We start from the raw sequence: 72,089 nt of genomic DNA on the forward strand, positions 1-72,089 counted from the left end.
TACACATAGGATTGTTTGTATAAAACCCATCAGTGGTATCATAGCCTTTGGTTAACTTGTTTTCAATTAGTTTATTCAATTGTATGAACTTGACATATTAGGGTTTATGGCCAATAAACCCTAGGTGGCTAGGATTTTCGAGATTAGGGTTTGCAAACCCTAATTTGCAAGAGTTTGAATAAGATCTTCAAATCCTTTCCTTAAACCCTTAAATTTCGAAATCTAGGGTTTGCTTTAATCCCTTGATTTTCGAAATTTGGCCTCCTCCCTAAGATAAGATCCTAAATTCTAGGGATTTGGATTATCCCATATCTTGTAATTATCCTCTAATTGTTATATATGGTAATTATAGATTTTGCATTATCCTATCCTTAATTTCGAGATCTAGGGAGATATTTAAAGGATTAGGATATCTTAAATGTATAAATTGTAATTATCCTCATGATTTAGATAATCTCTTATGATTTAATAATTAAATTAATAGTCTAATTAAAGATAATTATTAAATCAAGAGTTTTAATATTTAAAATTTTAATTTACATGTCATAAATTCGAAAAATTTTAAGAGAAATTAAAAGTAAATTGTTTCGAAAAGTTTCAAAACTTGCCCTCAAGTTTTGGAATTTAAATTTTGATTAAAAGTTTAATTTTGATGCATCTTTAAATTCTAAACCCTAATGTGTTGAAATGTTTCAAAACTTGCCCTCATGTTTTGGAATTTAAAAGTTGATTAAAAGTTTAATTAGGAATGTTAAATTCTAAAAACCCTAGTATTGTTTGAAAAGTTCAAATTACACCCTTATGGTTTTATTAATTAATTAAGGAGTATAATTAAAAGAGGTTTAATAAATCCATAAAAGTTTAGGTTTAAAATTTAATTGAATTAAAAGTATAATTGTTAAATTTGACCACCTAATATTTTAAAAGTGTAAAATACACCCTATACTATATATATAACATTAAAAGTCTAACATTATATATATGTATGAGTAAAAGTCAGTCTTACGTTAGTAGGCCTCATTCACGAAGCTGGTCTATAAGGGGTGTTTAAGGAAATTGCCTATAAAATGGCGATTGAATGGATATCCACTCTTACCCACCACACTCTTGACTAGTGGAGGGTCGTTTGCCGAACGGGTAGGATAGGACGAAACCTTCCATTATAAGTATAATGAATCATTAAAGTAACTAAATGTTTTCATAAAATTCCCAATCTTAGTTACTTAGGCAAAAGTGAATTGATGCAATTCCATGAAATTAGACTTTGTACCCTTGCAAAGACGTTAGTGGAGCGTGTGTGGTTTACCGACACACTAAATGGTTCTAAGCAAAGGTAGCAAAGGGTGACTCAATGTTTTTCATAGTTCGGTGGAGCGTGTGTGGTTTACCGGCACATCGAATAGGTGACTGTAACATGTGAGGGCACCATGTAAGTTTGCATGGTTATTCACACCCGCTTTGTGATCCTTGCCATCCCAGTCACAAACAAGAGGGGCATATCGAGATTTAAACATGCCATTGAAAGTTCAATGAATCTCAAAGGATCTAGGAGTTTTCATAGATTTAAAACTTAAATTTCTTTTTCGTTTTTCATGGTGGAAATTAGTGAATCGTCATTCACTTACCTTCAAATATTCTGCAATTAGGGTTACGACATCCCTCTCCCGAGTTGTAGAATATTGTGTTGGGTCCTAGTCTTAGTATCTCATTTGGGTGATTTGCTAAGGACTCATTCAATCAACTGACTTGAATTCGTTTTCTCCCGTATTGTAGATGTCAAAGTTCGACAACTATGGTTTTCCCAAATCCCGTGGAACAAGCATTCCACATGAAGATGATATTCCACGATTCGATCGAGGAATAAGAGATCATACTTCACTTCCTCCTCCTCCTCAAATTATTCTCCCTAACCCACAAATTCAAAGGCTTGAAAAGTTCAAGATCACTCAAGCCCTTTTGGCAAGTAAACATAAAGAAGGAAAGTCGGTGTGTGCACACGTCCTAGGGATGAAGTCACACATTGATATGTTAAGAATGTTGGGATCCGTTGTCTGTGAGGAAATGGCTGTTGATTGGGTTCTTCAGTCACTTCCTAACTCATATAGTGAGTTCGTAAGAGAGTACTATATGATGAACCGCGACGAGACCCTTATAGATCTCGCTTATATGCTTATTGCTGCTGAATCAGCAATGGTTTGGCGCAATAGAAAAGCAAAGTTGATTGGTGAATCTGCCTTCAAGACCTCAATAGATATAGACGATGGCAACAAAAGACATGCTATGATCGAAAGGTTTGATCATAAGAGAAAGGCAATGTCTAAAGTAGTTCCATGTCATGTTCCAAAAGAGTCAATTTGCTTTTATTGCCAAGAGAAAGGGCATTGGAGACAAAGCTGCCCCATTTACCTAAGAGATATAAGAGATGGGAGAGTCGAAAAGTATGGCTCTAATATAGGTAAAATCCATTAACTAACTCTTTTAAGCTTCTATTCTAGATTCTTAATACAAAATGTGATAAGATTACAATTGATGTTTTGTAGGATCGAAGAAAAGAAAGGAAGCTTAAGGGAAGAAGTGAGCAGAATCTAACCGTGAAGGAATGGATTTCGATCGCATTTCTCGAAGATTAGATTCTTGAGCTACTACTTAGAGTTAGAATTAGATTGCTAAGAAAGATGTATTAGCATAGTTTTCAATGAACTGCATTGTAAGGACAAATTTTTCCGCAATAAAATAAATTTTGATTTTATAATATTTATTTATCCTTGCAATGGCGTATATGAAAAATTGATGTTTGAATATTAGCAATAATGGATTTGGTTCTTATTATGTTATTTATGGAAAGTCGAGAATTTACCAAATAGGGAGAGTTTCTCATCGCCCAAAGTTTCAATTGGACCGGAATTTGGAATCACATAACTTGGTTGCACAATGAATGGGAAATCTCATATTTGATAATTAGACTAATTCATTGACAAAGTGTCAAGTGAAGGACTAGGAGATCGAGCACACAAAGTTGCGTGTTGATCAAGTCCACCATAAGAGTAACAATAATATTCGTCATGATTCACTAAAAGTTTGGTAAATATGATTATACTTACAAGATTAAGTGTAATTATGAATTAATTGAAAAAGTTTAAATCAATAGCAAAACGAATAAGAAGAATCAAGTAGGCAGAAAGATAAAAGTTTCTCCATTCTAAGAAGAAGGGAGAGTAGCTTTTATGCTTTATGATAGGTCTTAATGATTAAGAACCATATCTCAATTGATCCTCTAAGTGAGTCATAGTACAATCATATGTTTAAGAAGAGGAATCAAGGATTGAAAAAAATGGTTAAATCAAGAAGTCAATCATACTTCGTTCCAATAACAAGTCCTAAAGTTAAGATTGTGACATTAAGTGAAAAGTATTAAGAAAGGTTTATAACATTCATCAAATGTGGAAAGTTGTGATGTCTTGGATAAGACAAAGACCAACTAGGACCAATTTATGAAGTGTTTTGATAAAAGCTACACTAACTCTTGAATATTTGTTTGTCAAGAAATGGTTGTTGACAAGAGAATCTTATATGTTAAGGAGTCAGTGGGAGTCTTATTGGTCTTGAAAGGTTTCAAGAACAAATCAAACAGACCTTATCGATCATCACTAGCACACGAGTTGAGGTTTACAACCTATCGTGATGACATTATTTTGTTTCCGTGCCAATCCAATCGAGTTAATTATGCATGTGAGTTCTATGAGTTCTCATAAAAGGCAAAGCACCTTAATCAATGAAAGGTACATTTATAGGAAAAGGTGGGTTGCTTAACTACTTGGAAGACATGGTGGGCAGCTGTGTTACCATAAGGCAAGAAATCAAGATTAAGAAAGTTCGATCCATATGAGTTTGAATTTGTCGTAAACTTTGGTTTTGACAAATTCACATGGATAGAAACAAATACACCATTTAAATCTAAGTGTCATAAGATTTCCTCCTTCATGAAAATGATTGTGAGGAAATGCTTTCACTAAGAAAGATTTTAAGAAGATAGTGATTGTAAAATTGCATTCTCGAATTCGATTATGGTAACGGTATCCCTTTCCATAATTTGAATTGTGAGGTTTGGCAATTGTTTAGACACACATATGAACTATATAAGGCAAAGGTGTATAAGTTTAAGAGGCCTTGATAAAAGATTATCAAAGCATTAAGTATTAGAAACATGGACTTAAGAAATTCAATAGGTAGTGTTCTTCTGGAAGTTAGCTGTTTCTGAATACATATCGAAGCTAGTGGGAGCATAAGTGTTATGTTTATAATAATCATCATGATAGTGGGAGCATAAAAGTTATGATTGTATGATTATTAAGGCACGTATTGCAAGTTGGCAATATTAATTATAGAAAACAAGAGTCATTCTTTGCAAAGTTGTAAGGAAGGAATAGTTGTTTTGCTATAATTAAGGGAGAGAATATTATGCTTCATTTCAAATCTAAAGGTTTAGGTTGAGAAATGTTAATAAATTTAGTCAAGGGTACATAGTGTGTTCTTAAAATTTCGATTATGATTATGACATTCTTCTTCACAATTTGAATTTTGAGACCATAGCAAATAAAACATTATGCGTCGTGTCTCATACGATTCGGGTATAGGATCGATTGCAAATGCTTTAATGTTTGACCATTCTAAAATTTTCAAAATGTCTAGCACATTTAAAGGGAAAAAGGACTAGAATCGGTTTTGACTAAAATAATTAAACAACTATCAAAGGACAATCCAAAGTTCGACGAAGATTGGTCGCTTCTGAGTAGTTGGAAGTATAGTATTGGAAAATATGGAAATGTTTCCATATTGGATGGACCATATCGACATTATTATGAATAGACAAGATTCTATTAAGAATAAGTTGTCATATGGAAAATATGGAAATGTATCTATATTGGGAATTGAATATTGAAAATCTATGTCTAGATTAGAAACTTTTATGCAAAAGGATGTTCAAAGAATGTACTTTGAGTGAGAGACATCATGTCTATGGAATTGTCTTGTAACAATCTCCGATAGAGGACTTTGTAATATCATTGGCAATAGTCTTTGTGACTTTTGTGCAGTGACATTACGAAAGGATCGTTGCATAGAATGTTAGAATCTAGCATAATCTATAAGTAGCAAGAATTTGATATTCTTACACTTATGAAAAAGGATTTGGAGTTGTGAAATGAGAATGATTGGAAGTGTGTTCAATTTGATCTATTTCACAAAGTAAGAACCATAGGTAAACATTGTGTGCATGCTGAGAGCATGGGATAAGTGTAATAATTCTAAGTAAGAAGTTGATTACCCGAAACGACAAATAATGAGTAATCGATATGGTGATAAATAAAAGGTGTTTTATTTATACTCAAAGGTTTGAGGCCATATGGGATTAGTATTATTCTTGTGTTTCACATTTGCATGTTTTGACTTCCAGAATAATTGAGTTTATTAAGAATAATCGAATTATTCGAACGGGCCACAGTCGTTCATATGTTGGAAGTAGATATGAATGAAGACTGTCGTGAATTGGTGTGTGGATTGTCTAAAAGAGTATTAGACATAAGCAAATGTTTGCTGCAACGTTCATGAGTGCTTATGAATATGAATTTGAGCATTGGATTAAACTCATGCTCACTTGGATCACTCCATGGATTGTATCATGAGTGATTGGTGAGACGATAACATCTTATATTCTTGAAACCGAGATGTGTGAGTTGTATCTTGCAAATCAGTTACACATTGATAATATGAAAACGCACTAGTAACTTGGTGTTATAAAACATATTATTGTGTGTGATTTGGTGAGTGAGTGCAAGCGAGCATTGTATCAAAGTTTATTCGTTCCTTTTATCCAAAGAAGGATAAAAGCGATATCTTTGGGCCCCTCGATGATTTAGTGATGACAAACGTAAATGCTCGACCGGGCTAGGGCTAATTTGATTTGTTCATGTGACATCCCCAAAATCTCGGCCAGAAAAGACCGATTTCATTTATGCTTTTTAAAACATTTTCAGAGTAAATCCGTTTGATTTTAAAAGAGATGCGGAATTTGTTCCCAAAAACAAAACATGATAAAATAGATATTTATCAAAACATTTCATATAGAAATATGATTTTATTTCATAATTAAAAGTCGGGATGTCATGTTCCGATATAGATCATAAAGCATAAACGATGATATTACAAGTCGTTCAACAAATATATACATATGCAGACTTGTAAACAAAAATGACTTGATGATTCGCCCATCTTAAGCTCTTGCGCCACTTCCTGTAATACAAATCAACTGAGTGGGTCAGGCTTGGGAGCCTGGTGAGCATATAGGGTTTTCAAACCCACAATAATTATATTTAATTTCATCAATCAACAATAAACCCGATTACCCATTCCCGTTATCCTCACCTTACGTTCCTAAAAATAACGTCTATTATAAGGAACTTATTTCAGGATTTTCATCGGGACGGACATTACTGCAGAGGGGCTTCCTCGACAATAAGTGTCCTATAGGCAACCATGTGGGGGATAGAGTACACCGGTGAACACGTCGTTCACAACACCTACAGGTAATGAGCCTGCTAGTGTTCCACAGGACAGTCTAGAATAGTCCGTGGTCGTCATCCATACTCTGCTGAATGACTAGAATAACACCAATAACACCGAGGCCTCTCATCTGTTTATTTCACACCAATTATCTACCCATGTTCTACCCAACATATTAGTAGATAAAAATATACATTTTTATACGTTGTTTAAAAACCTGTATAACATGTTTTAATCAATACATATTCCACATAACAGATGAGGCATACACACAAATCACATATTTCGTAGAGAATATACATTCACACATATAACCACAAAATATATACACGTAGCATGTATTTTATATTAAATACTTCATAATATTGCGTTGGAGAGAAAATAACTACACACTCACATCCCGTATTCTTAAATACGTTTAACGATTACTTGTATAATATTGCGTATTGAAAAGGGACTATACACTCACTTGATCGGAAGACGATCGGGCAGCACTACGGCTTACAGAAGTAATGTCTCTCCGTAGATCTGGAAGATCTTCACAAAAACCGGGCTCCTCGCGGGCAGGGCTTCGACTCGGGAATAACGCTCTTCGGGATCCTCGGGGCTTCGGATCTTGCTTCGGGGCTCGGGAATGATACCGGGGCTTCGGGATATGATTGGCACGCAAATCGAGGCAAAACTTAGAGAGAGGGAAGAGTTTGAACAAGAGAAAATGGCTGATTTCAAGTTCTATTTATAGGCTGAGGGTCTGGGATTACGCGGGGCGTAATCTCAAATTACGCAGGGCGTACTCAGTACGCGGGGCGTACTCGGTTACGCGGGGCGTACTTTGACGTCACTGCGTGCGTCGACTGGTGGCACTCGAGTATTGGTCAGACAAGTTGCATCCGACTGAGTACGCGGGGCGTACTCAATTACGCGGGGCGTAATTGACTCGTCGAACTTCTAAATTGCGTAACTTTCGCATACGAGCTCCGTTTTCGACGTTTTTTATATCCACGCGAAGGTCAGACCATACTCTACAACTTTCATTTAGACTCCGTCGGCTAATTTTGAATTTTATTTTTATTATTTATTTTTAGAAGGCTCGGACAGGAAAACTTCGTTATTAAATCATAACTTCTTCGTCCGACGTCCGTTCTCGCCTATCTTTCCGTCGCTTCGCTACTAACAACGAGATCTTCGATTCTCATTTAGATTGTTTTGGCTAAAAGCTGCTCGATCTCAAATCGAGTATTCGGGCTGCATACTGCTAAGTCAAAACTTAGAAAAATCATAACTTCCTCATACGAAGTCAGATTTGGGCGTTCCTTTTATGCACGCTCTCGGTTTAACGAAATCTACGACTTTCGTTTAGATCGCTAAGGCTAAACATCGCTCTATCTTAAATTCATATTTTTACGTCACTCGACGTCGTGCCGGTTCTGTCGCGAAACTTCGACAGGTCATAACTTCTTCATTATAACTCGGATTTTGGCATTCCTTATATCTCCGGAATCCTTGTTTCAACCACTACAACTTTATGCAAAGATATCGGGCTTATCTCACACTTTAATTTTGACGCTTATTTTATTCTTAATTCATTAAATTATAATAATTAAGAAAATAAACACATAAATCACATAATCCACATAATTCACAAATAATACATTTTTATTATTTCAAATTGGGGTTACAATGGTTAACCTAGACTATTACATTGCTAAAATGGCAAGCCTAGAAACACGGGCGTTACAATTCTCTCCACCTTAGAATGATTCCGTCCCCGGAATCACACACCAGCATACAAATGCGGATAGCGACTCATCATGTCACTCTCCGTCTACCAGGTGAGATTCGGCCCATTCGCGTGTTTCCATCGGACAAGCACTAACTCAACCATCTTACGTCGCAATTTCTTAGTCTTTCGATCAACGATTGCCTCCGGTTCCTCAATCAACCTCTTGTTGTCATCTATCCTCAACTCCGAAAGTGGAATTATGTCGGGAACTCCTCCCGTGAACTTCCTCAAGTAACACACATGTAAAGTGTTATGAATTCCATTCAGTTCTTCTGGTAGTTCGAGCTTGTAAGCTTGGTTCCCAATCCTCTGAAGAACTTTAAACGGTCCAATAAACCTTGGACTTAACTTTCCCCTTTTACCAAATCTTATAAGTCCCTTCCACGGCGAGACTTTAAGTAAAACCGAATCTCCAACTTCAAAAGTCATCGGTCTTCGCTTTTTGTCAGCATAGCTCTTTGACGGTCCTGAGCTGCTAACATTCTTTCCCTAATTATCCTCAACTTTTCAGCCGTTTGATGGACTATCTCCGGTCCCATAAACTGCTTTTCCCCAGCCTCAAGCCAACAAGACGGCGTACGACACTTCTGTCCATACAATGCTTGATAAGGTGCCATCTTTATGCTCGAGTGAAAACTATTATTATAGGAAAATTCTACCAAAGGTAAATGTTCATCCCAATTACCTAGGAATTCCAAGGTACACGCTCTCAGCATATCTTCAAGTGTTTGTATCGTTCTTTCACTCTGACCATCAGTCTGCGGATGGTAAGCTGTACTTAAACACAACTTGGTACCCAATTCCTCTTGTAGACTTTTCCAAAATCGTGAGGTGAAACGACTATCACGATCCGACACAATTGTTAACGGAACACCGTGAAGCCTCACAATTTCCTTCACGTAAGAATTCACAAGCTTTTCCATAGTCCATTTCTCCTTTGCTGCTATGAAATGCGCACTCTTAGTGAATCGATCGACGACCACCCGAATCATGTCGTGACCACATTTTGTTCTGGGCAGTTTAGTGACAAAATCCATAGCAATGTCTTCCCACTTACCCATAGGCACAGGTAATGGTTCTAAACTCCCGTATGGTTTCTGATGTTGTGCCTTGACTCTTGCACAGGTCACACACTCGGCCACATACTTCGCGATGTCGAGCTTCATCGTCGGCCGCCAATAATAGGGTTTTAGGTCCCTATACATTTTTGTGCTACCGGGATGAATCGAGTACATGGTTTTGTGAGCTTTTTCCATCAGAAGATCTCTGACTCCTCCTGTCTTAGGTATCCAAATCCGATCTTGGAACACCTTTAGTCCGTGACTGTTTACACCGAACACCAACGTTTTGCCCAAACGTTCCTCCTTTCGGTTATTCTTCCCAGAAGCTTCGCTTTGAGCTTTCTTTATACTTTCCAAAATAGTCGAGACAACTTCAATTCTCAACGCTCTTGGCCTTTTCTTTTCAAGGTTGACCTTCCGACTGAGAGCATCAGCAACAATATTGGCCTTACCGGGGTGGTAAAGTATCTCACAGTCGTAGTCTTTAAGTAATTCCAGCCAGCGTCGTTGCCTCATATTCAATTCTTTCTGACTAAAGAGATATTGGAGACTCTTATGATCAGTGAAAAGTTTGCACTTTGTGCCATAGAGGTAATGCCTCCATATTTTCAGTGCGAAAACTACCGCTGCCAACTCCAAATCATGAGTCGGGTAGTTCTTTTCGTGCTCTTTCAGCTGTCGAGACGCATATGCGATCACCTTATCCCTTTGGGTCAAAACGCAACCCAATCCAACCCCAGACGCATCGCTATAAACAGCGAAGTCTTCAACCCCATCGGGTAGAGAAAGTATCGGTGCCTCGCATAGTTTCTTCTTTAGCTTCTCGAATGCTTCTTTATGCTTATCATTCCAAGCATAAGTAGCTCCTTTGTGGGTCAAAGCTGTTAATGGACTAGCGATCGAAGAAAAGCCTTGGATAAACCTTCGGTAATATCCGGCTAATCCTAAAAAGCTTCGGATCTCCGTGGGACTTTTCGGTTGTTCCCACTTCATCACAGCTTCGATCTTCGCTGGATCAACCATTATCCCTTCTTGGTTGACCACGTGACCCAAGAATTGGACTTCACGAATCCAGAAATCACATTTGGAGAACTTCGCATACAACTTCTCCTTCTTCAAGACTTCCAAAACTTCTCGCAAGTGTCTGCCATGCTCCTCTTGGCTTTTCGAATAAATCAGAATGTCATCAATGAACACTATCACAGATTTATCAAGGAACGGATTACAAACTCTGTTCATTAAATCCATGAATGCTACTGGAGCATTGGTTAGTCCAAACGACATAACCAAGAACTTATAGTGTCCATATCGCGTTCTGAATGCAGTTTTCTCTATATCCTGCTCTCTTACTTTTAACTGATGATATCCTGACCTCAGGTCGATCTTTGAAAAATAACTGGAACCTTGTAGCTGATCGAATAGGTCATCAATCCTTGGCAACGGATATCTATTCTTTATTGTTGCCTTATTCAGCTCTCGGTAATCAATGCACATCCTCATGCTTCCATCTTTTTTCTTTACGAATAACACCGGAGCTCCCCAGGGTGATGAACTAGGTCTAATGAAACCTTTATCCAATAACTCCTGAAGTTGCATCATCAGCTCCTTCATCTCCGTTGGTGCTAATCGATAAGGTGCTTTTGCAATTGGCGTTGTTTCGGGCAACAAGTCGATACGAAATTCTACTTGTCGATCGGGCGGTAATCCAGGAAGATCTTCGGGAAATACTTCTGGATAATCACACACAACAGGAACATTTTGCATCACCTTCTTTTCCTTCTTAGCGTCGATCACGAACGCTAAGTATGATGTACACCCCTTTGTCAAACATTTTTTGGCTTTCATTAGAGAAATGATTCCAGAGTTTACTCTGCGTTTATCTCCGTACACCATAAACGATTCCTTCCCAGGCGGGTTCACTTTCACTATTTTCTTCTTGCATAAAATTTCGGCATCATTGGCGCTAAGCTAATCCATTCCCAAAACGATGTCGAAACCGTTAAGTTCGATAGACAATAATTCCTCGTGGAACTTATTTCCATTCAGATCAATTAAGATGTTTTTCATACGATGGCTAATAGGTACAAACTTGCCACTAGCAACTTCGACTAATAAAGCATTATCTAGTCTATCAACAGGCAAAGCTAGTTTTCTACCAAATTCATGCGATATAAAGGAGTAGTTGGCTCCAGAATCAAATAAAATTTGGGCAGGCAATTTGTTAACGAGAAAGGTACCTGAAGCGACATCATCTTCATCTTTAGCAGCTTCCAGTGTCATCTGGAATGCTCTCGCCTTTGGCTTTGGCGGAATGTTGGGTCTTGCTGCTTCCTTCTTTTTCGGACAATCCCTTGAGATGTGCCCCTCTTCACCACAACCATAACAAACATTTTTGGTGAAGGTGCAGTCGTTGGCATAATGCCCTAGCTTTCCACATTTGAAGCATGTGGTTTCCCCGCCACACTTCCCATAATGCTTCTTCTTGCACTTGTCACACCATTTCGCTTCTACCTTTCCTCCACTTCCCCTCGAACTAGACTTCGAGAATTTACTTTTCTTGCTGGACCCTGAAAATCCATCGATTTTCCTTTTCTCGCCAACCTCTGACCTTTCCAGACCTTTTTCCCTGATCTGGGTCTCAACATTTCTAGCAGCCCAGATGGCGGCTTTCAATGTGGTTGCTTGCTTAACCATTGGACCATAGTCCGCTGGTAGTCCAAGGGCAAACTTGTTGACCTTAGAGAGTTCTGTAGGCACCAAATATGGGATAAACTTCATCTTTTCCGTGAAACTTGTAGCGTATTCAGTAACGCTCAATTTCCCTTTCTTCAAATTCTGAAACTCATTACTGATTTCCAAAAGGTCCTGCTCGGAGCAGTATTGCATTTTTAGTTGTTCCACAAAGTCTTCCCAAGACATTTTGCTTGCTTCTCCCTTGGGTATAGAGTCAGCTAACAGCTTCCACCAACTCAACACGCCAGATTTTAGCAGAGGGATCGCAAGAGCGGTCTTCTGCCTGTTGCTGCATTCGCAACTTTCAAACATAGTCTCCATTTCGGAGACCCAGTCCATAACTTGAACCGGCGTCGGGCTTCCGGATAGACATGGTGGTTTGGATGCCATGAAATCCTTATACTTGCACCCACGACCATCATTTCCTCCATACTGGTTATTGCGTCTAACCACTGGTTGTTCGTCTTGACCAATGATCCCACTAAAGTTTTCTCCTTCAGACTGCCCTCCATTCTCCTCGGGCTCTTCCGCTTGAATTGACGGTTCTTCACGATTCTGCCTAAGTAGGCGTCTTGTTTCTTCCATCTGACGATCCAACATCATTTGAATCATCATTTGTACACCAGACATTGTTATCGGCTCAGGTGCATCAGCTACGACAGGTACTTGTTGAATTACAGGCGGTTGATTCCTGTTTTCATCAGCATTTCCAACTCCGCTTCTTGTTCTCACCATTTTTGATCTACACACCGAATAATTTCACCTTATTACTCCAAACGATTACATGCTAGTTCTAATATCGTATATATACGCTTAGAATCCTAAACACATAAACCTTCAGATCCGGTTGGCAACAAACCGTAGATCCGAACAAACAATATCATATATGGCAATATATAACATTTAGCACATAAAAGCATTTTAGGCAACCTTCCTAAAAAAACTAGTGCTCGTGTCTAAAATTTATCAGACACACATCTCACAATCTCCACTTAGCATACTAAGTTTAAGTCTAGAAATCCTACAAATTCCTAGTTCGCTTAAACTAATGCTCTGATACCAACTGTGACATCCCCAAAATCTCGGCCAGAAAAGACCGATTTCATTTATGCTTTTTAAAACATTTTCAGAGTAAATCCGTTTGATTTTAAAAGAGATGCGGAATTTGTTCCCAAAAACAAAACATGATAAAATAGATATTTATCAAAACATTTCATATAGAAATATGATTTTATTTCATAATTAAAAGTCGGGATGTCATGTTCCGATATAGATCATAAAGCATAAACGATGATATTACAAGTCGTTCAACAAATATATACATATGCAGACTTGTAAACAAAAATGACTTGATGATTCGCCCATCTTAAGCTCTTGCGCCACTTCCTGTAATACAAATCAACTGAGTGGGTCAGGCTTGGGAGCCTGGTGAGCATATAGGGTTTTCAAACCCACAATAATTATATTTAATTTCATCAATCAACAATAAACCCGATTACCCATTCCCGTTATCCTCACCTTACGTTCCTAAAAATAACGTCTATTATAAGGAACTTATTTCAGGATTTTCATCGGGACGGACATTACTGCAGAGGGGCTTCCTCGACAATAAGTGTCCTATAGGCAACCATGTGGGGGATAGAGTACACCGGTGAACACGTCGTTCACAACACCTACAGGTAATGAGCCTGCTAGTGTTCCACAGGACAGTCTAGAATAGTCTGTGGTCGTCATCCATACTCTGCTGAATGACTAGAATAACACCAATAACACCGAGGCCTCTCATCTGTTTATTTCACACCAATTATCTACCCATGTTCTACCCAACATATTAGTAGATAAAAATATACATTTTTATACGTTGTTTAAAAACCTGTATAACATGTTTTAATCAATACATATTCCACATAACAGATGAGGCATACACACAAATCACATATTTCGTAGAGAATATACATTCACACATATAACCACAAAATATATACACGTAGCATGTATTTTATATTAAATACTTCATAATATTGCGTTGGAGAGAAAATAACTACACACTCACATCCCGTATTCTTAAATACGTTTAACGATTACTTGTATAATATTGCGTATTGAAAAGGGACTATACACTCACTTGATCGGAAGACGATCGGGCAGCACTACGGCTTACAGAAGTAATGTCTCTCCGTAGATCTGGAAGATCTTCACAAAAACCGGGCTCCTCGCGGGCAGGGCTTCGGCTCGGGAATAACGCTCTTCGGGATCCTCGGGGCTTCGGATCTTGCTTCGGGGCTCGGGAATGATACCGGGGCTTCGGGATATGATTGGCACGCAAATCGAGGCAAAACTTAGAGAGAGGGAAGAGTTTGAACAAGAGAAAATGGCTGATTTCAAGTTCTATTTATAGGCTGAGGGTCTGGGATTACGCGGGGCGTAATCTCAAATTACGCAGGGCGTACTCAGTACGCGGGGCGTACTCGGTTACGCGGGGCGTACTTTGACGTCACTGCGTGCGTCGACTGGTGGCACTCGAGTATTGGTCAGACAAGTTGCATCCGACTGAGTACGCGGGGCGTACTCAATTACGCGGGGCGTAATTGACTCGTCGAACTTCTAAATTGCGTAACTTTCGCATACGAGCTCCGTTTTCGACGTTTTTTATATCCACGCGAAGGTCAGACCATACTCTACAACTTTCATTTAGACTCCGTCGGCTAATTTTGAATTTTATTTTTATTATTTATTTTTAGAAGGCTCGGACAGGAAAACTTCGTTATTAAATCATAACTTCTTCGTCCGACGTCCGTTCTCGCCTATCTTTCCGTCGCTTCGCTACTAACAACGAGATCTTCGATTCTCATTTAGATTGTTTTGGCTAAAAGCTGCTCGATCTCAAATCGAGTATTCGGGCTGCATACTGCTAAGTCAAAACTTAGAAAAATCATAACTTCCTCATACGAAGTCAGATTTGGGCGTTCCTTTTATGCACGCTCTCGGTTTAACGAAATCTACGACTTTCGTTTAGATCGCTAAGGCTAAACATCGCTCTATCTTAAATTCATATTTTTACGTCACTCGCCGTCGTGCCGGTTCTGTCGCGAAACTTCGACAGGTCATAACTTCTTCATTATAACTCGGATTTTGGCATTCCTTATATCTCCGGAATCCTTGTTTCAACCACTACAACTTTATGCAAAGATATCGGGCTTATCTCACACTTTAATTTTGACGCTTATTTTATTCTTAATTCATTAAATTATAATAATTAAGAAAATAAACACATAAATCACATAATCCACATAATTCACAAATAATACATTTTTATTATTTCAAATTGGGGTTACAATGGTTAACCTAGACTATTACATTGCTAAAATGGCAAGCCTAGAAACACGGGCGTTACAGTTCAATTAGTCAGTCGTCATGAATCGGAAATCGAGATATAATACAAAGAGAATGATTTGAAATCATATCTCATACGATATCTAGAATGGAGGAATATATGATCCCTTATCTAAAGGACATAGTTACTGATAAGATCAGAGTGTGACAGCGTCTTTGAGAGCTACGATTGCAGATCAGGATCTGAAGTCATACGCAGAATAGTTATTAGACTTATCCAAGTGGGAGACTGTTGGATTAGTGTCTAAGTCCGTAACTATTTTGGTATGTACTTGACCCGATGGTGCATGGTCCTTTTGGGTTGCCTTCACCAAAACAACTTGATTGGAGAAATAAATAGAGAGAGAGGTTATTATGATTTATTAATATGTTATAAGAATAATATATTAAAGGAGAAATCGTATTTGTTTAATTAATACTGGTCAATAATTAATTAAGAATTAATTTTGTGATCAAATGTAATTAATTAAACTAGAGGGGCTGAATTGTAATTATGTGATAGTTACAAAATAGGGCAATGGTTATCCTTGTTAAAGGATGGACGAATTCAAGGATAAGGATATCCTTAAAATCGTCCATGGTCCAAGAGATAGGGATTTTCAAGGCTTATCTTATGGTTGCTTGATGGGCAAGTAACTAGATAAGGATAAGGACTGAAACTCTAATCCCAACCCTATATAAAGATCCATAAGGCCTTAGGATTTCGTGCACTTGATCCCTAGAGCATCTAAGGACAAATTTCTACCTCTCTCCTCTCTCTTTATACCTTCTCCACTTGCTTATGGTGTTTGTAAGCCATTAGAGGCACTACACTTGTGGTGCTCGCTTTCAAGACTTTGGGTTTGAAGATTTAAGTTGTTATTACAATATAACAACAAGAGGTATGTAATCTAACCTTCTTGGTTAATTTCAAAAATAGCAATCATGATTAGGGTTTTAATTTTGTGTTCATAATGTTGTGTATCTAATAGTGAAAACATAGATCCAATGCTAGGGTTGCATGTACACATAGGATTGTTTGTATAAAACCCATCAATTTGTAGTATCACAACACATGCATCATAGTAATCAAAGTACAAACAACCACTATATTTAAAAAGTATAAGTATTTACATGTGTTCAATCATTGTATATTGAAACCAAAATAGTTATACAAAAGAAGAACACATGACTCAAAATAGCTCCATCTTCTCAAAAGCTCGAAGAGTATCTGTCTACTGATTCCCTGAGAGTACAAGTAATTTGAAAATAGAGTATCAACATATAGTTGAGTGAGTGCGTAAGTATTTATGTTTGGAAGTATGTTTTCTGTTTCTTGAATATGTAAAATGTTCTAGAAAATCCTATATTTTTTGCTGTATATGAAAAGTAGTTTTAATCTCATATAACCATTCTGTTGGTATGTAACATCCAGATTCCCAGGTACATTATTTATTCTTTATTTTGGAGGGACTCGGCGAGTTGATGCTTAGACTCACCGAGTAGAGTCGCGAATTCTATCCGGGTTAATGATCGAACTCGGCGAGTCGAGTAGTGGACTCGGTGAGTCCGCGCTGTTTAATGAAGCCCTAATTCCAGGGGTTTGAGACCTATTTAAAGGGGATTATAGCCACCAATTGTGGCTACCAGACCCCTGAGTGAAACCCTAAGAGATCTAGAGCGTTTGTGAGGAAGAAGAGGCCATCTTTGATCCTTGTGTGGGTGTTTTTGCAAGAAGAAGGTGACCAAGGCAAGAGGGAGCTGAAGAGGGTGCTATTTTGTGGATTTTAGAGCCTAAGGACTTCATATTGAGGTATATATTCGATCCTTCTTTAGTTTTGGGTGTTAATCTTTGACATTTAGGGTTTCTAGCCCATTTAGAGTGTGAATCATGGTGCAATTGGTCCCTTCTTGTGTTGAGGCTTCGGATCTGGATCCAAAGAGGTCCAGAGACCTTAACTCCTTGATCTTTATGGGGTGAAATTGGGTAATATGGGCTTAGGGTGACATATTGATGCCATTTCTTCAAATTGAGCCATTGGGTTTTTGCATGGGCATCAAGATCCAGACTTTGCGTGTTTGTATTGCTTAAGGAGGCCATATCTATGGGTTAGAGGAACGGATCTGACCTCGGGAGGTCATTTGAGCTTGATCATGGCATGAACTCGCTGAGTCCCAAGAACAGACTCGCCGAGTAGGGCTAGGGTTTTCCCATAGTTCACTTAGTGAGTAACTTGTCGAGTTAGGGGAATGACTCGGTGAGTCAGATGGAAATAGAGGAATGGAGTTCAAGGCGGAACTCGCCGAGTTCATAATGGGATTCGGCGAGTTGAGTCGGGGTGGCCTCGCGATTCATGCCAGGTGTAACCCGTTGAACAGGGGAAAGACTCGACGTGTCATGCGAGACTAAAGGGATAGTGGACACGCGTAGACTCACCGAGTCGCCTAAGTACATTCGGCGAGTCGGGTCAAAGTTTGACCGTTGACTTTGAGGGTTTGGTCAACAATAGGGTCTTCGTGTCAATAGAGGGGTAAACTGGTCTTTTACCCTTATGAGGGTGCTAGGAGAGGGTTAAGTCTAGTCTCGAGAGTTATATTTATGAAAGTATTTACTTTATGTGATTAGGTGGAGGCTATACCATATTTCTACCGAGTTAGAGATTTACCGAGACATCTGAGGTGAGTATTCTCACTATACTTTACCTAGAGTGGTAACAAAGTTAAGTGACAGAGTTATTGTATGCTATCTATGCGATGTGTGGCACTACATTATTTCTATGTGATTTACGTTGTGTGTATATCAGAGTTAGGACCGGAAGGTCCACAGAGCTAGGACCAGAGGGTCCACATAGTTAGGTTTAGAGTTATGTGCCATTGTATTTGTATGCTATTTATTTTATGAGATTTATTGTGATATGTGATATGCATGATTCAAAGTTATCAGAGTTAGGACCTTTGGGTCCATAGAGTTAGGGCGAGAGGGTCCATAGAGAGTTGGGACTGGAGGGTCCCACTGAGACACACTGACCGGAGGGTTAACAGAGTTATAGCCTTGAGTGGCTAATATGTGTTGGAGTGGTATTTTGGGGAACTCACTAAGTTTCGTGCTTACAGTGTTTTGTGTTATATGTTTCAGGTTTTCTGAGGATCACGGGACGACACCGGCTCGATTATACACACCAGAGGAAGCGTATGTTTTGAGGATCCTGGTTTATCAATTGAATTGAACAAAAGAGTCATGTATTGTAATTTAAATAAAAATGAGATTTTTTTTATGAAAAGTGTTAAAGAGATAAACAAATTTAAATGAAAATTTTGTTTTGGAAATTTCGGTGTTACATGGTATAACAATGTTCTGTATTTGTATTCCTTTTTGTAAAACTTGAAACTGTGAGTGTGCCTGGTTCCACCAACTGTTATTGTAAACTGTAATGTAATAATGTAAATTGTATCTTGTAAGCTAGTACTTTGAAAATATACTTATGTTTAGGTAGTTATATACTAACGTGTTGTTAATATCTTTTTAATGAGTTATTATAACCATACTGACTAGATGGTCTGACCCAACGCTATGAGTACGTTAAAACTGTTGATAACAACTGTCACTCATAGGCGTGTATGACTGACTGTTGCTAGCAGTCTGAGTGCGGGGTTGTCAATCCCAATATAGATTTATACACATATTGTTTCGATCCCCGACTGGAGATTCTGGTTATAATGTCAGGACTTTAACTATGTTGTTTAAATGAATTATACAACCCGAATCAAATGACTCATAAAAAGCATATAGACGTTACATGTACAATAGTTATGAAAACCCAATCATTCTGAAACGAATGATTGATAGTATGCCCCATAATTAGTATATGAAAGATGTATACTCTTGTTTTTGTTTTGAATCAAACCCTTGTTCTTGTAAAACAATGTACTTTAGTATACTTGAATCGTGAATTAATGTTTTGTGAATCATAAATTATACCTATTATAATTTATATGATTTTTTTGAATTGGTAATGAGTGTTCATGAATGCAACCCCTTGCTAAACATCTTACAAAGGGTATCTAAACTGAATGAAATAGCTTTTATATTTATATACATATACAATTATATATAAGTAAAATCTAAATGACATTCGGACAAATAACCGATACTATAGGCCCACATCCAAACAAGGAAAAGGAACCAAAGTGAGTTATCAGTCCTAAGTCTTTTAAACCTTATATATATATATATATATATATATATATATATATATATATATATATATATATATATATATATATATATAAACATGATTTATGGGAAAAAAAATATAAGTTTATAAAATCATTTAAAAGAAGTTTAATATATTGAAATACATTTGGTGACTTGATGTCTTTTTAACACAATCTTTGAAATCATTTGATTTGATGATATCTAAAATCCATTTTGATAAGATATTTTGAAACCATTTGTTTATAACACAAAATCTTTGTGTTAGACTAGTATTCCCCACACCCCTTAAAATAGTAAAAACTATGAAAATACGGGGGTATGAACTCACCTTTTGGAGGGTGATTCAAATGTAAGATCGATATAGGATGCTAAGAATGCCAAGTGACGTCTTGAACACAATTGGATCCTATTAACCATATAATGACACATATATGTGTATAATTAGTGTATATAACAACTGATCATGTAAGGTAAACAACCTTAGGTGTTAGGAAATACTTGGAATGAAGTGTTACAATCACTTGTGATTGAAAGAAAGGAGTTCACGGCCACACTATATGTGTTTACGGACGTAGGGGTGTTTACGGCCAAGAATTGTTCTTATGAATAGTTTACGGCCACCTCAAGATCATATGAAGGGTTTACGGCCACCTCAAGATCATATGAAGGGTTCACGGCCATGGATGAAGGGTTCACGGCCGTGAACTCTTGAAGATCATGCATTTGGGTGTTTGTTTCTTGGTTGGAATCAAGTGTTTCTAATGTATAACATGATGTTAGAAGAGTTACTCACGTTTTGGAAGTCCTTAGGGAGTTTACGGCCCAAGAATAAGTGTGTGTTCTTGGTGTTCTTGGCGTAAAGGATGATGATTTGAAGATCTAAACCAAAAGTGTTGAATTCATGGATGAAATCAAAGAGTTTCTTGTGAATTAAGAAGGATATCAAGTAACAAAGGATGAATCACTTACTATTTTGAAGGGAAAGAGGAGTGTTCTTGATGATACTTGAGAGAGTTTTTGAGAGTTTTTGACTGGAAGATGTGAGAAATGAAGGAAAAATGAACTAAATCTATATACATGGCGAGGGGTTCACGGTCTGAAGGGTTTACAACCGTGAACCTCGTTTGCGGTCTGAAGGATATATGGCCCGAAGCCGTTTGCGACCTCGTTCACGGCCGAAGTGTTACCGGTCCGAAGGAAAAGAAGAAAAGGCATGCGAGTCTTCCACTTGAATTCTAAGATTAAACCCATAAAATACATTACTCTAACTTATAGAAGATAGAATAAAATTTTATTTGACTTTAGTTTGACAATGTTTGACTTTCTACAAGAAAATAACGGGATGTTACAGTATGATGCCATTTGGGTAATTGTCGATCGATTGACTAAATCCGCCCACTTCCTGCCAATAAAAGAGACATTCAAGATGGAGAGACTTACACGAATCTACATCCAAGAGATAGTTCGTCTGCATGGTGTACCCGTGTCCATTATCTCCGATCGGGATAGCAGATTCACCTCGAGATTTTGGTAGTCACTGTAGAAGGCTCTTGGAACTAAGTTGGATATGTGCACAACTTACCATCCTCAGACAGACAAGCAAAGTGAGAGGACCATTCAGACCTTGGAAGACATGTTGAGAGCATGTGTTATAGTCTTTGGCAAGTAATGGGACACACATTTGCCCTTGGTCGAGCTCTCCTACAACAACAGCTATCACACTAGCATCAAAGTTGCGTCGTTTGAAGCCCTCTATGGACGTAAGTGCAGATCTCCTTTGTGCTGGGCTGAGGTGGGTGACACGTAGTTAGCTAGAGGTCAAGTTCCTGATAGGTCTCTCATTGGCCCAGAAAAGATCGTACAAATTCGGGAACGACTAAAGGCTTCAAGAGATAGACAAAAGAGCTACGCTGATAAGAGACGAAAACCCTTGGAGTTCCAGGTTGGTGACCGTGTTATATTGAAGGTCTCACTCTAGAAAGGCATGATACGCTTCGGAAAGCGTGGAAAGCTGAATCCGAGATACACAGGACCATTCGAGATCCTCACTAGGATCGGTCATGTAGCATAAAAACTTCGTTTACCCCAAGAGCTTAGCAATATCCATCCCGTCTTCCACGTCTTGAATCTTAAAAAGTGTTTATCCGAAGAAACCCTTGTGATCCCTGTTGATGAGATCGAGATCAAGGAGAACCTTAATTTTGTGGAAGAACCAGTCAAAATCATGGATCGAGAAGTCAAAAGAACGAAATAAAGTCACATACTGATAGTGAAGGTCCGCTGGAATACCAAGCGGGGACATGAATTCATTTGGGAGCACGAAGATCATATGAAATAGAAGTATCCTCAACTTTTTCCGAGTCCATGATTTGTATTCTATGCTTGAATTTCGGGACAAAATTCCCTCTATCGGGGGGATGATGTGGCAACCCGAACATTTTTCCGTTAAAGTTAACCGTTTTCCGTTAAATAAATTCATATTTTATTTATTCCGTTAAATTCCTATGGTTTGGAAAATCATTTAAGTTGTATAATTGAAATTTATATAAGATTCGGAACCAAAAATCGCGCGAGAAACCCGAGTTTCCTTCGAAAATCATCGATAATCGGCCTGAGTGGTGTTCACGACCATGAACCCGATCACGACCGTAAACCAATTCATGACTGGTGGATCCCACCACCGACCTTGAAGCCCCCTATATATACGTGACCCATACCCTCATTTACACTTTTCTAACCATAAACACACTTCCTCTCTCTAAAAACCCCCACCCGAAAACCTTAGATTTCTCAAGTTTTCTCTTCATCTAACACTCCACTCACCTTAAAACACGTTTGGGAGCATATAACACCAACCTTTTCGTCGATTCAAACATAGTTGTCCTTGAGTTCATGGTCGTACACCCTTCAAATCTTCAAACCTTCAAGAACATCGTTCACGACCGTAAACCCTTCAAGGGGCTGTTTGTGACATCCCCATTTTCACGGCCAGAAAAGACCGATTTTGTTTATGCTTTGTAAAAACCAGAGTACTTATTTTCATAAAAATGTTGCGGAATTTGTTCCCAGAAAAACATGTTAAATACATTATCAAAACATTTTCGAGGAAACGTATTTTATTCATTTTAAAACGTTTGGGATGTCATCGTCAATACAAAAACATAAGCATAAACAGAACTTACATTTATTTACACTAGTGATCTACATCTCTTTAATCTCTCAGTGTAATGTGACTTCATAACAAAACCTATGATATAAATAAACTGAGTGGGTCAGGTTGGGAAACCTGGTGAGTACATAGGGTTTTCAACCCACAATAATATAATTATTATGTTCAATCATCAAACAATTAATCCAATTACCCATCCCCATTATCTTCTTTACTCCTAAGTACCCTCCCTAAGGATTTATCCTAAGGGTCGTCTCCTACATCATATTTTACCTCTCATCTCCTTACATCACATCTCCTTTTATGTTTGTTCCTAAGGACTTTCCCTAAGGATCATCGCCTACATCGCCTAGACAATATTAATTCAGGGATTACTCCCTCAATACGTGCCCACCAAGGGTTAGGGTATCATCGCATGAATACGTAGTTACAACATCGCATGAACTCGTAATTCATAGTAAGGGGGTTAGAGTATCATCGCATGAATACGTAGTTACAACATCGTCTAAACTCGTAATTCATCACCTACAAGTTATGAGCCTGCTGGTGTTTCCACGGGGTTGTCTATAATAGTCTGTGGTCGCCATCTATACTCTGGTAGATGACTACATCTCCAAATTGTCGGACAAGGTTGTAGTATCCTACATCACCGATTCATCATCACCTATCTATCCTCGCCTGATTATCATCACCTATCTCTCTTTATTTTATTTCATCACACAACAACTATTTCATCTACCCATGTTTTATCCCAACATATTAGTAGATATAAATATACACTTTAAATCATTTAAAACATGTATAAAATTACTCATCCAACATAGACAACAAGTATTCAGATAATATGCACACATAGCAGGTAATTTATGTAAAATAATTCATATCTATGTGTAAGATGAAAGGGACCATGCACTCACCTGATACGGTGGTGACTCGGTACTCGGACAACACTTCGTTGTCTTAAAACAATTTCCCTCGACGAAACCTAGTATCATTACCACTAGGGTTTAGTCTAATATTCACCAAGACTAATTAATAGTTTAGCTATTGTTACTATTATATAAGCGTTAAACAATACTTATATAACCCATAATAATAGCCCAAGTACTCATTATAAGGTCCTAATAACATTATTATATTGAAACATAAGTTATACTAAAGATAGGGTAGGCATAGCTCACTTACAGCGGGTTTTTTGCAAAACCGGGCTTTGCTGGAGCAGCGTTCCCGAGCCGAAAGGCTCTTCTTCTCGGATCCGTCAGGCACTCTGGGGCTTCTGCCTCGTGCTAGGGAGGTTCCCTAGGCTTTTTGGGGGGTTTCGGGGCTAGAGAGAAGTTCTAGAGAGAGATGGAAGTGAAGGGAGGTGTGAGAATGAATGGAGGGGGGCATCTCTATTTATAGGAAGCTGGAGGGTCACTCACGTCGTGAGTTTCTTGATGCTCACGTCGTGAGCCTACTTGGGCACCAAGGCAAAGCCTGGTGCTGACACGTGGCATCGCACACAGGGTGGAAATCAGCCAATTTTCAAAAATTCATAACTTTTGCATACAAACTCCGTTTTCGAATTTCTTTACATCCACGCGTAGGTAAAAACAAGATATACAACTTTCATTTAGACTCCGTCGGCTAATTCTCTACCGATCTTAAATTTAACAGTAGGAGGAGATTATACTGCTAAATGACCGCGAAGAATTCGTAACTCCTTCATATGAACTCCGTTTTCGTCTATCTTTTTACCGTTGAGTTTCTATTAATGAGATCTTCAACTCTCATTTAGGTCGCATAAGCCAAAAACCGCTCGAACTAAAATTCGAGTTTCGGGTCGTGTACTGCTAAGCCGAATCTTAGAAAAATCATAACTTCTTCATACGAAGTCATATTTGGGCGTTCTTTTTATGGATTTTTTCGGTTTAACATATTCTACGATTTTCGTTTAGATCACTAAGGCTAAAAAGTCCTCCATCATAAATTCACTATTTACGTCTCCCGGTGTCGTGCCGGTTTTGCCGTAAAACTTCGGCGGGCCATAACTTCTTCGTTATAACTTGGATTTCGGCGTTTTTTATATGTAGGAAACCTTGTGACATATTCTACAACTTGGTTAAGATTATTTATTCTAAATAATATTTTGTTGAAAAGTCATTTTTGACCCCTATTATCTTTAAAATGACTAGCCCGGATCTACGGGCGTTACACTATTCACGGCTAAGAACAGTTCATGGCCGTAATCCCTTTCACGGTCGCAAACCTTTCTAAGTGGTGAAATTGACTAAAAACCCGCTCTCTCCGATTAAATCGAGTCCCAATAACATTCCTAAACCAAAAGCAAGTGTTTTTCCAACACTATAAATAATGGTTTCGCTAATAAAATACATATATGTATTTAATTGTTATTAGGATCCCGTTAAGTGTCGTGTACATCAACCCGAGGGTCTTCATTTATAGTTTCATTGTCCGACATTTCACGCAACCAACTGTGAGTTCATACCCCTATACTTTTATGGTTTTAATGTTTTCAGGGGGAGAGTACAAGCCAAACACAAATGATTTTGTGAATTTATACAAAAGGATTTCAAAACACTTAAAACTGATGCAATGGATATAGTCATACGGTTTCCACAATTCATAAAATATATAGATACTTTATCCCTTTTGTATTATGTTGAGCATAAGGGACGTTTTCGACTTACTGCCAAATTGCATAGTTTTCAGATCAATTCATGAACCAAATACATAATACTCATGCAAACTATAATAGGTATAGTTTGGCATTTCAAAATACAACATCACAAATTCATGGTTTATATATTGTAAAACATATAAACTATGATAGACTTAGTTTATGATATTCTCGGGTAACAAGGGTATTTTATTACATAATTATTTAAGTATAATTATTGCTCTATAAAGTATACACACGGGTTTAAATAGAGTAGATCAATACAGAACTACATGTAAACTAGATTATACAGGATTGTGGGACTCTACTTCAAAATTGTACCCTTTGGTGTACTGAACTATATCCTATCATAGTATAGCCAGATTCTCCTGGAGGGAGAGCGTGAGATTTGTGAATAGATCTATTCGAGACTGACAATCCCACACCTGAACTGCTAGCTACAGTTAGGCAGGCATCCTGGGGTGGAAAATATCATATATCCCACATTTGAATAACGTCCTAAAGGTCTCTAGGTCATATCAAGCATGATTTACGACTCACAATAATATAAACAAACCTTTTTGTTTATGGGATTTCATTATTCTTTAGTTTTATTTTCATTAATAGAACTATTTCATAATACAACTGGAGGATTCCAGGGATTTCAATTCACGGTTTTATTTTAATTAATAAGACTAATATACATACTGGTGTTATCCTGGGTTTTCATACAAAAAATGGGGTTTTACATTCAAAACCATAATATACATTTCATCTGGTGGTAATCAAGCATACGAACTAATACTTCATGGAACACTGTAACATACACATATGTTAGAAAATATTGGATTTTTTTGGAAAACGTACAATTTTTTTTACTGATTCATTAACAGGATTTCATTACAAAAACATGCTTATGAACTCACCAGCTTAATGCTGATGCTCTTTTCAAAATCGCTTGTATTCTTAGTAAATCAGTAGACAGGTACCTCAACAGACTTTTGAGAAGACGGAGCAAATAGAGTCACGTCTTTATCTTTCTATTACTTTTGATGTATATAAATATAAATCAAATAGATGTAAATGCCTTTTTATATATATTCAGTGTAATGGTTGTGTTTACTTTGAATACCATGATGCAATTGTTGTGATACTAAATATGACGTCATCTACCCCCGAACGTTTACGCCGTTTCGGTTTGGGGGTGTGACAAAATCCGACTTCGTATGAGGAAGTTATGATTTTTCTAAGTTTCAGCTTAGTAGCAGGTAGCTAAAAACTGGAATTTTGGATCGAGTGATTTTTAACCGAGACAACCTAAACGATAATTGAAGGTCTCGTCAATAGTAGTACAACGGTAAAATGACAGATGAAAACGGACGTCGGATGAAGAAGTTATGAATTTTTAACGGATTTTCCTGTCCCGATCTGTAAAAAATAATAATATTAAAAATAAAGTCAAAATTAGCCAACGGAGTCTAAACGAAAGTTGTAGAGTATAATCTCACCTACGCGTGCATATAAAGAATGTCGAAAACGTAGCTCGTATGTGAAAGTTATGAATTTTTGAAGTTTGGGGTACAAAATCCGAGAAGCTTCGCATACTAGGCTCGGACTCGGCCACGTACAAGCTTCACATGCGAGACGCGTGTACGGTCCGTGACATGACCAAAGCAAGCCACGTCGCCCTTCCCTTGCGAGCCGCCCCATGTTCGATCAAGTGAGTCATCCGGAGAACATGTCTAGTCCGAAGCCGACGCGTGTCCTCGCCTTCGCTGCTGACGCGTGCCTTGGCCTCGCATCCGACGCATGTCCCTTCCCCCTTCGGTCCGAAACCTCGCCCTATATAAGGGGAGGTGCGAACCCTCTCGGTTTAGTTTGGAAATTTCATACTTTTTGCCCCCTAAATCCATTTTTTAACTATTACAACATTCCCCAAAGCCCAAGGATCATACCTAACACCCGAAGAATGTCCCAAAGTGTCCGAAGACCCCAAGAAATTTATCTTTTCGGTTTGAAGCTCAACCCTCGCAAGACCCGGTTTTCATTAAAGCTCCCGATTTCATCGGAAACGATCGTTTTAAGAAACGAAGTGTTGCCCGATTATCGTTAAATCAAGTGAGTGTGTAGTCATTTTCATCTTATACATAGATATGAAGTATTTTCTATAAAATACGTGCTATGTGTAATTATATTGTTTGTTTATTTGAGATAGGTATTGAATAGATGTTTTATACAATTTTTAAACTGTATATGTATTTTTATCTACAAATATGTTGGGTAAAACATGGGTAGATGAAATAGTTGATGTGTGTTAAAATGATCAAAGGCATCGATGTTGTTGTTGTTGTTATTGTAGTCATCTAGCGGAGTATAGATGACGACCACAGACCTTTCTAGACAGTCCGATGGAACGCTAGTAGGATCGCAACATGTAGGTGTCGGTGAAATATATGTTCGTTGGTGTACTCCATCCCCCTAATGGTTGCCTTAAGGACATGTATGTCTGAGGATTCCCCTTAGCAGTAGTGTCCATCCCGATGATGATCCTTATGCTAGGTCCCTTGTGATAGGTGTTTAGGGACGTAAAGTGAGGACAACGGGAACGGGTAATCATGGTTATTGTTGGTTGATGAAATTAATAAATTTATTGTTGGTTAATGAAATCAATAAATTTATTATTTGTGGGTTGAAAACCCTATATGCTCACCAGGCTCCCAAACCTGACCCACTCAGCTTTTTATATTACAGGTAGTGGACCCAGAGCCTAGTTTGGATGATGAAGAGGGATTTTTGGATTATAGGCAAGTAGTTGTAAATAACTGTTTTAAGGCCTATGATGTACTATTTTGTGCTTTTGGTCTGTATCGGAACATGACATCCTGAGGTTTTGTTATATAATGAAAATACATTTCTTTAAGAACTGCTTTGATAAAATTTTATTATATTTTGTTTTGGGAACAAATTTCACAACACCTTTTGGAAGATTACTCTGGTTTCATTTTAAAAGCATAAACTAAATTGGTATTTTCAGGTCAAGAAATTTGGGGATCTCACACGGTGATGTACAATCAAACGTACATCAATCCATATTACGCCCAACAACCTATGATGTATGGTGGATTTCCATATCCATACATGGGAAACCAAGTAAGGAGTACCAACTCTGCTTTATGTCAGAAACTCTTTCAATACGATATTCCACACTCAGAAATGATACTGAACATCCCAAAGTACGATGGCACCATCGATTTGGACGAGCATATCGACACTTATGAGTGGACGATGACGTCATTGAGAATGGATAAGTGGTGCACTTACACGTACTTCCCCAGCATACTATCGAGAAATACAGGAAAATGGTTTGAGGCACTACGACCCGCCGACATCTCGAGCTTTGAGAAACTAAGGTACCTCTTCCTCAATAATTTCATGCAATTAAAGAGGGGTAATGGAGATGCAAACCCAATTATGGCGTGCAAGCAAAATGGAGGAGAGTCAATAAGAGCGTGTTACGATAGATTCACTCTGGCCACACTAAAAGTTTACTCCCAGGAAGGCCTCCTAAAAGAAGCTTTACACCAGCTCCCAGCCATGGAGAGCCCCCTACAAGGAGAAACTTTGCAAATGTACTTGCCTGCATCCGACGAGACCATCTCATCGGTACTAGCCATCGAGGGGGAAAGAAACAATTACTAATATGTTTCGTAAGCAAAGAATTACAAGGACCTGAGCTCAACTACTCGATCTTAGAGAAACTGGTGCTCGCGTTAATCTATGCAGCCAGGTGTCTCAAGCGCTGCTTCCAATCCCACAAGATTGAGGTCCTGACTAGTTACCCAATAAAACAAATCTTGTTGAGACCAGAGAAATTGGGATGCCTAGAAAAATGGGCGATTGAGCTAGGCGAACATGACATAGACTATCGCCCATACACCAACATCAAGGCACAAGCTTTGGCAGACTTCTCAGTCGACATTCCCGACACAATCAAAGATGTGCCAACCGCCATTCCAATAGATCCCTCAGAGCCGGAGGCAAGCTGAGACATTTGTGAACTATACACTGACGGGTCTGCAAGCAAGGAAAGGTTTGGGGAAGTACTAACTCTTAAGAACCCCAACGGTGATGAAATTGTGTATGCCTTGTGATTCAACTTCCAGGACTCCAACAATGAGGTTGAGTACGAAGCACTTATAGCAGGCTTCCGAATAGCCCGAGAAGTCGGAGCAAAACGCCTTGCAGTCCTCAATGATTCCCTCCTCATCACCAATCAGATGAATGGAACATACGAAGCCAAAGACCAAAGAATGCAAAGGTACTTGGACAAAGTGTGAGAGTTATCACGATCATTCAAAAGCTTATCAATCAAACAAATCCCCCAGGGAGAAAACACGAGGGCCGATGCTTTATGCAAACTGGCCTTAACATCTTTTGATCATCTAACCAAGGAAGTCTTAGTTGAGATTCTCCCATAGAGAAGCATCAACAACAAGAAAAATGATGTTATAACAACAACTTCAGATTGGACCAGACCCTTTATAGACTACCTCCTACATGCGGTCCTCCTAGATGATCTCGTATAGGCTAGGAAGGTCTAGGTCAAGGTCCCACAGTTCGCTGTAAGGGACACACAATTATACAAAAAGGGATACCTAATACCATAGCTAAAGTGCATCACCCACCCGAAGGGCAATCACTTTTAGAAGAAAGCCACACAGGGGAAGTCAGAGTGCATGATGGTGCATAGGCATTCACTGGGAAGATACTCCGCTGTAACATCCTGATTCCCAGGTATGTGATTTATTTCCTTAAGCATGTTTTTCCATTTGAACTTGGCGTGTTGGCAACCTCAATACGACGTGTTGAAGGACTTTAGGGTCGCATATTTTTATGGACGAACACGGCAAGTTGATGAGGGGAACTCAACGTGTTGATGGTTGGATGATAAACCCTAAATTTTAGGGGTTTACACCCTATATAACCTCCTTAAGTCCTTAAGGCAGATCTTTTATCAGCCTCCAAACCCTCATATCGACCCTTGTGAACCCTAATCATCATTCCCTCTCATATTGTGAACTAGTGTGGCATTTTGAAGCAAAAGAAGAATAAAGTTGGAAGAAGGAAACAAGGATCTAGCAAGTGAAGCTCTTGTCTTCAGTTTGAGTCTCTTATGGACCTTTGTATGTGTCCAAAATCTGATTTTTATTCCTCTATGTAGCTAGATCTTGAGTTTTGCCCCTTTTTCTCCTTATTCTTGGATGATGCAATGGAAGGACCTCATAAAGTTTGCAACTTTATGAACCTCCAGGTCAAGATGACCTTATAGTAGCTTCGATCTGGCCTTTAGTCAAGTTTTTGATGCCATGCATAGAGTTTAAGTCATAATTCCCATTTTTAATCCATTTTGGGTTCAAGACATGCATTAGACATGGATGTCTATAAATAGAGTTGTAAACGAACCAAACGAACACGAGCCGAGACTTGTTCGTGTTCGTTTGTTTAACTTTAACCGAACAACAAACGAACACGAACAACTAAACAAACATACTTTTTATGTTCGTGTTCGTTCGTTAAACAATTTAGCGTGTTCGTGTTCGTTTATGTTTGTTCGTTTAGTTGATAAACGAACATAAATGAACACAAACGGACATAAATGAACAAAAAACGAACATAAACGAACACAAAGTCAAACGAATTTAAACGAACATTTAACAAACACAAACAAGCTTAAACAAACATAAATAAACAACCATGAACTTAAACGAAAACAAACGCGTGTTCAACATTTCCATATAATAATAGCGTTCTACTTAGTTGTTCGACAAAAACATAACAGTACAATAAAGTTTTACTTAGTTGTTTGTCATTCCATACAAAAATAACCAAATAATACTTCAAAAAAAGACAACAATCATTTCCCTTCTAGCCAATCCTTCAATAAACAAACGAACGTAAACAAACATAAATGAACGAACGAAAACGAACATAAACGAACGAACGTAAACAAACGAACATAAATGAACGAACGTTCACGAACGTAAATGAACGAACGAGAACAATGTTAATGTTCGTTCGTTTAACTAAACGAACCAGATATCTTGTTCATGTTCGTTCGTTTATTAAATAAACGAACTTCCCGCCGAACGGTTCATGAATTGTTCGCCGAACGTTCAGTTCGTTTACAACCCTAAGTTACACCACTAGGGTACGTGGTGAGCTGGAATATCTGAATTGATTTTGATTTTTAAAATATAAATCAAAATACGAAAATAGATTCAATTTGTCCCAAATAAACGTAAATGTCAATTTCTATAATTTAGCTGTCAAGATTCAAAGACATTCCAAATTATATATCCTTAACATTGACAAGTTTGAGTTGTTAAGTTCATATCCACTAACCAGCTTTTATGTAAACATATGAAGTTATGGCTTTTTATATGGATCAAACCTTCTGCTATAAAATAAGACAATATGTATATGCTAAAATGACCATAAATGGAAGTTTAATATATCAAAATAATCACAATTTCATCTGATATTATAAAATACCCATGTGATTTCTGAATGTTGTTCCCCGAATTCCATGTCCTATTATAAAATCATATATATTGATCGCATTAAAAAAACAAGAGTTGTGTTTTCCTAAAGTTTTTCCTTCATTCCAAAACAAATGGACCAAAACTGTATTTTACTCTATTATTATCTTGATATATCAAAGATGACATCGGGAAATGGAAATCCCGTGGCAGGCTGGCAACATTGGATTTGTGACCCTTTATAAAAAGCCACGTGGAAGAATTTCACAATGTATCCAAAGGCTGAAGTTTGATTGGACCGTGATATTGTGGAAGTGACAGTCAAGAGGAATAGAGGATACATGATATGGGTCACACGGCTACTATCATTGAGACTATCGAGAATTACGAGATTAGAAGAAAGGATATGGCTTTGGACCTGAGCTACATTTCACTCGCACGAGCAAGCGCGTGCTCTCATTCGCTTATCGAAATGTCTTTTTTTTTTTCAAGGAAAATCTATAATATTTTGGTTGAGAGAAACTCATATATGTGGATCTAACAGTAGTTTCACACCTAATGAGTTTGAGAAGTGAATGTTTTATTCATGACAACCTGCTTTAAAAGCTTGTATTGATAATCAACATGTTTTTGTTTTAATATAGTTAGGATTGGTAGTGATACATATTGAGTTTTGTTTGCTTTCTGAGATTAGAGGTATGAGGTGTCCATCCAGATAATATAACGTTAACTAATGTATACATGGGTCTGAGGGCAGCGTCCCTTGATACGGGGATCCAAGGGGCAGCGTCCCAACCATGCAAATTCCCGCCAAAATTAGGTTGTGACATCATGATGATGTAAGATTTGATTATGTCTAAATAACCATATTTCAACCATTTTTTTTGCGCCAAAATAGATGTAACCCCGCAAACCAACTTTTAGCCCATTTTCTGTTGATATATAAGGTTGATCGAAGCTCCAAAATTCAGTTGGAACATATACAAACGAAAATAGATCATTCAATCTTTCTATCTCTCAAAACAACACATCAAACAAATGTATTATGTGTTTCACAAATTGGTTTTGTTCTCGTATTATCCCATTTATGAATTCGTGTACCCCATGCTTTTGATACATTTTGTTTCCTAGCACCAGAAGCGGTGAATGTTCTCAAACGAGTACAACGGGTCATGCATTCTAATGTTACGACCCCAATATCGGTGGATGTAGTTTTTATAGAGTTAGTTTTGCAATCTAAAAATGAATAGTGACGCAGCTTGTTGCCCGTTAGTCTTCCATCTCGTTATAAGTTTATTTAGCGAGATTGTTGGTGTTTTATTGATGTTTGATGTTAGGATTTTCTATTCATATTTTTTATTTTTACAATTAACCACTTTGATCTTCTCATTTTTTTATTAAACCATCTCGCTAATGACGTGTTATATGATTTTTTTTTTTTTTAAATTTAATAAACATAACATTGTCTCCTATTGTCCTATCGATAATTAACACCAAAGAAACTCCACATATTCATGCATTTATCCATGATGGTAATAATCAACAAAAGGAAACAATCCATATCAAACTTTCATAAGTCCACATTCCACAACACGATATAATAAGGTTATAGAGAGTTAAAAGTGTTAAGCCTCACTGCCTTCTTTGTTATACACGCACCACATAGACCCTAACTCTCGCCAATGGGGTTGTCAAGAAGCCACCACCAAGCCTAAAATGTATAAAACATAAAACTAGTGACTAAATATATACAAAATAAAAAGATTAATGTGCACAATAAAACTTATAATAATGAGTCATAAGACAGTTAAATTCAATGATAAAAAATATACAAAATAAAATTTAATTTATATACATACCAAATTACCATACATTTACAATTAATTAACCATAATAAAAATATAACAGGTAAAGAATAACCTAATCATAAAGTATTTTGAGAACAATAAAAATAACCTAATCATAAAGTATTTTGAGAACAATAAAAATACAAGAGTGTTTGTAACATATAATTTTCTTATTTCTTCATACACCCATTTATATGATTTTTTTTAAATGTTTTTAGGTGTTTTTTAGCTAATAAACATTTCTTATTTGTACTTTTATTGTTTTTTTCTTATCATTTTATTATTATTAATACTATTATTATTCTTATTGTTCTTATTAGTTTTTACTAATTATATATATTTTTTAATTATTCATAGTTACAAAAAAGTATATATATATATATATATATATATATATATATATATATATATATTTGTATTTTTTATTTTAGGAATTATTATGTATCTTCGTGTGTTTGTAAATGTTGATTTACAAGAAAGACATTCAGTGTATACCGTTTTGTCATTATGACGTATCCACATATAACTATATTATATTTGATAAGTCTTGTTAGTAGTCGACTAAATACATACAATCCATCAAATAGATCATACAATAATTATAATATAAACATTGCTAATATACCATATAATTTATAAAAAAAGTTATATTTTATTTACTATTATTTGTTTTTATTTTAAATAATTTTTATTTTTATTATTTAATTATAACAATACACCTTAACAAATACCAAATAGACAACAAAAAAACAAAAACAATAAAAAAGGCCGAAAAAAACAACAAGATGACTAAAGATGAAAATAAAAATAAATAAAAAGCTATCATATGTATTTAAAAAAACCTATCATAGGGTGCATTATATTTTGAGATGAGAAGACAGACATTAAATGATATTAATCATAAGACAAAAATGCAAAAATCTTCATGTGGTATGTATTTTTTTGGGGTTTTAGTCAAAACCACGATTTTTTTGGATTGTTGGTCATTTTGAGGTAGTTTCTTTGCATTTTTGGTCCCTTAGTAAACTAAAAAGACTATTATGCCCTTCTGATATATATTTTTATGCTTTTTCTATTTAATTTAAATGAAAAATAAAATAAGTAACAAATTTGGGGCCCACATCTCTCTCTTTCTCTTACTCTCTCTCCCTCTCTCTCTACAAAACAAAAATCCCGATGTAAAACCTTACACCTCTCTTTATCCCATCGCCAACAAAAGAAAAACGACGACAATTGGTGCTCATGACCTTCCACCATGTCTTCCCGACACAGATCCATCGGCGGCGAACAGATAACCCACTTCTTCTCTTTTCTTCGTTATATTTTCTCTTTTTTTTTTCATGTCGAGACTTAGCTGTCGTCCTTAACCCCCCAAACCCACTGTATTCTTCGTTCGTCAGAGTAATGGAATCCAAGGTTTTTAATGCACGATCCATTAACTTCCTTTGTTTCATCTCTTGTAAATTGATCTTTATGTTATTATTACATATGTAGAGGCGAGTTTAATCAACAAGAAAGCCCTATCACTTTCCATCTCTATCACCCTTATTAAGGAAGAATGAACTGGGTATCAGATGATATTGTTCTTTCCGATAAACAGTGTGGTTTAGGGATTTTTATGATCCGGGTTTCTTCCCAATTTGTCCACATTTCTTTTCAGGTAAGTTACTAACTGTGTCTTAGTTGAAATCAGAGAGATGAGAGAGCTAGAATAGAATTGAGAGGGAGAAAGAGAGTATGAACGAAGGAGAAATAGAGAGACCTCTAGAGAAAGAAGAGCACACAACCATCGTTGTGCCTGCCAATCTGCCATGGCCTGCAATAGCGCCAGTGGAAAAGACGGTGGTGACACAGGGTTGGGCGGCAATCGGAGGTCCTTCAGTGGTCTGGAAAAAGTCGAATTTTCTTGGAGAAAATCGTGAGAACGATCTTTGGTGGTCTAACAACAGTCACATTTTCCTTTTTGATTTTGGGTTGAAGGTACTGTGAATGGAAGAAATAAAAATAGAGAAGACGGAGTAGGTGGGAGAGAGAGAGAGAGAGAGAGAGAGAGAGAGAGAGAGAGAGAGAGAGAGAGAGTGTGGGCTCTTCTTTTATTTTTTAATTTTTAAAATAAATAAACGGGTAATAGATTTACAAAGAAATGGAAAATAAATACCCCAAGGATATTATAGTCATTTCACTATTCAGAGGGACCAAAAATGCAACTAAACTAGCTCAAAAGGACCATGAAACCAAAAAAATCAAGGTTTGGACTAAAACCCAAAAAAAAATACATACCAGACCATTTTTGCAATTTTGTCATAATAATAAATAAAAAGGAATTAGAAAAAAAACAAAATTTTGTCATAATAATAAATAAAAAGGAATTAGAAAAAAAACAAAATATGAAAAGAAAAAACAAAAGACAAAAAAATCAAGAAAATAGAATTAGAAGAGAAGAAGATGCTTACAGCGTTAGCCTTTACTTTAATCCAAACTGAAGTTGAAAATAAAACAGGGTTGGACTCTAAAATAGAGAAAACAAAATATAGTTTGAGATGTTCTAATCATAGGGAAAGACATATTTACTCCGATGCATCAATGTCAAAATGGGCAGGCGCGTAGGTTATGATGCTCATGTCTGCACAAAAAGTACCGTCCAAGCGACCCACATGTCACTGTTTATTCGCTTCAATACGGCGTCGCTTATCAGTTATCACCCCCCTCCCCCTTCAGGCCCCTACTACTAGTAATAAAAACCCATCTAAATCCTCTTCCGAATTCTGTAGAAATATTTTCTTTCTTTCTTCTACTACACAACACAGGATGGGAGGAACATCAACGATTTCAGTTGGGTCCGATGGGGTGGCTATCATCACCATCATCAACCCACCTGTTAATTCACTTTCTCTTGATGGTAATCTCTCTCTCTTAATTCTTAATTCCACGTTTCGTGTTTTTTCTTCCAAGTGAATTTTCAGTTTCGTATTGTAATTTTCACATACGATTACCTGTGATCTTAATTTTAGTTTGTTTGATCTACAACTTTTCCCCGTCCCCCCTTTCTGCTACTTGGATGTATGTGAGTAAGTTAAATTAGCTATTTAATGATATCCCCTATGTTGCAAACATGCATACGATTTTATTTTGGATCAAGTTTTTTGAACTTTATACTCCTTTTTTAACTACTCTTGAAGACTATTTTTTTTTTAATAAACAGCAAAGATGGTGATTGATCTGCAATGAACCTGTGCTAATTTTGCGTTCAGAAGTAGTAAGCTTGATATAGATGACAATATAATCCTCTCCATATCTGTTTGTTCCTTTTTGGGTGTTATTATCGTCATCAGGGTTGAATTAGGGCAAAATCTGAAAATTTCTTTAATCATTATCCGAAAGACTTGGGAAGTTATGATTATGCTTTTAGATTGCAATTTGCTTGACACCTTTTTAGATTAAATATGAAGGCTAATATAAATTAGCAGATGATAATTTGGGGAAACTAGATGGGTGATTTGTTGAGCCATGTGAACAGTGTGATGGCTTGTGATTGTGTGATTTCTGTACTTTCTTTGGTATCTTATTATTAGCTAATTATATTAAAATTCTCCCATCTCTTTATTTCAGTACTTAATAGCTTAAAAGACTCTTTTGACCAAGCCTTACGAAGAGACGATGTGAAGGCAATTGTTGTAACAGGCAAGTTTTTTTACAAAGTCTTATGTATAATTGATTCTTTTTAAGCATTACATAAAAGTTTAACACTTTACATGATCTGAAACAGGCGCAAAAGGCAAATTTTCTGGTGGTTTTGACATTAGTGCTTTTGGTGGAGTTCATGAAGGAAAGGGTATGCATAGTGTATGAAGTACATTCTATCTTTTTTTTTTAAGTCATAATTTTGTTAAAATTTCTTAATTTTTCATTTTGGTTTGTTGTTTATAGCTATGACAACAGGAGCAGCATCAAAACCTGGTTATGTATCAATCGATATTCTGTCTGATACCCTTGAAGGTATGTCCATTTACCATGGTACCCCTCATAAATGTATTATATATTTTTTATTTTTTTTCAAATGTTGGTGTTGGTTTCAGCTGCAAGAAAACCATCTGTTGCTGCTATTGATGGGCTTGCTTTAGGTGGAGGATTGGAGGTTGCTATGGTATGTTTTATTATCATTATTTTTATTATTATTGCTGTTTTTAGTTTTTCTTAATGTTTTTTATAAAGTTTTCTTGATTTTTATTTTCAGGCTTGCCATGCTAGAATTGCTACTTCTACTGCTCAGTTAGGCTTGCCTGAACTCCAGCTTGGTGTTATTCCTGGATTTGGAGGTATAATTACAACATTTTGTAAATTTTTCGCTAAATTTCAAACTAATTTTGTTAAAAGTTTTGTTGAAATTTACCTTCTACTTAATTATCATTAGTGTAGGGTTTTTTTTATAACTTTTTATTGACTTATGATTTTGATTTTATTTCAGGAACTCAACGGCTTCCAAGACTTGTTGGTCTTGCAAAGGCCCTTGAAATGATGTTGGTATGTTCTTATTTCTTCCAATCCACCAAATTCTGCTTCTTTTACTCTCTGCATCCATAAAAATTGCAACTTTTTATATTTTAGGGTCAAATGTTGCATTTTTAATGAAAAGGAGCAAGATTTCTTGAATTCTTTTTAGTACTTTTCAGTTCTTGATAATCTCTCTTTCTCTCTCTAGACATCAAAACCAGTGAGGGGAGAAGAAGCTCATAGTTTGGGGTTAGTGGATGAAATTGTATCAGGAGATCAATTACTTGAAACAGCACGTAAATGGGCATTAGACATATTGGAAAGAAGAAAACCATGGATTGCAAGTCTTTATAAAACTGATAAATTAGAGCCACTTGGTGAAGCAAAAGAAATACTAAACTTTGCTAGAGCTCAAGCTCGTAGACAAGCCCCAAATTTACAACATCCACAAGTTTGCATTGATGTTATTGAAGAAGGCATAGTCTCGGGCCCACGTGCAGGCCTAAAAAAGGTTTGCACTTTGCATTTGGTCTAATATATAAGTTTGTTTCTCAGTTTTTAATTTGACTTTTTTGTATTGAAATTTGCAGGAGTATGAAGAATTTCAGATTCTTTTACAATCGGATACTTGCAAAAGCTTGGTTCATGTCTTCTTTTCTCAACGTGGAACTATGAAGGTAGCGTTTTCTTTTTTGTATGTGAAAGATAATTTAAGGTGGTTAATTACCAATTATACCCTTGTTTCTCTGTATTAATAATAATAGGTACCAGGGGTGACAGATCGTGGTCTGAAGCCAAGACAGATAAAGAAGGTTGCTATTCTTGGAGGAGGTTTAATGGGTTCAGGGATAGCAACGGCTTTGCTTCTAAGTGGATATCAAGTTATCCTGAAAGAAGTCAATCAAAAGTTCTTGGAGGGTGGATTAGGCAGAGTCAAAGGTATCAATCATAATAAAGTCAACACTCTGCTATCCAGATATTTAGCAAATCTGCTTTCATGCAAGTTTTTAACAAATATCTTTTATGTGCACACAGGCAATTTGTCAAGCAGTGTAAGAAAAGGTAAGTTGAGTCAAGAAAAGATGGAGAAAATTCTGTCTTCTCTCAAGGGCGTTCTTGATTATGAAAGCTTTAAGGATGTGGACATGGTGATAGAGGTATTAATTTTAACCATTTAGTATTTTATTTTTATGATGTATAAAGGTGACATGTGTTTTGTTGTTGAATAACCAAACAGGCTGTTATTGAGAATGTGTCTTTGAAGCAACAAATATTTATGGATTTGGAGAAGTATTGCTCTCCACATTGCATACTTGCAAGTAACACCTCTACAATTGACTTGAATCTGATTGGTGAGAAGACAAAGTCTCATGATAGGATAATTGGGGCACATTTTTTCAGGTATATGCATTGATTGTTTACTTTTAGTTGTCATATAATTTTTTAATTAATTAAATTAAATTTGTGTAATGCAGCCCTGCTCACGTGATGCCACTTTTGGAAATTGTTCGTACAGCAAACACATCTGCTCAGGTGGTTGTGGATTTGTTAGATGTTGGAAAAAAGATAAGAAAAACTCCAGTTGTGGTTGGTAATTGCACGGGTTTTGCTGTGAATCGTATGTTTTTCCCATATACCCAAGCTGCCCTTTTGCTTGTGGAACGTGGGGCCGACCTCTACAGGGTAGATAAGGCAATTACTAAATTCGGAATGCCAATGGGCCCTTTCAGGTTCAACATATAAACCCAAATCCAAAACAATACTCTGTTTATTTTTTAAAAGAAAATCATTTTATTGAATTTGCTTCTTCATGTGTATTTGGATGCAGATTGTGTGATCTTGTTGGATTTGGTGTTGCAGTTGCAACTGGGTCACAGTTTGTTTTTAATTTCCCTGAAAGAACGTATAAGTCGATGCTGATTCCCCTAATGCAAGAGGATAAAAGAGCCGGTATGTATGTATGTATTATTATTATTTTTATCGATCAAGATTCAAGAATTTTGGGATTTTATTTTTTTTGAATTTTTTTTTATTGTTGTTGTGTAGGTGAAACGACTCGCAAAGGTTTCTATGTGTATAATGATAAGAGGAAAGCAAGTCCGGATCCTGAAATTAAGAAATATATTGACAAGGCAAGGGAAATGACAGGTGTCTCCATTGATCCAAAGGTAATTCATTCTATTTCTCTCTCCCTTCACATATAATATAAAAAAAATTCAATCTATCTCTTTTATGTTGGATTAAAGGGTTTAAGAAAAATGATTTCAGCTTGAGAAAATATCAGAGAAGGACATAATAGAGATGATATTCTTCCCTGTTGTGAACGAGGCTTGTAGAGTATATGCCGAGGGTATTGCAGTAAAAGCAGCCGATCTGGACATTGCTGGAGTCATGGGAATGGGATTCCCACCTTACAGGTCTCATAAGTCATATCTTAAAAAAATTAACAATTTTTTTCATCAATATATGATTTCTTACATTTGTGTATAGGGGAGGGATTATGTTTTGGGGAGATAAACTTGGATCTAAATATGTATATTCAAGGCTAGAAGAGTGGTCAAAATTGTACGGAGAGTTCTTCAAGCCTTGTGCCTACTTGGCCCAAAGAGCTGCACTTGGGGCTCCTCTGGTTAGCATTTTTATATAAAAAAAAAAATCTTACTTTTCTAGACTTTATAAAAGATTTTCTTGATTAAGAATATGATTTTGTTTGTTGCAGAGTGCACCATTGGATCAAGCAAAATCGCGCTTATGAGATGGAAAATGACAACATCATATCTTGTGTTGTGCTAAATTATAGTATGAAGAAACTTGGAATAAAATGTTGTTTTTTTTTTCTTTATATAAAATGTTATGATATTGTATCACCATGTGTTGTTCACAATAATGCTTTTGTAACGACTTTTAAAGAGTAGACGAGTTGTTTTTACAAGTCAAATGCTTACATTGTTTGTCTTACACGTTGAGTTATAATTGTAGGATTTTTGCTTGCAATAAGTGCTTTTGTAATTTCTAGCGGTTGTGATGAAAGTTAACTTATAGTCAAATTAAAGAAAAAAGGAAGTTGAGGTAAAGATAGCTAAATGAATATTGTTTCTTATCAACATGTCAATGAGAGAGTAAAAGATAAGATCCTTTATGAAACTATAAAAATGGGTAAAATGATGTTATTCTTTTCATCTCATTGAAGCATTAAGGAAAAATAAAACGTAATGTTATTTTGTAAACATCTCAACGAGTGTTTTTTATATCATAACGACTTAATGACAAATACAAAATGGTTTGAATTAAGGAGCATAGAGCTGTTCATCAATATGATATATTTTTTTTCGAGCCAATATATCATTCAACAACTATCTAAGTATACTATTTATCAAGAAATAACACTATATTCACTCTTGGTTTAACCTACCACACATTATGGCCGACGACGGTATTAAGAAGATTGTATTTATAGTTATAAAAATAATGTTATTCATTGGATATGGTTAGAACAATAAGACTTTGAGACTATTGGATAACTAATAAGGTGACCTATTAGTAGAGATGTTAGAATTCTTCAAGGAAAGTTTTCAAAAGATAATGAAATCTCAAACCCATAACAACTCTTAAGTACTTCTTGCAATAATATCTTATCTTTTCGAATTGTAAAAAAAAACAAGGAGAAGTACAAGGGTTAGAAAAGAGAAAAATTCGGAGATGATATTTTCTTTTATTTGGTTGACTCAAAAGAAAGTGACGAGAGACATCATTTTCTCTTTTAACTTGGATGATGTTCATGAGAACTTTGGTGAAGCCATGTCACCTAGAGATACTCATTTGTGGAAGGAATTTATCAATGACGAAATGGATTCCATTAAAGGTAATGAAACTTGCAAATTAGTTGATATAATTAGGTGAAGAAACCACAAGACCCAAATGGATTTTCAAAAGAAAGAATCATCCATATGGATCCATATATGCCTATGAGCAAGAGTAGTTGCTAAAGGACAAAAACAAAGCGAAGGAATCGATTACTTTGTAACATCCGGATTCCCAGGTATATTATTTTACTCAATTATTTGTGGAGTTTGTGTAAGAACTCAACGAGTTGGAGCTTAGACTCGCCGAGTAGGGTCGCGGATTTTCATCCAGGTCACGTCCGGACTCGGCGAGCCCATTGCTGGACCCGGCGAGTCCACGCTGTTTAATGAAACCCTAATCCCCCGGGGGTTGGGGCCTATTTAAGGGCACTTATAGCCTCCCATTTCGGCTATCAGTCCCTTGAGAGAACCCTAAGTGAGCCAAATCGTTTGAGAGGAAGGAGAAGTCACATTTGATCCTTGTATCTTTGGTTTAGCAAGAAGAAGGCGACCAAGAGCAAGAGGAGGTGCGATTCTAGCAGTTCCAAAGTTCAGAGATTTCATTTTTGAGGTAATAGTTCAAACCTTCTTCAGTTTTGGTGTTAATCCTTAGAGATAGGGTTTTCTAACCCCTTTTGAGGGTGGTTATGTGGAGCAATTGGTCCCTCCTCGAGTTTGTGCCTTGGATCTGGACTCAAAGAGGTCCAGATGCCTTAACCCTTGGAGCTTTATGAGTCATTTTGGGGTTATTGGGCTAAGGTTGTCATTTTTTGGGGTTAAATCACCATTTGATGCCTTGTTGTTGGTATATAAGCATCAAGATTCGGACTTTACGTGACATTCATGCTTGGGAAGGCCAGATCTAAGGCTTACGGGCACAGATCTGACCTCAGGAGGACATTAGAGTTTGTGCATGGCATGAACTCACCGAGTTGTTCTTGAGACTCGGCGAGTAGAGTTAGGGTTTCACGTAAATCACGCAGTGAGTGGACTTGCCGAGTTGGGGGATAACTCAGTGAGTCAGAAAGGGATTAGAGGACTGAAGTTCAAGGCGGTACTCGCTGAGTTGTTCTTGAGACTCGGCGAGTAGAGTTAGGGTTTCACGTAAATCACTCAGTGAGTGGACTTGCCGAGTTGGGGGATAACTCAGTGAGTCAGAAAGGGATTAGAGGACTGGAGTTCAAGGCGGTACTCGCCGAGTTGTTCTTGGGACTCGGCGAGTTGAGTCGGGGTGGCCCCGCGATTCATGCCTAGTGTGACTCGTCGAGCATAGGGAGGGACTCGACGTACCAAGCGGGACAAAGAGTTAGTGGACATGTGTGTACTCGCCGAGTCACCGGAGTGCACTCGGCGAGTTGGGTAAAATTTTGACCGTTGACTTTTGTTGACTTTTAGGGTTTGGTCAGCAATGTGGCCTTTGGGCCAAGAAGGGGGTAAAATGGTCTTTTACCCTTAAGAGGGTGCCAAGAGAGGATTGAGTCTAGTCTCGAGAGTTATGTTCATGAGAGCATTTGCCTTATGTGATAGATGGTGGCGAGTTCGAGATGCAAGCGTGAGGATATCTGCTTCCTGCTTGCCAGGTGAGTCTTCTCACTATACTTTACCTTGAGTAGGTAACCAGAGTTATGTGACAGAGTATTTGTATGCTATGTATGTTATGTGTTGTACTGCATTATTTCTATGTGATTTATGCTGTGCATGTTTATAGAGTTAGAATCGGAAGGTTCCCAGAGTTAGAACCGGAGGGTTCACAGAGTTACAACCGGAAGGTTCACAGAGTAGGGTCCACGGACCCACAGAGTTATAGCCTCGAGTGGCTAATATGTGTTATGTGTGGTATTTTGGGGAACTCACTAAGCTTCGTGCTTACAGTGTTTTGTGTTATGTGTTTCAGGTTTCTCTCAGGATCACGGGACGACACCGGCTCGATTGTACACACCAGAGAAAGAGTCATGTTTTGAGGATCCTGGTTATTTATGCAATTGAAAATGGAGTTGTGTTTTGTAATTCGGTTATGAATGAGATTTTAAGAAAAGTGTTTTTAAGAATTAAACGATTATTTTTAAATGAAAAATTGTTTTGAAATTTACGGTGTTACAAGTTGGTATCAGAGCATTGGTTTGAGGGATTCGGATGCACCTTCGGGTAAATCTGGACTCAAACTGAGGAAGTAAGAAAAGTTTTCAAATAAATAATTTTCTAAAGCGAATACGAGTTCAAAGAGAAAGCGAGAAAGAGCAGTGTGTACAATCAGCCAGAGCCCGAACGGTGATTTCCCAAAATACCCTTACTTTTGTGTTATGAGATATTTATGATGCACTTTATGAGATATTATTGCATGCTAGAGACAGGATAGGTATTTCATATCTTAGGACTAGAGTGGCCTGATTTGTGATGCCTTAGCCTAGGAATTGCTGTTATATGCGATGCGTTTTTGAGTATGTGATGAGTGAGAATATTTAGTTGGAATCCTTTAGGGGATTTGAGTAGAGGAGTAATCTAGGGGAGATGCCTAGATGAGTACCGTGGTACTTAGCGAAATAATAGTTAGAACCTGCGAGGGGAAGAGTTGCAGAGTTCGGTGGTACTTTCAAGGATGAGCAGAGCAAGCGGAGTTATCACCCAGAGTGAGTCCTATGTATTCTTCGATGCTCGAATGCTGCTTGCTTCGTGCTTTGTGGAACTCTCGATGATGGGAGTCAGCTACCAAGCGAATATGACGATATTCAGGAGGTAGATGGCTGGCATCATTAGGAGCTCTTCAGCAGCTGATGGCAGAGAAGTGTGGGAATCTAGGAAGAGCCTAGGGAGTAACCTTAGCCAGATGAGTGCGCTGGCAGAGTAGAGAATTTCGCTGGGGAGCGAGCACGCGCGACAGGATTGGTGAACGAGAAGGTCGAGCAGCTACTTAGGAGCTCCGGGATAGTCCGTGTGGAAAGTATGGGTAGATGTGGCAGGTAGTATGGGCCCGTACTACAGAAAGCAGAGGACCCATACTTGATACAAGGAGTATTCTGAAGGTTCTAATGAGCGGATTGAGGAGTGATGTTATGGTTCGAGTACCATACATCAGAGCGGATTGAGGAATGATGTTATGGTTCGAGTACCATACATCGGAGCGGATTGAGGAGTGATGTTATGGTTCGAGTACCATACATCGGAGCGGATTGAGGAGTGATGTTATGGTTCGAGTACCATACATCGGAGCGGATTGAGGAGTGATGTTATGGTTCGAGTACCATACATCGGAGCTGATTAAGGAGTGATGTTATGGTTCGAGTACCATACATCGGAGCGGATGGAGGAGTGATGTTATGGTTCGAGTACCATACATCAGAGCAGATGGAGGAGTGATGCTATGGTTTGGGTACCATACACCTGAGCATATTGAGAAGAGATGTCAGGGGATGAGTACCATGGTTCGTAGTGAATGATGCTTGTGGTTCTCTGGTTATCCGGTCATGATTGATGAGGTAGAGATTGGATGCTATGGGTTTTAGGCCTGTGGGCCATGATTGAGTTCGAAGAGGCGTCCCTTGAGAGGGAGGTCGAGAGCCTTTCAGAGTATTTTGGTAAGGAGTCAGAGGGAGGGGAGAATTTCGGTCTGAGTTGAGCAATCAGTCGATAGAGGAGATGTCACCTTCTATGACCTGGGTGGTGCTATTTATGCTCGTGTGCGAAACATGAGAGGCATGATGTTTAAGTTTTGGGTTTGGGGGTAAACCCTGCAGGTTGTCATTGATGATGATTTTCTATCAGAGTATCAGGTAGCATGTGTGCCGCGAGGCAGTGATTTAGCATGAGCAGATAGTCAGTTGGGACTGAGATAGTCGAGGACCACGTTACACCTATTTGAGTATAGTAGGGCGTATTGTAGAGGTATCAGTGGGGAGTCCAGTCGAGTTTATCAATGCAGTGGTTTTTCTATCTATGTTGGGTATTTAATATGGGAGTGGGTCCCTGTTCTTGGGATGATCCATGTGTTGGAACGTTGGTTGATGATTCGAGGGGGGGGGGGGAGTATGATGATTTCGTGGTACAGTCTATGAGTCAGTGATGTTATTGGACAGTTGAGTTGTTTGGTATTGGATTGGTACGAGACTTGGAACGACTAGAGGCAGTCGTGACGAGAAGATCTTGAGGATTTCATTTGAGGTTCAGAGTATATGAGATCGATTGATTTCCTTAAAGGGGATTATCGGGCGTTGCGTAGCACTTTCCAGGGACAGGTGCAATTTTGCTGGTGAAAATAGTTTGTGAGATTGTTGATGTGTCAGATAGTGATGGTTCGAACCCTAAGTGGGGGAGAACCAGGTGATTTATTGAGAGAACCAGAGATTTGTGCAAGAACGGTTAGGGATTGGATACAGAAACCTGCGGCTCGAATTCATGAGATCAGGGTCATTGGTGATCAAGGAAAGGTGCAGGGCGAGATAATGCATGTGGTGTATGTATGAGAGAAGGATGGGTGTCTCCACGGCGGGTGGTCAATGGTCAGGAATCTGGTGGTGGTCAGAGTCGTTTCAAGTGGAAGGCTCGTAATGATGGTATGGGTAGTTGAGAACTTCTGGGATGTGTATTCTTGCTTGGATTTTGAGCAGTAGTGGAAAGGGTTTCGGAGGATCATCAGTGTGTTCTGAAGAGTTAGCGCCTTCCTTGTATTCCAATTGAGTGTTTGGATGCACTGAAGTTGCACATTGAGTGAAATAGGAAATTATTTATGGGATTCAGAGGAAATGTATTGTTGTATGTGTATGGTGTTGGGAGTAAGGGAATCAGTGGTAGAGGCAGGACATTGTGATGCTCTGTTATGGTGTTCCGTGGTTTCCGCATATAGCGTCCCGATTTCGGAGTTATTTAGAGTCTTGGGTTTAAGACGACTAGTGATGTATCATGTATCTACGGTTCCAGTGAGAGCCCTTCGTGTATTGTCATCAAGAGGGATTATTTAAGGAAGTGGATCTCCACAGAGGTAGGTTCTGTGTTATGGCGGTTGCCGCCAGAGTCTGTAATGCATATCGGGGCAAGTGTGTGTGTAACTATCTATGATAGTCTTCGGTGCATGAGTTAGTGAACTTATTGTGGCGTTGTAATGAGAATGAAAGCTATGGGGAGCCATAGTATTCACCAGTTAAAGGGTGTTGTGATGCTATGGGGAGCTGTAGTACTCACAAGTCAGAGAGAGAGAGAGAGAGAGTCGTGATGCTACGGGGAGCCGTAGTATTCGCCAGGAAGAGGGTGTTGTGATGCTACAGGGAGCTGTAGTACTCACAAGTCAGAGGGAGGGAGTCGTGGTACTATGGGGAGCCATAGTACTCACTAGTTAGTTGGCGTTGTGGTACTACGGGGAGCCGTAGTACTCACTAGTCAGAGGCTGTCGTAATGTTGCGGGAAGCCATAGTACCCACTAGACGGCAAGAGAGTGTGATGATGGAGTGTTCTCCGATAAGTGCATGATGCAGAAAAGTTTTAGGTTTGAGTAGCCCTAGTGTTGAGTTTATGGAGCCTAGTGGTTAAACCGGGGCGAGACTGGGGTCTCCGTCTCTGTCGGGAGGGTCAGCGAGGCGCGCGGGAGAATATGCACAACAGACGCCAGAGGTTAGAGCTGAGTCGATCTTCAATTGGATTGTATTTTTTATGAGGAAAAGAGAATTTCGTGACTTGTGTGTCACTGGGCCGTGATAGTGGTCACGGGGAGGAAGTTAGTGAGATATTTTGGATCATGTTATGTGTGACCTTTGGGGGTTCAGTTGTGGGGCCAAAAGATGACCTGGTGCTCGGTATCGAAGATGAGTATGAGAAATGAGCTAGAGTTTACCATGGTGATGTCTGTGGACACTTCAGAGCGAGCGAACGATTCAGACGCTCGAGGATATGCTTCGGGCATGTGTATTAGATTTCGGGGGGGGGGGGGAATTGTGGCCTGTATTTTCCCTTGGCAGAGTTTTCCTACAACAACAACCATCATTAGAGCATCAGTATGCCACCCTTTGAGCTGTTGTAGGGAAGGAGGTATCAGACCCCATTTGCTGGGGAGAGGTAGGGCAACGTGTGATGGGAAGCACAGAGATCGTGCTTCAGACATCAGAGCAGATACAACAGGTCAGGTAGAGGTTGTTGACTGCTCAGAGTCGCCAGAAGAGTTATGCGGACAGGCGCCGGTCCGAGCTCGAATTTTTGGTCGGTGACTTCGTGCTCCTGAAGATCTCTCCTTGGAAACGAGTGATCCGATTCAGGAAGAGAGGCAAGATGGGGACCCAATGTATTGGTCCTTTCAGGGTGATTACGAGAGTAGGTAGAGTAGCCTACCGTTTGGAGCTACCTGCAAAGTTAGGTCAGATTCATGACACCTTCCACGTGTCGCAGCTGAGAAAGTGTATAGCCGACGAGTCGGCAGTGGAGCCATTAAAGGATATTCAGGTGGATGTGGGCCTGAACTACGTTGAGAGGCCGGTGGCGATTAGGGATCAGAAGATCAAGGTTCTGAGGAGCAAGGAAGTGCCTCTGGTGCAGGTCTAGTGGCAGCATCGGAATGGGTCAGAGCTTACTTGGGAGCCGGAGCGGGAGATGTGTGAGCAGCATCTGGAGTTAACTACATAGTGAGACTTCGAGGGCGAAGTCTGATTCTAGTGGGGGAGAATTGTAACATCCGGATTCCCAGGTATATTATTTTACTCAATTATTTGTGGAGTTTGTGTAAGAACTCGGCGAGTTGGAGCTTAGACTCGCCGAGTAGGGTGCAGATTTTCATCCAGGTCACGTCCGGACTCGGCGAGCCCATTGCTGGACCCGGCGAGTCCACGCTGTTTAATGAAACCCTAATCCCCCGGGGGTTGGGGCCTATTTAAGGGCACTTATAGCCTCCCATTTCGGCTATCAGTCCCTTGAGAGAACCCTAAGTGAGCCAAATCGTTTGAGAGGAAGGAGAAGTCACATTTGATCCTTGTATCTTTGGTTTAGCAAGAAGAAGGCGACCAAGAGCAAGAGGAGGTGCGATTCTAGCAGTTCCAAAGTTCAGAGATTTCATTTTTGAGGTAATAGTTCAAACCTTCTTCAGTTTTGGTGTTAATCCTTAGAGATAGGGTTTTCTAACCCCTTTTGAGGGTGGTTATGTGGAGCAATTGGTCCCTCCTCGAGTTTGTGCCTTGGATCTGGACTCAAAGAGGTCCAGATGCCTTAACCCTTGGAGCTTTATGAGTCATTTTGGGGTTATTGGGCTAAGGTTGTCATTTTTTGGGGTTAAATCACCATTTGATGCCTTGTTGTTGGTATATAAGCATCAAGATTCGGACTTTACGTGACATTCATGCTTGGGAAGGCCAGATCTAAGGCTTACGGGCACAGATCTGACCTCAGGAGGACATTAGAGTTTGTGCATGGCATGAACTCACCGAGTTGTTCTTGAGACTCGGCGAGTAGAGTTAGGGTTTCACGTAAATCACGCAGTGAGTGGACTTGCCGAGTTGGGGGATAACTCAGTGAGTCAGAAAGGGATTAGAGGACTGAAGTTCAAGGCGGTACTCGCTGAGTTGTTCTTGAGACTCGGCGAGTAGAGTTAGGGTTTCACGTAAATCACTCAGTGAGTGGACTTGCCGAGTTGGGGGATAACTCAGTGAGTCAGAAAGGGATTAGAGGACTGGAGTTCAAGGCGGTACTCGCCGAGTTGTTCTTGGGACTCGGCGAGTTGAGTCGGGGTGGCCCCGCGATTCATGCCTAGTGTGACTCGTCGAGCATAGGGAAGGACTCGACGTACCAAGCGGGACAAAGAGTTAGTGGACATGTGTGTACTCGCCGAGTCACCGGAGTGCACTCGGCGAGTTGGGTAAAAGTTTGACCGTTGACTTTTGTTGACTTTTAGGGTTTGGTCAGCAATGTGGCCTTTGGGCCAAGTAGGGGGTAAAATGGTCTTTTACCCTTAAGAGGGTGCCAAGAGAGGATTGAGTCTAGTCTCGAGAGTTATGTTCATGAGAGCATTTGCCTTATGTGATAGATGGTGGCGAGTTCGAGATGCAAGCGTGAGGATATCTGCTTCCTGCTTGCCAGGTGAGTCTTCTCACTATACTTTACCTTGAGTAGGTAACCAGAGTTATGTGACAGAGTATTTGTATGCTATGTATGTTATGTGTTGTACTGCATTATTTCTATGTGATTTATGCTGTGCATGTTTACAGAGTTAGAATCGGAAGGTTCCCAGAGTTAGAACCGGAGGGTTCACAGAGTTAGAACCGGAAGGTTTACAGAGTACGGTCCACGGACCCACAGAGTTATAGCCTCGAGTGGCTAATATATGTTATGTGTGGTATTTTGGGGAACTCACTAAGCTTCGTGCTTACAGTGTTTTGTGTTATGTGTTTCAGGTTTCTCTCAGGATCACGGGACGGCACCGACTCGATTGTACACACCAGAGAAAGAGTCATGTTTTGAGGATCCTGGTTATTTATGCAAGTGAAAATGGAGTTATGTTTTGTAATTCGGTTATGAATGAGATTTTAAGAAAGTGTTTTTAAGAATTAAACGATTATTTTTAAATGAAAAATTGTTTTGAAATTTACGGTGTTACAACTTTGATACCAATGCTTACTTTATAAGATTAGTTATATTAGAACTCTTACAACAATTTCGGCCTTGAAAGGATTGTACATTTATCAAATGGATGTAAAGACACCCTTCTGAATGGCTATGTCAATGATGACATTTATATGGAGCATACCGAAGGTTTTATGATACATGAAAAATAAGAAAATTTGTCTAGACTTATTAAATTTATAGACGGTTTGAAATAAGATCCCAAACAGTGTCATGAGAGATTTGATACCAATATGATTGTTTTTGGGTTTCAACATAATAGTGTTGATAGGTGCATTTATACCAAATGCACATCCAAATACAAAATCATTATCTATCTCTATGTAAGTGATATGTTGATGATTGGTACAAACTTAAAACATATTATTAAGACTAAGAGATACTTATCCTTGAACTTAACATGAAAGGTATAAGAGAAGTAGATACCTTTCTTGATATCAAAGGTGAATATGATACGGAGTCAAACTTTTATGATTCAATCTCATTGCATACAAAATTTTTTGATGGAGTTTTAGTATTTTAACATTAAGGAATTTAACATTCTTTTTTATTAAAATGTGAAACTTAATGTGAACTCTAGTAAAACGGTGGATCAACTAGACTATACGAGTACAATTGGTAGCATGATGTATGTCATGAATTACACTCCACGTGAAATTACATTATATGTAAGTAAAATGAGTCAATATATTGTCAACCTAGTATGGAATACGGAGCACCGGAAGACAGTAGGTAGAGTACTAGGGTACCTGAAAAGGACAAGTACTCTTACATACACGTCATCCTGTGGTATGCTAGAAGGGTGTTATGATGCCAACTGGGTAAATCACACTAGTGGTTCTTAATCCACAACTATTTGGATTTATACTTTAATTGGATGAGCTATTTCTTCCATAAGTAAGAAACATACACGTATAACTCACTCAATGATGGAGACCGAGTTTATCACCTTAATAGTTGTTGGAAAATAGATATATTGGTTTAAAGATATACTCTTGGATATCCGTCTGTAGGATATTCCAATGTCATCTATTCCCATGTATTATGACAATAAGGCCACACTCTCTAAAGTGTACAATGTTGTTTATAATGGAAAGACAAGATACATTGGCCTTCAACACAATTATGTGAGAAAACTAATTAAAAGTGGTAACGTCAAAATTGTGTATGTCAAGACAATTAGGAACTTAACGGGTCCACTTATCAAACCTCTGATGAGAGATTTGGTTGGAACTACCATGAGACTCATTAGTCTAAAACCATAATAGAATCATTTAATGATGGAAACCCAACTTGAAATTAGCTCCTCATTCTCAAGTTAAAAGGGTAATAAATAAGCCATTAACGATATAATATACTATCAACAATGATCGATCCATGTGAGGTAAGATATTACGCAGATAATCGAGGTTGATTTAAAACTCTTAACAAAATTTTGGAGACATCTAAGCTACGAAGATGTTGTAACCTTTGCCTGTATGATCAAGAGGCGTTTCTTCCTCAAATGAAGATCATTCTAGAGGATCTTGAAAAAGGTTTATAACAAATGGCCATATTCATGTTTAATGGGAACGCAAAGATGGCGGGTGATGTGTGGGGGGTAAAATAGAGAGGTTAAAAGGTTCTTGTTTTAATTTTTCAAGATACCATTGAACCGATCTCTTATAATTTGTCCACATTAAACAATGGCTTAATTTTCATGACACCCAATCAGTGTTCTAAAAGGCGCGCCATGGCGGGCGGCAAGGCGCGCCATGACGTGAGGCGCGGCGTCGCTGTTAAGAAAAACTTCATAACGTTGCTGTTCGGCGTGGCACGTGGCAAGGCGTGATATGGCGTGCCATGACGCGTTATGGCGTTTTATGGCGCATGTTTTTTCGTTTGAGACACTTTTTTTTTGCTCTTTTTTATACCTTTTCTAATCGGACATACAAGTATTGTGTTTTTTTATTAGCTTTCTGTTATTAGTTGTTGATATAACACTTCTAAAAACTAGGTATATTTGATATAAATTTATATTTATGCGATAATATAATTATAAATTAATACAAAATCTCCGCCTTACATCACGCCTTGAAAAATGCCATGGCTTGCCATAACTCGTAAAGCTTGAGGCTTGGCCTTGCCGCCACGCCACGCCTCACGCCTTTTAGAACCTTGCACCCAATTGACATCATTTGTTCGAGTGAAAGAAAACTTTGCAACTTTGTGGGAAATTGTTTAAAATTATGAAGGGAATAACAACTTTGTGGGAAACCTCACTATATATATATATATATATATATATATATATATATATATATATATATATATATATATATAAATCAAAGTTTGAAACTTATAAAACTGATTTTATTGCAGCTAAACTGTAACACACACTAGGCAGTGCACCGAATCGTGTAGCATTATAATTGAGGTAAGTCCATGTGTCAAACACAAACGGAACAAGAATGATTAGATCATAAAATTCAATTATTATTTAAGCTATAAACAATAAAGTGAATGTAGATTTGTTTAAATTCAATCAAACTAAACTAGAAACAAAAACTAAACTATAGATTATATTTAGAGACAAAAGAGACAAAGTTGTTTTCACATAGATTCAATTACGCTTTTCAATTATGGTGGATTCCAATAGAGTGCAATGGATATTAGTAATATTCACCAACTCTTATACTAGTCGGTTATCTTAGTCTGATTAACTAACATTATAGTTATTAAGACACTTAACAAATGATCATGCAATTAAGTATTAACAATTGATTGAGTCAAATGATCCTAATGGTCATGGTAATCAACTCGATGCACAAATTTGGTTGTCTAATGAACTCATATATATTAAAGTGAACAACTTTATTAACATAACCCTAAGATTTGGTTCATATATAGTTCCAATTTCTAATGATTATTAACAACTATGATTCAAGCCAACAAAGTCAGATCGGTCCTCTAAACTCTATTAAATCAACCATATACAATAAAGAAATCAACAAAATAACATGATAAATTAAACAAAACTAGTAATCCAGTTAAAGGAATCACACCAAAACTTCAAGGTTACATCTTCTCTAGAAAAAGAAAAAGGGTTTTACTCCATAATCAATACAAACTGAAAAAAACATCACCAATGAGTTGCTAAATGTGATCATCGAGCAAACCAAAGTGAGATCCTAATGCTTCTAGCTTCTGATTCTCAAATCACCGATCCAAAGTGCTTCTCTAACCTTGAAATCAACCCAAAAAGGGTTTTTGAACAAATATAATGTGTAGGATATGTATCTAGTACATTGTAATTGAATGCCCTAAGGCTACATCATAAGATATGACAAAAGTTTTATGTTTTTATAAAAATATTAAATTCGTGCTGCTGATGTTTTTGGTCGTGTCGCGAGTCACATGTATCCATGATTGTATCGAATTTGGAACCATGTATTGTCACGAATTTCATAGTGTTATCGTCGTGAATATCATATTTTTGGCAATTTTTAAATTTAATTTTTATCTGCTCTATTCTTGTCCCGGTCCTTTCCTTTTGTTCATCAGCTACGATTTTTCATGTATCTATCTATTACAAGGCATTATCAATATCTATTATCTTTTAATATATCAATTAAACTCATTAATATTAAGATAATTTCCCAAAGCATATGACTGATTATTGTAACATCAAGTAAGTAGTTTATTTTGTTCACAAATATTCAAACAACTCAACTCTAGTAATAATGTAACTTGTTTAACACGTGAAAAAAGTTTCTTTGTACACGTAGATTTTACACATGTTTCACAATTATCAAATTCTTGAAGGTTTGGTTTTAGCATACATTTAGTTTGTATTTTTCAATGTTGTTTTACATTAATGTGTGTTAAATGTTTGTGCCATTAAGAAATTGAACACACGATATAACCAAAAAAGGTAATATAATTCATCTCAAACTCAGTTACAACATTATTACTGGTATTTTCACTATCACCAACAATACCCCTACTATCACTATCACAAAAATCCACATATAACACAAAAAAACCATGTTTGGATCTTCCATGATCTACATATTCTCTATTCAAGTTAAGTTGATACACTCCATGTGTGTTGATTGCTTAACCAACAAAACATTATTTCTAGCAAACTCGACACGACCGTTCTCGATTAACATCATGTATCTTGTCAAACTTGTCTGTTGAAACAAGTGTAACACCTGGTCCTCGCAGACAAACTATTTCCTTAATTAAAAGATTAAGTTTTTGGGAAGTGTAGTCCTGTGCAGGGCGTAGGGTGATCTCCTACACAACGTGTAGGAGGGAATCCTGACATGGGGACTTAATTATCTACGTAGGGCGTAAATCGAGCTATGCAACGCATAGTTGCCTAGGACCAAAACGCTAATCTTGGGGGTTTGAGCCCTATTTAAAGGTTGTAACTCCCTTGAGTCACTTCCATCCTCAACCTCCATCCTCCCAAACGAACCCTTTGAATCCCTAATCCCCGTTTTGAGAGTTTTTGAGCCTTGAGTGTATCTTGTGTTTACTTATGAATGAAGAAGAATATTGTGGAACCACTTGGGAGCTCAAACCAGCTTAGATCCATAAGTTTCATTCCCTCAACCTTCTCCAGAAGGTATAAAGTTCCCACCTTGATGTGTTTTTATGTTAGATCTAGTTATGTTTTAAGATTTCATGCTTTTGTCCCCATAACCATGGTGTATATGAGTAAGAGCTACTCCAAACCATTAGAGTTTCATTTCCATATGTTTTAGGTTTGTTAAGTTATAAAACGAGAGCTTAATCACTCTCATTCATCCATGCTTGAGTTATGGAGCTTTGGGTGACTTTTTGGACTCAGGTTATGATTTTATGCCCTTGGTATGCATGCAAATGGATAAAGTCAGAGAATTTATCCATTAAAACGTTTGTAAGAATAGAGAGCTGGAAGTTGGAAGAGATATTGGTCTGATTTAAGGACTTAATAATTAAGTTAGGGTTTCATGGGTTTACGTAGGGCGTAAATTCCCTTAGGCAGGGCATTGCACCATTTTCCCTGTTTTGCCACCTTAGGCTCTACACAGGGCATAGATTAGATGGAAGTTGACTTTTGACCTTTTTACCGTTGACTTTGACCAAGTTTGACTTTAGGTCAAATGGAGTATTTGGAGTTGTAGATTGAGACTTGGTCCTTGTTTGTTGTATAAGTGACTTGTAGAGCCGGTATTTGGATCTGTGATCAGTTCAACTATCTTTTAGACTTAGAGGTGAGTTTTCCTCACTGTATTCATGGGTCGAAGGCACCAATGTCGGCCCAGTAGATGGTTTCATGTATCATTGTGTATAGGATATTATTATGTTATAGTGATCTGTTAGATTTTTAGATCTGTATGATTACTTGTAATTGCTGCTTATTGCTTATCTGTTGCATATGTGGACATATTGCGGTTGGGTTGATGCGGTACTGCTTTGTGCTATTGGCCAACCAAAATGGGGCAATCCAGTTGGGAGACTATGCGCTAGGGCTCACCATTTGGGAGACTATGGGCCAGGGGTAATCCAGTCGGGAGACTGTGGGCCCAAGGGCAACCCAGTTTTATATTTTGGTCTGGTGAGCATGTATTGTTTATTGTTGTGTTTGGTATTTTGGGGGAATCCACTAAGCTTTAGATTAAAGTTGTTGGTTTCATGGTTTCAAGTACATCAGATGGTTGTGGCAAGATGAAAGTGTGATCATACATATCCTCCTGCTGATATATGTTTTGAGAGATTTTTGATACTCTGATTTTATAGATTTGTCTTGAAAAAAAATGGTTGGTTAATGGGTGATGAAAATGATGAGAGGACTTGACTTTTGATGAACCAGTCATCTAGCAGAGTATAGATGATGACCACAAACTATTATAGGCAGTCCAGTAGAACGCTAGCATACTCGCAACCTGTGGGTGTAGTGAACTATAAGTTCACTGATGTACTCTATCCCCCATTTTTGCCTTATTGACACGTATTGCTATAGGAATCCGCGAAGAAGTATTGTCTACCCGTTGATGATGATGATCCTTAGGATAGGTACCTTGATATCAATATTTTAGGATCAATATGTGAGAATAACGGGAATGGGTAATTGGGTAAATTATTTGATATAAAATATATAATTAAAGAAATTAAATAATGTGAATTGAAAACCCTATGTGCTTATCAGGCTCCCAAGCTTGACCCGCTCAGTTTCTTTGTACCATAGGAAGCGACACGAAGGCCCAAGGATGTTGAATGATTTAAGGAGTTTATAGGCCATAGTATAATAAGATGTTGTAAGGCCTATAATATTTTCGTTATGCTTATGTTTATATATTGAAGATGACATCCTGAAGTTATAAATGAAACACATTTCTTTGGAAATGCTTGGTAATAATATTGTCACAATATTGGGAACAAATTTCGCAATATAATTCTATAAAAAGGATACTTTGAAATGAAATATACATAATTAAATCCGTCTTTTCTGGTCGTGAAAATGGGGATGACACACACATACACGCACACACACACACACACACACATATATATATATATATATATATATATTATAAATGAAGCATTTTTCCTTTCACCACATTCATTTGAAACTCACAGGACTTTTTAATTTCTTTCTAATAATAATTATAAGTTTGTTAATAAAGTTAAATAAATATCAAACCTCAGGTATAATCATATATAAACTAAATTTTAATATTTAAATAATATATTTACTTCTACTTATTAGGTTATGTTTTTAAACTTTTAACGTATTATACTTAATTTATTAGTTTTAATATAGTATTGAATGTAAACCATTATCATTTTAAAGATAAAATTTTGAAACAATTTATATAAAATACTTAAATTATTAATTTAAATATAACATTATAGGGTCAAATTAAATATAAATTTTAGTTTAACTTAAACAACCCAAAAAAATATTTTGGAAATATTTAAAAGTGATAAATTGTAGTGTCTTTCTAATAATGATTATAAGTTGGTTAATAACGTTAAATATATATCAAACATAAAGTGTAATCATAACTAAACTAAATTTCAATTTTAAAATAATATCTTTATTTGTATGTATTTAACTTTTAGTATATCATATACTTAGTTTATTAGATTTAAAATGTTATTGTATGTAAATCATTATCTGTTTAAAGCTACAACTTTTGAACAGTTCGGACAAAATACTTAAATTATTAATTTAAATATAACATTACAATATCAGCTTAAATAAATTTTTTTGTTCCACTTAAAAACCAAAGAATATTATGTAAATAGTTAAAAGTGATAAATTATAGTCATAAATGCAAAAACTAAATTATAATCTCAATTTAACTAAAATATTTCCTAAATATATTTTTATAATCGTTAAAAGTTTTTAAATAAGTAGTTTAAGATAACTTACAATAACAATAGTTAAAAATAACTCTATATAAATGATTATATTGTTACATTAAAAAAACAATGTTTGATGTTTTAAAAAATTATAATTATAGAAATCAAAACATTAAGCAAGTAAATTTAAAAAATTTTATTAACAATAACAACAACTATAAATAACATTAAACTATATATTATATTTAATTTTATTCATGTGTAACTCGCTGATAGAAGTAATTTAAACGATTGACTAAACTGCAATATTAAAATCTCATATTATATTTCTATTTATAAATTTATGATTTTAACTTTTTAACATATTATAGTTAACTTATTAGTTTAAATATATTGTCGTATGTGAGCAATTATCATTTTAAAGTCACAACATTTGTATAATTTATGAGTTATAGTTAAATTATTAATTTCAATATAATATTAAACAATTAATTTAAATCAAAATTTCTGTTAAACTTGTAAAAAATCAAGAGACTGTTTTATAAATAGTTAAAGGTTATAAATTATAATGTTAAACCTAAATTCTAATCCCAAATTAACAAAAAAAAACATGAAACTATTTTTTATAATCATTAACAATTTTCACATAAATAGCTTAAAAATAACTTACAAAAAGAATAGTTAAAAGTAATATTATATAAAAAACAACAATATTTTCTTTAAAAACAAAAACAATGTTTTTTGCTTTAAATAAGTACAATCATAGAAACTAACAATATTCATCAAAAAAAATTTAAAAATATTAAATTTCTGAAACCAAATTAAAATAATTAAGATTTCTAAATACATTATTTTTAATAATTTAAAACTACAATAGTTAAAAGTAAAATTATATACAAAAATTATATTGTTGTCTTTAAAAACAAAAACAATGCTTGATGTTTTAAATAATTAGAATGATAGAAATTAAGATCTTAAGTAAATAAATTTTTTAAAATTAATTAATCATAGCAACAACTATAAATATTATTAAATCATATATTATATTTAATTTTATTCATAAGTAAGCTGCAGGTAGACGTCATTAAGAAACTGAGGATTATATAATTTTAAAAGATATCTATATTATCATATAATTCAAAACAAACAATGTTTATACCAACTTATTATAAGATTTATTATATAAAAGCTAATAACAATGTCATTGATATATTTAAAAAACATATATTTGTAAAAATTTCAAATATATTGTTGTATTCTGCCCAACACGCGGGTATTCGCTTAGTCATACATACTTATAAAGCTAACATTTTTTCTTGAATCTCATGCATTTGAAACCCCATTTTTTAGCTTCCTCAAATCACATTCATTTGAAACCCCTTTTTTTAACTAATGTAACTCAAAATTTTTCTTCATTATGATTTAACACTCAAAAGTTTATAACTTATATTATGTTTAATTAGCAGTTAGTGAAAAGTTTACTATAAAAAGGTCAATCTTTTCGGAAGACATGCATACAAATCATATAAAATTTTCAGAAATAAAACAAACTTAAAGGTTTTTTTTGTTGGGTTGAGGTCTTATGACCACTTTTGGAGATATGCTATTATATTAGAGCTTTTAATTTGTAATTTTTTTATACTAATTTGTTTTTATATTTTTTTCGTTTTTGGATTATTGTAATACAGTCGTTGTATATTTTGGTTTAATCGTTAATATATTGATCATATATTATATATGGTGATGTCGAAAATATTTAATTAAATATTTTAAATATATATTTTTTGTTTTTTAATTATACCGTTTCGAAAAGATAATTAATTAAAACTCATACATATGTTATACTTTGCATCTCTCTCTCTCTCTCTCACTCTCTCTCACACTCTCTTTATATATATATATAATAATAATAATAATAATAATAATAATAATAATAATAATAATAATAATAATAATAATAATAATAATAATAATAATAGAGGTCAAAACATTTTAAACAAAATTCATTTAAAATGTAATGTTTCAAATGCTTTTTAATAATGATTGTAAAAATTTCAACATGTGTTACTTAATTGATTGATTAATAAAAATATTAATGCTTTGAAACTCCTAACTCTTAAAATTATATTATTTAATTTTTTAGTTAACTAAAATATTTTTCCTACATAAAGATAACATTTTTATGCTTGATTACTCATATCTGTTTTTGTAATTAGAAAACAAGGTGTACATAGAATAACTACTTCAATTTCAGATATGAATCAATACCACTAAAGATGTATGCTGTATTTAACCGGTGGTAGGAGATCCACATACATTTTTTAATTATTTATATTAATGCTTAGTAATATCTATTTTATATTCATTTTCACCTTAATTTTTTAGGTACAAATTAAGAAAAAGGATTCTCGGCGCACCAACATAAAGGCAAACATACGCCTTGCAAAATATGTAATTAAAATTAAATATCATATATATAAATGGACTTATTTTAAAACTCTTGATGACATTTATGTATAATGATATATTTTGTATGACTTCATTCTTAATTTCAGTGTTTAATATTTGAAAGTTCATATATGAAACCTTGAATGTTTTGGTGTAATATAAATATTGTAATACAAAGTTTATTAGTTCAATATTGTTTATTAATAGCTTATTCAAAACAAATTATTTTTTATTTAATCCAAAAAATATTATCGGACATAAGAAAAGTAGATCATATTAATGTTATACAAAAGCTTATAATATATATTGGATATTATAATAGTAAAAGTAAAGTTTATAAGGTATGAACTGTATTAGATAGTATCAAAATATAAGTTGATGAATTTTTATGTTATTTGATAATTCGGTTAATGCCAAAAACATGACTAAAAACGTAAATTTCAACATATTTCTATTTTTTCCCATAATTATTTTAACCACTTAAATGTATTTTTGCGCAACGCACGAGGTTATGCCTAGTGTGTGTGTGTGTGTATATATATATATATATATATATATATATATATATATAAAGAGAGAGAGAGAGAGAGAGAGAGAGGGAGAGATAAGTTCAAATGTTTCTAGCAACTATTGTGTGCATGAATGCATCAATAGGAATTTAGGAAAAAATAAATAGTTAAATAAATCATTTAAGGGTATTATAGTAATCTTTTCATATTTAATTATGGTAGATAATTAATATGTTGTTTATTATTCCTTTAAATATGGGATATCAAAGTCAAAAATATGTTGAAAAAAACACTAGACGATTCTTTTTCTCTTTCTCTGGAATTCATCTTCACGCTCCAAAAATCACCACCAACGTTCTCAAAAACATACTCCGCCTAATCACGTCTACAACGATTTCTCCTCACTCTCGTTTTCCCAGCATTGGTCACTGCTATTCAGGTTTGTCATTAATAATGTGATGGTGGTGAGGCGATGCAAGGATACAACGAGACCACGGTGGACAAAATTTCGTGAAGGTCAACCCCACAGTGGACATAATTCAGGTTTCCGATGAGACAAGGATAAGCCTCCATTTGTTACCTGAATTGCAACATCACAATTTCGTGAATCTTTGATTTTGCGGTGGCTAAAGCAAGAATTTAATTTTCAGATTTCATTTTTTTCGTTTTTGATCAGGTATCTTCGCAACTCCAATTTGTTGTTGCACACGTTGAGTTCTTTATTTTTTTATAGATTACCAACGAACCAAGAAACTGAATTGGTAAGACTCTCACTAATTTTTTTTGAAGAAACTGAAGAAGCACACCACGTGTTCGATAAAATGCATAGTTGAAATCTAGGTATTTGTAACTGGAAAACAAAAGATTGTTTATGTGATGTAGTAACTTGTGCTTAACTGTAGAAATTATTTACCTCAATCCTGAAAATAGATTTTACATCCAATTGCTTTTTGATTTTGATTTTGGAACACAATCATCAGTTTTTTAACCAACATATAAGTATATATGTTTATGAATTCTATGTATCATGCTATTTCAATTTCATAGTCCTTTTTTCTATTTATATTGTTAGGTTTTTTTAATGCATCTTAATCCGTATTCTTTGGAAAATGTTATTCTTGATAAGTTGTATAATTCTTTAAGCATGTTTAATACAAAAAGTATCTTGAATGAAACAATATTCTGCAAGAATAAAACCGCAAATATATTTACTAGTTTATTGTTGACTTTTTGTCATTCTGACAGAATAAAATCAGTTATTATTAAAATTAATATTAAAATTTAAAATATGTTAATTGACCAAAATACCCTTTTGATGAAGTTTGTATGATTATATTATACATGCTACCCTATTGTAATATCATAGACCCTCATATCATGATTGTTGATTCTATTCATCCGGTGGTCCAGATCTGTGCATTCTGGTACACAATAGTTTAGTAAAAACAAAATAACCTAAGCCTATATATATATATATATATATATATATATATATATATATATATATATATATATATATATATATATATATGGGAAAAGTGAATATACCCTTAAGGGTATGTACGTTTAGGTATCCACTACTTATTTCGTTAGAAAGATTCGTCAAAAGAGTTTGTTGGAGGTGATTGTAGGGGATTTGAGTCAACAATGTGCAATTCAGTCGTTGATCAGGTACTCACATCTGTTAACATATATGTTTTTGATTTACTTCTCAGGTTTAAGGAGTCACAGTCGACCATCGTTCCAATGAATTCTCCATCCACTTGGCTTCACGCCCATGGCTTGTCCAACCAGGTTCGTAATTGCACTCTTAATCCGAAATAAACCAATCTAATATTCTTTTTTCCTTCCCTTGTACATTGTGTATAGAGTAACTTAGGTCTAATGTGCCATATGGAATCAACATCACAAAAAGCAATTGTAGGCTAAATTACTGAGTAGTTCTATAACTACCCTCTAGGTGTTGGGTTAAATTCCTCATTGAACTCTTCAATTAATATTGCTTGAAAAGCATAGGATGTTATCGTTCCAATGAGACTAACTCCCTTGAGTTGCTCCAATATCAGAATCTTATGAAGCTCTTGGGATATTGCATTGAAGGAGATGAAAGAGTACTAATATATGAATACCTACCAAACCACGACCTATATCATATCATTTTGATAAATTAATATCATAGAATTTCATGTTTTATGCATGGTACTATTTTAGTTTTGTTATTTATACGTGGAAATGTGTTATATCAAGTCAAGAAAAGACTCTTGATGTGGGAAGATAATTTCAAGATTATCAAGGGAGTAGAAAGAAGGCTTATGTATCTCCATGATGAGTCTAGGCTAAAAATAATTCATCGTGACCTAAAAGCAAATAGTATTCTGCTTGATAGAGATATGAACCACAAGTTTTTTGACTTTGGATTGCCAAGAATTCTTGCAAGTGAGAAAGGGGAAACAACAAACCGAGTAATTGGAACATAGTATGTATATACGTGTAAAAGATTTCTATCTATTTTTTTTTGAAAAAACACAACTTTATGTGTATTGAATATAAACTACTTTCTTATGTGTATACAGACAGTGGTTATATGTCTCCATAATACATAATGAATGGTTATTTTTCTACCGATTCTAATGTTTACAACTTTGGTGTTTTGGATTTGCAGATAATAAGTGGGAAAAAGAATTAGGGATTTCAGCATCCTAACCATAACTTGAACCTTCTAGGTATGTAAGTAATTAAATCTATTATTCATAATGAAGTGTAGCTTTGGTGGCATAGTTTTACATTCTGATTAGTAGAAGTTAGACATGATTAATATGTGTGTGTGTGTGTGTGTGTGTTACATGCATGGAAGTTGTGGACCGAAGGAAGGTCCCTGAAACTGATGGAACATGTATTAGACTATTAATGTGATTCTTCATTGATTTTATGTTATATCGAAGGGACATATGCGTCTTCTGTTGCCACACGGGCAAGCATTCTGGCAATGAAGTGTCTGATGAAAGAACCCAAACATAGACTAAGTGTTGATGAATTGGTTAAAGCATTGGAGCAGATTCAGGAATTGTAGAAAGCTTTTGAGAATGTTGGAATGGAATCAGCGAGAAAAGAGAATCAGAATGGGAATGGGAAGTGTGATTCTCTTTAGAAAGATAATTGTTTTTAGAGATGGTCTTGTTAATTGTATCAGAAGATATAACGTGAACATATGGGGTGTCAATTTATGACACGACATGAACAAAAATACACTACACGAAACGAAATCGGGACGAAATCAAAATTTGAATTCGTGTTCGTGTCAAGTTTAAAAAACATGATACCGTGTCGTGTCGTGTTCTTGTATACAAATCCACACGAAATTAGCACGATTGAGTATGTGTTTGTTGTGTTTGTCGTTTTTGTCGTGTTATATATGATTAAGTATGAACTAAATAAACTAGTAGTTATGTAATATTATCTTTGTCGCGTCGTGTCGTGTTGCCGTGTTTTAATTGGTTCGTTTTCGTGTTAGTTAAAAAACACGACATCGTGTTGTGTCGTGTTCGTGTTACAAAAAACCTCATCCTATCGTGTCGTGTCAGACAAAAACATGACACGACTTCCCGATTTGACAGCCCTAACATCATTCAAACATCACTTGTAATTTTCAATTTCAAGTTTTGATTTCTGGCTATTTTGGTTATTTAATTTTTGTCTTTTATGAGTTTATTTTATATACCTTGTAAAGAAATGAAAATGCGTTTATATTCATTTTATACAAAAATATATTAGGTTGTTAATCATCTAAATTGGACAAGGGAAAAATCGTCCAACAAGGTGAAAAACCATTAAACTTATATGTAGATTAAGACAACACTAACTAGAATCATGGACATGAACATCTTTGCAGAATACATGGTTTATATAATTTTTGTCAAAACATACCTAAATAGGTTATTTCGATCCATAACACTTGTTGAGCTTGGGAAATACCATTTATTATGATCAATAATCACATACCATTCATAGATGGTTGAATTCACAAAAAATCTCATATATAAATACACAATGAGTAAAGTGACTTGAAATGACAACAAATTGCTAACAAACCATTATTCTAAAGACATAAAACATAAGTTCACTATATAACCAAAAATGTTAAGACGATTTACATTTCTTAGACTCTTGTTTTGGAATTTTTATATTGGTTGTTATGAAAACAAATCGGTCAAATACAACGGTTTACACTAACCATTCAACACTAGTCCCTAGGCCAAAAATCAACATCTTCTTTCTCTTCTAGTGATACATCATGATATCTATGTGTAGTAGTGGTATTACTATTAACACCTTCAGATTCAGATTCTGTTATATCTTGTTTTGTGTTGTTGAGATGATGATGATAATTAAATGTGTTGCTGGTCTTGCAGATGGAAGGGAAGGGTAATCATGGAAATCACCACATCCAGGTTCTCTTTTTCAGACAGTGTCTCATATTCCTCAATTTCATCACCAGATGATCACCAAGATCTTGCAATGGTTTTGTAAAGAGAAAAGCATGATAATTGACTCGATACCTTAATCTTTGTAGCTCTTCATTAAGGTCACTAGTAAGCCTATAGTCAAACTTAGTTAACTGAACAACCTACACATGACACAATTTTTACATCATCCTGATTATACTATTGATTATGGGATTCCCTGCAATTGAGTTTCTCTCAGGCTTTTCATCTTGCACCTTATGTGCACAACTTATCTTCTTCCCCTACTAGCCCATTTAAATGAGTAAAGTACCATACCTGAGTGACATACACAATCGGATAGGTCAGCAACAACAAGCAAGCAATAACAACTAGTGGATAGCATCGATACTTTGATTCCAATTCACATCTGATTATTAAGGAAGAGGTTTTATCACCTAGTCTCGTTGAGTATGATTCGTTGGGTGGGTAGAGGGGTAAGCAACATCATATAATCATTTATCATCGAGTAAAATCAATATGGCCAAGGACTAATCAGTGGAAAATCAAGATTGAATTAATCAATCATTGGTTCGATAGTATGCTTCGTTTTGGTCGAAAAGTAAGGCACAATACTTGTTGATTGACTTGGAGTTCGTCGATTGAATTGGAGTTATTAGTGAATAAAGAACCTTCGAAAATTCTACTTTTTTGTTCTCAGAAATTCAAACCGTTGTACAAAATTACATAGTTTTGAGGATCGGGTATACAAGGTTATATACCCTTAAGCATATATTCACTATTCCCTATATATATATATATATATATATATATATATATATATATATATATATATATATATATATATAAAATAAGGAAACATTGTATGTTGCACATACGAATTATTAGATATATAAAGAGTAAAAATATGAATATATATATATATATATATATATATATATATATATATATATATATAGACACACACACATACACACACATTATGTTTAACCTCACATAACTATTGTCATTATCTCGCATTCTCACTAATCAAATTGTCTATAAGGGTATTATAGACCCTTTTTTTTTATGATTCTCATTTGGTCAGAATGTTGTCAAAATGTGTTATTGATAATCTCTAATATTATTAAAAGAGAACCCTTAATTCATCAATGAAGCAATCTGAGACTTTGATTGTATTTCAATCCTTTGTTTTTCACCCTTAGATCAGATTGCTGACATCATCTTCCCCAAATAGAATTTAAACACAATTACATTTAATTATAGAATCTTTAATAATTATAGAATATTTAAATTCAACAATTATATTATCAGTTAAAGCATATCATTCTATTTATATACTAGATATATCATTCTATTTATATACTCCCTCCGTCCCAAAATTATAGTCCATCTTTCATTTTTGGTTTGTCCCAAAATAATAGTCTACTTTAAAAAATAAATAACACTTTATCAAAATACCCCCTCATTCTTATTTAAACAACTAAACATTTAATGAAACATTAAATGCAAAGTAAGGACAAAACTGTCATTTTATTGTATAAAGTTAGTGGTAATTAATGTTTCATTAATCTGTATGTTTTTTGTCAGTGGACTATAATTTTGGGACGGAGGGAGTACTAGATATCAGTTTCTCTAATTAATATTGTCCCTAATTTAACTTCGTTATTTATAGTTTTTGGCTTCAAAATTTAAATTTGTTTAGCTTTTTTTTAAAAAAAAACCCATTAAATAAACATATCAATAATTCGGTTATTAACATATAAAATTTAATCTAATCCCATTAAATCAACAAACTATGTGAGATTTAAAATTAAAATCAATGTTATTTATAATTTATCTTACAGTATATCCCACATAAAATCAATCAGTTTCAGATATTGGTTGAATTTTAAAACTCATTAAATAAACAAGTCAATTAATTTAAAATTTTGAATCAATATAACTGATATCTTATTTTTTTTCCCATATGAATAGCCGAAAATCTCTAAGATAATATCTTCGGATTCCAATTTTTTTGGAAGATAATGATTTTTTTTATTAAAAAACATCCTATATACGATTATATTGAAGTTGTTATTCTTAGGATTTTGGATTGAGCCCTACGATTTACAGTGTTCTTGTTCAGCGATCTTATTCTCCAATTTTTTTTTCAGGTTCTTTCTTTACTTTGTTCTCCTTATTCTTCTCCAATTTCTTGCATTTATTCTGTTCTTATTACCGGTTATTATTGTATTCCTGTTGAGAGGTCATGAAAAAAATGAATGAATCTATTTTAAGCATATTAGTTTCATTCATTTACAGAAATAAATTTATATCCTTTATATCGATTTTTTTAATGTGTTGACCTATGTTTGTTTGTGAGTCTGTGTATAATCAACGTTACATCATTTATTTGCAACATTCCTGAAACTTGTGTAATCAAATGTAATCATGAATCAAATACAACGGTATATATCAATGAATGGAACTGGTATATTTATATACACCACATAAAAAAAATACTCCTCTACATTGAATACTATTTGCATGACGAATGAGGGTAGAACAACATCTATGTATACGTTCTCCTTACCTGAAATAACCCTACCCCTGCCATTGCTTCCCCTTCTACTGCTTGATATGTTTTCTGATGAGCATTATGTGATAACCCGAAACTTTGTCCGTTTCTGTCACACAATTTCCGTTAGTAAAGTTTCGAATTCATTAATGTTTCCGTCAAAATTTTGGTTTAATAAAATAATCTAGTTATATTTAATTAAACTATTAACGAGTCGGAACCAAAAATCACGCGGAAACCCGAATATCTCGAGAAAACTACATTTTCGGTCTAAAATGGGATTACGACCGTAAACTCATTTACGACCGTAAACCTGTTTACGGTCAGTGACGAGTGGACCCCATTTTTCGCCTTATAAATACGATACCCCCACTCTCCTTAGAACATTTTATGGCCACATTCTCTCCACTTCTCTCTCTAAGTTCTTCAACCGTAAACTCACAAAAATGCTTTTAGACTCTGAGAAACGTCGAAGAACACCTTTTGGAGCACTTTGGAGCGTTTGGAATCACTTCTCTCATCGAAATATGCATTCAAAACCTCGTTTTCCGAGTTTACGACCCGAGCTTCAAAGACCGTAAACTCAGTTCTTGAGTTTACGACCGTAAACTCAGCCACCTGCTGAAACCGTAAACTCATTTCAGAAACCGTAAACTCACCTTCAGAATCCGTAAATTCGTGTTTTAAGGCTGTCAACTCATTCCTTCGATTCAAGCAAATCTCGGTAACATTCCTTAACCAAATTCAAGTGTTTCTAACACTTTATTTATCGAAATCGCTAATTTAGATACATATACGTAATTATTTGATAATAGAATTTCATTAAGTGTCACACACAACAACTCGGGAATCTTCATTTCAGTCAACAACTCCACGCATCAACTGTGAGTTCATACCCCTACGTTTTTCCGATTTATTTTTATGTTTTCACGGGGGAATACAAGCAAAAGTACAAGGAAACTTGTACTCAAAATATATTATTTTGTTTAAGATAAGCATATTTAACATGCTTTTGACACAAAAAAAAAAAATAGTTTTACCAAACGATTAAGAAATCAACTCGTAGAAACATTTTTTTTTCCAGAACTAGAACAAGGAATTTGTGAAGCATATAGTAAAATGTATTATTTCATAAATAGGATTTTTGGTGTTATTACGTGTGAATTTGTTAGGTTATGTTTGAGACACGTCCTTGGTAACACTCACCACATTAAACAGAGTGAAGGACTAGCCCTCGTGACCAGAATCTCTTGTAGGGAGAGCGTGACTGTTGTGTATAGATCTATACGGGACTGACAATCCTGCACCTCACTGCTAGCTACAGTTGGACCGGCAGGTCTGCGGGTGACGAAGTCATTAAGGATATCGGCCATTGCGGTCCATGTCCAGTTAGTTATGGTTACGAAACTCACAACCTAGATAACAGGAATTTACTTTGTAATAATGAATCAAATGAACTAACCTTAAAGTAACAACCGTTAGATTACTGGAGGGTATTAATAATACCTTCAGGACTTAGTTCATCACGTTTTCTTTTATTTAGCTTTTAAGACTAATATATCTCTGGGTGTAACCAGGGTATTTAAAAGAAAACTGCTTTTATATACATACACGAGTATGTGGAGATACTTGCAAACCTTAGTTTAAAATGGATAATCAACCAACCACATTTAGGGAAAATATAGGATTTTCCCGGGATAAAACGGCTATTCCAAACGGATCATTTTTCAACCAATGAATATTCATATTCATTCCACGACACATTGGATTGTATACGTTCTGTACGAACCTGGAAGTCATGGAATGAGTGGGTTTTCAAACGCGCTTTTCATAAGAAAATATAGGATTTTCTTGAGGAACACTTTTCCACCAAAACTAAATGCTTATGAACTCACCAGCTTTATGCTGACTTTCAGACTGCTTGTATTCTTAGGAAATTAGTAGTCAGGTACTTCCAGGAGTTCAGAGAAGTCGAAGCGTTAGTGTCGTGAATTTCTATTTTACCTTTGATAAGAACAAAACTATGTATTAAACAATGTAAACCTTTTTCACATATGTATTCAATGTCTGGTTGTGTTTACAATGCTTGCTGTTATTCATTGGTTGTGATGCTATGCATGACGTCACCTCCGCCCCGGAACGTTTCCGCCATCGGTTTCGGGGTGTGACAGATTGGTATCAGAGCCCTTGTTTATAGCGAACTAAGTATACCGAACCTTACATGGTATACAACTATAAATATTAAGGGGACCAAGTGCTCTAAACTAAAAAGTATACTTTCGAAAATACAATTATTTTTGTAAAAGTATATAAGTATACCCGAGTATCAGAATCCGCGCCATGAGTAGAACAAAACAAAAGTATTTGGATGTTGGACACTGCGGTTAAACCTGGGAAGTTATGTAATCATGTCTAGGGTCAATATAGCCTGATCAACTATATTCATTCGAGACATGACCAACATGTGATTAGGAGTAACTATGGCGTTGCAACAAGTCTAAAACTTACCTAGATACCAGAAGAGTTCTAGAACCAAGCATAAGGATTAAAATACTATAAGAGTATTTTAGGGTGCTATAACGAACGAACCAAAGATTTACCCAGGAGAATCAATCATGTAACTATAATACGTTAGGAGTATTATAGATTCGATGCCTATTAACTATTCCTTTACCCTCGCCTCGCGTAGATAACATGGCTGGATTCCATCTTCCTGGCGACCCGTACTTTCCTAACCAAGGAGATGATGGATGGATCGAACCAGAGCCAGAAGGAAACCATGAAATCCCTTTTGATGATGGCATCACCGAACCATTTCCTGAAGAGACTGACTCGGAACCAGAAGTCGAGAACTTACCCCCAGTGGCCCTAATACCAAATCCCAACCCTCAGCTTGTACTCGAAGGCCCAACACCCATGTGGGTCGGAAGACTGGATAGGTGGAGTCATGAACAAGGCCAACCCCACCCGTATAATGGGGATCGCCGCTTCTACAATGTGGACGGAGGAGGCTCTGCAGATAGACCCCTTCCAATCATAGTCCGCCGAGTGGCCCGCAATGTCGAGATGAACGTGGCGACCATTCAACGAACTGTGGAACTCGAGGCAGACTTGGATGCCAACACAAATCGTATTCGCAGTCTCGAGTTTGCTTATGGGAAGATTTTGAGAAACAACGAAGCCCAGCAGCGAGAACTAGCTGCAACTCGAGCTGAAGTCGTGGAGCTCCGAGCACGCCAATCAGTATAAGAGAGTCGTCTGCTTGAAATGGAGCGCCCGTTGACTAACCTATGGTTCCGCTCGAGAAGTGCCTGTCGCCAGTAGGAAATATTCTACCTGGTGCTTCCTTTTGGTCTAAAGAATAGATTCCCTATTTATGTTCCAAGTAGCTCCTTTCTCTGTAGACATTCTTGCCTTGCAAGTACCGATTTGCTAGTTCTTTATGTTGTCAAATTGTTCCTCTGTTGGTATGTGGTAGACCTACCCCTAGGTCAAATTCTTCAAACTATGTGTAATCTTGATATCGATAATGGTGGCAAATATCATATTCCAGTTAAAGATTTTCATCGTCAAAAGTGTACTTTAGATTGATAGCATGAAAAGCAAGCAACTTTATCAAGGTCCCGTCACTGTTTTATCCTCAAAACGTGAATCATAAGATGTACTTAGACGATTATTCCTTTCCCCATCATTTTCGTGTCAGCTTCGATATCCTAATTGGCACAAAATGGTTAAACCTCAAATCATGCTGATATCCCTTGCTTCGAGGAAAGCGATTCGTCCCTTCAAAGAAATCCTCACCGGTCTTAGTGATAAGATTTTTTGAACCTTCGTATCATTTCCTGTGTCAAGTCTAGGAGCATCTGCGGAAGGAATGCTATGAATTCCTAGCTCATGTTGACAATGAGACACAAG

General features: G+C 36.3%; 1 protein-coding gene across 1 annotated transcript; it reads left to right on the forward strand.

Moving 5' to 3' along the window:
• The first annotated feature begins 36,541 nt into the window (after positions 1–36,541).
• Positions 36,542–41,366, forward strand: MFP2 (multifunctional protein 2). The gene is made up of 18 exons (XM_079005024.1): positions 36,542–36,836; positions 37,547–37,618; positions 37,704–37,769; positions 37,865–37,933; positions 38,014–38,081; positions 38,172–38,253; positions 38,403–38,458; positions 38,637–38,939; positions 39,019–39,105; positions 39,193–39,367; positions 39,464–39,585; positions 39,666–39,829; positions 39,904–40,158; positions 40,257–40,378; positions 40,475–40,596; positions 40,697–40,845; positions 40,919–41,057; positions 41,148–41,366. The coding sequence occupies exons 1-18, from the start codon at positions 36,548–36,550 to the stop codon at positions 41,181–41,183; spliced, it is 2,376 nt and encodes a 791-aa protein (XP_078861150.1). The 5' UTR covers positions 36,542–36,547; the 3' UTR covers positions 41,184–41,366.
• The last annotated feature ends 30,723 nt before the right edge of the window (positions 41,367–72,089 follow it).

This window comes from Lactuca serriola, chromosome 6 (assembly GCF_051521515.1).
Source record: "Lactuca serriola cultivar US96UC23 chromosome 6, Lser_US96UC23_V15, whole genome shotgun sequence".
In the NCBI taxonomy this organism is placed as follows: domain Eukaryota; kingdom Viridiplantae; phylum Streptophyta; class Magnoliopsida; order Asterales; family Asteraceae; genus Lactuca; species Lactuca serriola.

What these genes read in the sequence shown, in the direction of transcription:
- MFP2 (XM_079005024.1), top strand. Translation starts at nt 36,548, where the DNA reads ATGATGCTCATGTCTGCACAAAAAGTACCGTCCAAGCGACCCACATGT. An exon ending in TCTGTCTGATACCCTTGAAG is followed by an intron (nt 37,934 to 38,013) that starts GTATGTCCATTT and finishes TGTTGGTTTCAG; the next exon opens with CTGCAAGAAAACCATCTGTT. An exon ending in TGGATTAGGCAGAGTCAAAG is followed by an intron (nt 39,368 to 39,463) that starts GTATCAATCATA and finishes ATGTGCACACAG; the next exon opens with GCAATTTGTCAAGCAGTGTA.